At 46.1% G+C, this 66,320-nt stretch overlaps 1 protein-coding gene across 1 annotated transcript; it reads left to right on the top strand.

The window, feature by feature from the left end:
- Nucleotides 1-11,074: 11,074 nt before the first annotated feature.
- On the top strand, nucleotides 11,075-39,828 carry Gcn5 (Gcn5 acetyltransferase). Its single transcript, XM_077659495.1, has 20 exons — nucleotides 11,075-11,378; nucleotides 11,502-11,699; nucleotides 12,992-13,118; nucleotides 14,413-14,558; nucleotides 15,238-15,327; nucleotides 15,467-15,657; nucleotides 17,955-18,146; nucleotides 19,037-19,146; nucleotides 19,775-19,936; nucleotides 20,054-20,113; nucleotides 21,433-21,506; nucleotides 23,863-24,071; nucleotides 25,387-25,513; nucleotides 26,525-26,635; nucleotides 28,713-28,856; nucleotides 31,686-31,800; nucleotides 33,672-33,702; nucleotides 35,245-35,314; nucleotides 35,452-35,536; nucleotides 38,704-39,828. The coding sequence occupies exons 2-20, from the start codon at nucleotides 11,517-11,519 to the stop codon at nucleotides 38,895-38,897; spliced, it is 2,421 nt and encodes an 806-aa protein (XP_077515621.1). The 5' UTR covers nucleotides 11,075-11,378; nucleotides 11,502-11,516; the 3' UTR covers nucleotides 38,898-39,828.
- The last annotated feature ends 26,492 nt before the right edge of the window (nucleotides 39,829-66,320 follow it).

The raw sequence follows: 66,320 nt of genomic DNA, 5'->3' as shown, positions 1-66,320 counted from the left end.
GGGCGACCCCAACCCCACACTGGACCGGGATATCTCCATGGCCAAACTCCGCGCAGCGATATATCGCCTCCGTTCCCGGTCGGCACCTGCTGCGGACCGGGTCACCAAAAGGCCCTCCGCAACCTGGACGAGGACTCGTTTGAGGCCCTCGCCAACTACATGAACGAGTGCTGGGTCTTTGGCCCATTTCCAGAGGCTTAAACAAGCCAAGGTGATCCTCATCCCTAAACCGTCCCTGTCATCCTGTGTGGGGAAGCTCATTGAGCACGTCATCATCGCGAGGCTCGCAACCCACGTTGAGGAGGGCGGGCTCCTTCCATCCACCATGGTCGGATTCCGTGCAGGTCTCTCCACACAGGACATCATGCTTCAATTGAAGCATCGCATTTGCACTCCCCCTACCTCCCTTGCATACACGCGTGATCCTCAGGGTGGACCTCACCAAGGCTTTGGACAACGTCGCCCACACAGTGATCTTGCAGGGCCTTGAATCCTCCGTCCAGCCTGGCGAGCACACCTAAAATTCCGTCCGCAACTGTCTCTAACTGGACGGCTATCCTGCAAGTGGGGGACCTGGACTCACCAATAATCACGCTCGGTAGCTGCGGCACCGCACAGGGAGCCGTCCTCTCGCCCTTCTTTTTCAACCTGGCTCTCCTAGATCTCCTTCAAAACTGTCCTCCATCCCCAACCTCCACCAGAGTATCTACGCCGAAGCCATCACCTTGTGGGTCAGCGGCGGTAGTGACGCTGCCACCGAGGATACCCTGCAACGCAGCATTAACGCAGTGGAGTCACGCCGAACGTGCCACTCTCCTGTTCCCCCACGAAGCCTGAACTCCTCCTCCCTCCGTGACCCGGGTACCCCCTTCAACCGCCAAAACAGTACCTTCATCCAGCACATATCCCAAAACGTAGACCAAACCACTATCCTATCCCTTTCAGGAATCGAGGGCTTCTAGACCACGAAACCGTGCGCCTCGTATAAGCCTTCATCCTAAGCCGCCTCGTTTACTCTCTCCTATACGTCACCCGCCCTACTGAAAAATGTATATAGGTTTGAATGGGTCAGCAGATAGGATTATGACACATTTGGTTTGGCTTTATAGGAAAATGTATATAGGTTTGAATGGGTCAGCAGATAGGATTATGACACATTTGGTTTGGCTTTATAGGATGGACGTCCCAAAGCGGCTCAGTCTATGAGGGACGCCGTAGTGGAGGGCTCCGGATAATTTCGACCACCTGGGGTTCTTAACGAGCACTATAACAACGCACAGTACACGGACCTTTCACATTTTTCTTCCATCGAAGTGCTACCGTAGCAGGCGGGTTCGAACCCATGACTTGCATGCACTGTGTGATGTAAGTGCACGGTAATTAATCACGGGTAATCGAAGTTATACGGAGCCCTCCACTAAGGAGTCTCTCAAAGGCTGAATCGCTTTGGAAGCTTCATGCTATAATGTTGAACGAAATGTGCCATAATCCTATTTGTCGACCTATTCAAACCTGTACACATTTTTCAATAGGCCTCTCGACAGGACGAAATAGACAAGATGTATACTGTTATGCCCGAGCAAGCATTCCGCTGGCTTCCGTGGAAGCCAGCGCCGTGCGCCCTCCATTGCGCAAAGCATGCCCGGACTCTCGGATATGTCGCGGCTTGCAGCTATTGACGCTCAGCCGGTTAAATTCCCCCCCCCCCACCCCCCTCGCAAGCGCCTGCTCCAGTCGCAACCGACGCTTCGCCGGCAGTCCTTCGCCGGCTGGAAACTTCGAACGGCCGAGCTCCTCTCGTCCATTCGTCAGATTCGAACGGTGACCAGTGCCGTGATTGGAATGGAGGATTTGAACGGCTGGTTGCTGGAACGGTCACCGGAGGTATAAAAAATTAGCTGCGGCTTAACTACTGCTAAACCTGGTTAGAGGGCGAAAGCTGTGGTGTATCGGGCAAGTAGACGCGGCTTGGCGCCTGCAACGTTGAGTGCGTTCCGCACACTGGATGGGCAGTACGCCCACCCTGCCTGCCCCCCTGGCAGGTGGCACTTAATGGTTGATCGCGAGAGGCTGGCCACCCAATGAACGCTGCGGCCTATTGCTGAAGTGCCGCTTGTCTGCCACAGCGTTGTCAGCGCTTATGCATGCAGCTCGCATCTCTCTCTCTCTCACCACCTCCACGTACTTCAAAGCGCGGTTAAGGCGTCCATTTTCCCAGGTATCCAGTTATGCGCCTTCCTTTCCTCAAAATCATCGGAGTCTAGAACGCTGTCAAAGGCAACGGGAATGAAAAAAATTGGCAGTGGCTTAGCTCCGCTATGTCAGGATATACGTAGCGGGAAGTACGTTTCCCTGGCTGACCTTGTTGTTGGCACTGCATGTTTAGCAATGAGAGGCATGTCCGCTTGAAATGTCCGGGTCGCAGATGCACTTTCGGAAACTCGAATGGTGTGATCAGTCACACGACGGGCCTTCACATCATCTTCGGTTGGTTCTCGTCGACTGACGCCTTCCATAGGCTCCATCTCGGCGGCTATGCGGCGTCTATTACTCTCGGCAGTCTGGCGTCTCCGTTTGGCAATTGCGTTCCTCTCTCTGTTCGGGTGTCTCCGCTGCTCTCTTCGCCTTCTGACGCTCATTCTCTCTTTGTTGAGTAGCCAACTGCCAGGCGACAACCTCAGGATCGGAAGAGTTAATGTTCTCTTGTCTATACCGCCGTTTAGCAGCGGCTGGACTCTCCTTCTGTGCATCCATATGAAGCGTTGCGATACAGATGCCGAATACATCTCCGCCTTTTATACGCAATGCTGCTCATGCGACGACGCGCGGTTCGGGTGATGAACGCGGTGTTACGTCATACCAAACGGCGGCGGCGGCGAGCCGCGCAGTGTGACGTCATGCCAGAAGCCGCGAGCGCGCAAAGCACAGTAACCGTCTCACATATCTCGGTGGACACCCGAACCGCGTCGTAAAGTAAGGAATAAAGGAGGAAGGGAGAGAAAAAAACTGAGAATTGAAAGTTGCATTTTGAGGAAAGGCGCGGCGCACCCACTCCTCCTCCCCGGTTGCCATGGTAACGGCGCATGCGCACAACTTTCCTCCCGCATGTACCATAAAGGCGCATGCGCACAACTGGCGTCTCGCCTGTACCGCGAAATGCTTGGCTAGTAGCCTAGTGTAGCTCCCGCTACAAAAATGAAAATTTGTTTTGGGAGAATTTTTTTTTTGAAAATTTGTTTTCTGGGGAAAAGCAAATCTTTTCCGTCCTTTTAATTATTATTTTAATAAACAACCACTTACTACTACTACTTTTTTGGGGGGAAGGAAATGGCGCAGTATTTGTCTCACATATCGGCGGACACCTGAACCGCGCCGTAAGGGAAGGGATAAAGGATGGAGTGAAAGAAGAAAGGAAGAGGTGCCGTAGTGGAGGGCTCCGGAATAATTTCGACCCCCTAGGGATCTTTAACGTGCACTATCATCGCACAGCACACGAGCACCTTATAATAATAATAATAATAATAATAATAATAATAATAATAATAATAATAATAATAATAATAATAATTGATTTTTGGGGAAAGGAAATGGCGCAGTATATGTCTCATATATCGGCGGACATCTGAACCGCGTCGTAAGGGAAGGGATAAAGGAGGGAGTGAAAGAAGAAAAGAAGAAAGAGGTGCCGTATTGGAGGGCTGCGGATTAATTTAGACCACCTGGGGATCTTTAACGTGCACTGACATCGCACAGCACACGGGCGCCTTAGCGTTTCGCCTCCATCGAAACGCAACCGCCGCGGTCGGGTTCGAACCCGGGAACTCCGGATCAGTAGCCGAGCGCCGTAACCACTGAGCCACAGCGGCGGGTAGTTGAACCGCGGCTATTTCTTTTTCTGTTTTTCTGCCCGCCCGCGTAACAAGTGATGTCCTTGCCAAAGCTCTCTCCCCTTGTGGCAAGGTTCTGCACATAAGTCACGGCATCATGGGGTCGCGTCCCAATGTCATCACCGGGACACGGTACGTCCGAATTTCAATGAAGCCGGAGACGCCCGTACCCAACTACATCAAGGTCGTCGGCCACTGCGTGACGCGATTAGAATGGCATGCAGCGCGTTGGCCGGCGTTGTGGGGTCGGCTGCGCACTTCAGGGCACAGTGCTCCTTTTTACGCCCATTGTGATGTCTTTGGGCACCAACGCTAATTTTTTGTGCTGCCGTTTCGACGTTGTGGTGATCCGCACGCTACCTTGGCATGCGCTATCAAGCCCTCGTACGCAGACGCAGCGGCCCAAACTGCACCCCCGCCGGCCGCACAGGCAGCCGTTGAAGTCACCAAGGAGGCCGGCGCTTCCGACACGGACGCTGTTACGGGCGTTTTCTCCGCGTTTCGGCGTCACTGTGTGGAAGAATTGGTTGCCTGCGGCTGATGCGCCCAGTGCTGCATCGAGCAAGCCGACAGTAAAGTGACTGCTTCGTACGCCTCAGTCTCTCCAAGCGTGCTTGCCGCTATGGAGGCCGAGCCCGTTGTCTTTGATGCTGAGGACAAGCCGCTCTCGGAGCCCGCGCGACAGCCCGTGGCCAGCGTTGTGGTTTTGAGCAAGGGCGCCAACATATTTGAGGCCGCTGGTGACAAGAACAGCGTGTCGTCCTCAGCTTCTTCAGTCAACCTCGTCATGGACGAGACTGTGCAGGAGCCGAAGCAGCCGTCGCCTTCGTCGTCGAGGTGTAGTGTCGGCACTGAAGTTTCACCTGGACAGGAGCCAAGGCCATCTCCTGCCACTGAAGCTGTGCAGTCGCCGTCCTCTTCTACATCGTGGATTAGCGCCAACACTTGGAGCTCCCTGTCGTCGGATATTGAGGATGACCGCTTTTTGTTCGAGCTTACAGCGTCCACATGCGTCGACTACGGACTCGGACTTTTCTGCTGGTCGGCCAAGGAGGCCTCGTGCTTCCTCTGGTCCGACCCTACGGAAAAAGTGAGCTGGTTTGGCGCCGTTCGCGGCGCGCTTTGTATTGACTAAACATCACGACTTCTCTTTTTATTTTTGATTTCCAAAATGACTATTCTTAATGCTATTACTCTCAAAGTGTATGGGTTCAGCAATGTTTTCAAGCAGGCAGAGGTGGTCGTGCCTTCGCTCGTTCATCGGGTTGCGATATCCTCTGCCTGCAGGGAAGCATTTTTTTTTTCGCCACAGAGACGTGTTGGAATTCAAGCGTAGGCTTTATGTTCAGGCTCTTTCACACTTAAAGGGAAACGGAGCGCGTGGCCGCCCCGCATCGAGTAACGCTGCGGGCGAGAGGCAGCGAGAATTGGTACCTCAATGCGCACGCGCGGAAAGCCTGTTCATGCTTTCTTTTCGTACGCCAGCACGCGTTCTAGTGGCGTTGGCGTTCTTGTTTTGAACTGCTTACTTCTGCGAGACCATTATGTTACCTACAATGCGCTTGAACGCATGTTGGCGTTCGACTGCACGTTTAACGTACTTCGCTTGAGAATTCTTTGCATCTATGCACCTGCGCATTATAATTTGGTAAACGCATTCTTTCAAAGATCTAGATGTGTATTTTCTAGGAGGACGTAACGCTGTGATGTTGGGCGATTGCAACTACGTTCTAGATACGGTCGCTGATGTGCAGGGCTGTACGGGTAGACCAGGTTGGAATGCACGCGAGTTGCGCAGCCTACTCGACCAATTTATGCTCACAGATGCTTATGAGTTTTTCTATGGCGGCGTCTTTGTGTGGACTTGGCGTCGCGGATTACCGTCGAGCAGCTTAGACAGGGCCTATGTTCCGACGGGCCTTTCGCGGAGAGAGTGCGCTGCTAACGTAATGACGCTGCCATCCTCTCCGGTATACATATCAGACCATCGCCCCTTCTGTCACTCGTGGTTCCGGCGCCTGCAGTGTCTCCTCACAGACCATGGCGTTTGGATGTGCGCATTCTTCTCGACGCCAGCACAAAAGAACGCGGGCGTTGCGTTTTTCGTTTTTTCGCGTGTCAGACGAGGTGCGCGTGGTGACGGCGAAGCTGCGTACTAGCGCACCCCGTCGCCTTCGTCGCTTATGCATGTGCGCATGGAGAGAGGAGCTTTCCGAGCGTCTACAGCGTCTGTTACGTGCCCCCCTCTTTGACAGCGGCTGCATGGCGTTGTCGACGCAGTCCAACTGCTCATCCCATGGTGCTCCGGCTGGCGCGCCAGGAGCTGCTGTGCCCTCAAGGTGTCCCTGCTTCTAAGGCGAAAACCCTTATAGGCTCATGACTCGCCAGCGGGGATGTTCGCAGAAAAGTCACACTATAGCTGTCAATCAAATGTGGTTGAGGTGTCCACCAAGGTTTCGAGATCTGAGCGAGAGAGGGGGAGAGAAAGAAAGTTTATTGGTGGAGAGGAATTTATGGGTCTCCGCACTACCCCACTGCACTCAAATGTTTATGTCCCTAAGAGCCACTGCATCCTTTCCTCAAAAACCTTTCCTTTCCTCAAAACATGCTTTGGCATTCCTCCAAGTAAGCAGATTATGGGCCTCACAGTTAAATAGCAATTAGTTATTAGATAAATAATTATTTAATTCGCAGTCTATAATTAGTTACTGGGTAATTATGATTTGTTAATTGTTAATTGGTAAATTAGTAATACTAGTAGTTGGTGTAGTATGTCGTAACTGGGAACTCAGTATACGATAATGCACTGCGCAAGGCGCCAGCAGACAATAGACCTGCGCTTCAGCCTACGGGGCATGCGTGTGACGTCACGTCATTGAGTGGCGCCACCATCGTTCGAGAGGAGCGTTCCCCAGGCAATCTTGCAAGACGCCTCCTGAACGCCGATCTGGAAGGATACCGCCTAAACTCTCACCTGTGTCTTTAGCAACCAAGCGTGCCCGTGCTAATGAACGTCAGCGAAAGTGTCGTGAAGCGAACTGTTGTGTAGACTTTATCAAAATCTTCACCACACATCAGCGACGCAAGCAGCTACAACCCGCTAAAGGCGTTCGCCTCACCGCGCTTTAGGTCAACAAAGTAATAATAATAATAATAATTGTTTTTTTGGGGAAAGGAAATGGCGCAGTATCTGTCTCATATATAGGCGGACACTTGAACCGTGCCGTAAGGGAAGAGATAAAGGAGGGAGTGAAAGAAAACAAGAAAAAGTGCCGTAGTGGAGGGCTCCGGAATAACTCCCTGAATTTTTACATCTTCCGCTGGGGCTGCGGCCCAGCCAGCCTGGCAGGAATTTCAGAGCGTTTTCCGGCAATTTCCGGGATATTGGGCAGTCGCTCCTTCTGGCTGATCGCGATGACGTTTCCGCACACCCATTTTTCGCAGGCTTGCCGCACGCATGTTGCCGCTGAACTTCATGACGGCCTTATGGCTCTGCCAACAACTGGCGAAGTCAAGGAGGCATAAGACTCCATGAAATAAGGCTATGTTACACGAGCCTCTGCGTTGGCAAACGCACCGCTCGGTGTGTTCGCTTCGTCAGCGGACAAAGACGCTGGGCTGCACAACCAGCGCTACGGTGACTGTTATCACAGAATTTATATATGCCCGTATGTACCATTCTCTACACATCAGTCATGACGGCGGCTCAGCGGCGACAGGTGCCCGCCACACCAGTAGCTTAGTTTGCTGCCGACGCTGCCGACTCCATCAGCGCTCGGACTATACCCTACCAGACCCACCGCCTCAGCACTCAAAAGCATCGCACACTGTGCGGGGTTGAGGTTGCTGAATTGCAAGCCGCAGTTCTTTGCGAGAACTTCGTTGTCGGGATCGGGATCAGGACCCATCGCAACGCTGGTGCAAACGTAAACGAAGCCACGGTAGCGACGGCTCACAGAGGCATTCAACGTCCGGCCGGCGGGAGCATTTATTTCGGCTCAGGCTGCATCCCTTGCCGCCAGCAATCACGCAGTACACGTGTACGTCAGTTTACGTCACTTTTCGGGTATTTCGTCATCAGAGAGTCCAGAGTTTGAACCAGAGCGGCGGGAAAATGTTTTTCGACCTTGAATTCAAATCTCTTAGCAATCAATGCATCTTTCGCCGCCGGAAAAGCGGCAACAAAGCCGAAATGCCCAGCTATCGAATTTTACTAACAAAACATATTGACGGAGTTGTGTTCAGTGTCGTCTCTTTAATAGATGCGCCCTGCGGGGTTAAAGGGGCTCTGAATAAAGGCGCGCTATTCCTGGATGTTCAAGGACGGCGGTTTACGAATATTGTCCAGCAAGAACTTGTCTAATGCGTTTTGTAGAAGCTTAGCTATCTATAGTCAAAATTTGAATTTCAGCGCCTTCGCGCCTTTTTCTCTCTCCACTAGACTCTTTTCGCACGCTCAAAGAGTGAAATGTCGGCGCTCCTCCGTCTGCTCTGCCCACTCGGCCCCACCGCCAGCTGCAGCAGAGCTTCCTCACCCACCGGAGCGACGCGGCTGACTGGCCGCGGCCATGGTAGCTGCGTGGCGTCTGAAAGGATACAACCAACAGCCATCTCTGATCAGAAATACGCAGGAGCGTGAGATGGAGGAGGGCGCGAGCATTAAAAGTTCGCCGGAAAGGTCCCGTCAGCTTTCACCCGCCGCGGTGGCTCAGTGGTTAGGGCGCTCGCCTACCGATCCGGAGTTTCCGTGTTCGAACCCGACCGCGTCGGCCGCGTTTCGATGAAACCAAAACGCAAAAGGCGCCCGTGTGCTGTGCGATGTCAGTGCACGTTAAAAAATGGCCTGGCTTAGCTTATGGTTAAGCCTAGGATGCGAAGCATACGTCGCTTGGCAAGCCGTACTTCTCGTTCTTCTCCCGTTTCCGTGGCTCTTTGTAACTTGCGCTTTGCGGTCTGGCGAGCCGCCCTCTCCCTGGCCGACATCTCGCTGCTCAACTGACTCAACGAGTGCGTCGCCTTTTATACAACTGCGTGACGTCAGTATCTCCTAGCGGTAGGAGCGGGAGTTCGGCCGCCGGCGGAGGCTGCGCGTCCGCAAGCGAGCGCACGAGTTGAGCCCCAGCTTTCACAGCTGTTGTGACACGTGGTGCGCCGATGTAGGTCAAGTGGTAGCTACGCGACCGCGCGCGGCGCAGCAAGGAAGAGCTCGTTTGTGCGGCTAGTATGCTCCGCATAAAATCCCCAGGTGGTCGAAATTATTCCGGAGCCCTCCACTACGGCACCTTTCTTCCTTTCCTCTTAGTACCTCCTCTATCCATTCGCTCCCGGCGCGGTTCAGGTGTCCGCCAAGATATGACACAGATACTGCGCCATTTCCTTTCTTCAACAACCGATTTTCAATTTTCAGGTGCTCAAGACGACAGAGTGCAGTGATTGAGCGAGCTAATGTAGTGCAAATTTTCAGTGCCGCTTTAATTTTTACCACGGACTGCGGCGACGCGCCGGCAGCTCTTTCGCAACCGCCTACAAGTAGCGACACGCATATATGTTGTATGATATTCCTGAGTCACGTTGAAATAGAACGCGTCCGTAAGCTGCGAAAATTGTCGCGTCCAGCGCGCGCATCGCTATCGCCGCCGCCTAGTTCTTTTGCTGCTTTTGTCGGCGAAAGCGCCCGCTGAACAGTTTTTTTTTTCAAGCTTGTCTGCCTTTTCCCTCTCTGTCCGTCATAACCGCCGCGTGACAGTGCAGTACGCTTGCAATAGAAACTCGTCCCTTCTGCCGGGCTTCCCGCTACGCTGTGGACATCTTGATAACATGAAATATACAAGTAGCTTTTTTTTTTTTATCGCAGCCAAGAACGACATTTTCAGCCACCAGTTGAGACCGTTATCCACCAGGTGTGAAAAACCAGAGGGGACACTTAAAAGCTCCGCCATCAGGGTATGACGCGATAACGTTCATGGGTTAGTGACAATATATTTGGAATTGGTAATTCTCGGCTCTACATTCATAGACTGCTGCGAATCCTCATACACCACTCCTGGCTCAGCGGTACAGCGTTTAAGCTATGCGCCACTGCCCTGCGATGGCAGGTGCTGCCACCCGTGAGGCTTGTGCGACCTAGGCTGTTCTTCCTGAGCAACCTCTCTCTGCCTCTGCCTCTAATTTAGTTGCCACCTGGCATGGTGGTCAGTTCGTTCACTATTCGATGGGAGGTTGCGATGACGCCACAAGGCCACGTGACTTAGGTGGCCCACCTAGGTTGCCGGAGCAGCCGGGTCGCTACGGTTGCGAGACTTCAAATTGGTCGCCGACGCCGGACAATTTTTTTTCCGACACAAGGGTACTAACGCTCTCTCGTTAAATTCAGAAGAAAACGATTACATGCAGTCATCTCACGAGGGAAATGGCATGTCATTGCCCAACGTGATAAACACCCTCCAAGGCGTATGAAAAGCATAAATGGAGCTTATATAAACGCAGTGAAACTTGAAATACACTGTAAGATGGCAGATTTTATACACTGTGCAGCAAAACATCAGGCTTGCTCGAAAAGTCCACATACTTTTGGCGAAGACAGTGTTTGGTGAAGACAGTGCGGACTGAAATTCTTTATACTGGTGTAAAGCGGGCTGCTTCTCGTAACAGCATGGTTATGTCCTTTTCTGTATAATATTAGCATCATAAAACAGGAGCGCACGTCACTGCTGGCTCACCTTTGATCATGTGGGAATTTGATGAACTTTGCGCAGTTAACGTTGTTGCTTCCGATGTTCTGGCACCACATTGCAGCACATGACACGTGTTGTTGTCTCTGTGCCATGATCGATGTTCAGTGTTCAGGCACGCCGCACGCTCTAAAATCCGCGCCGCTGTAGTTACAGTCTTCCGCTTCTTGCAGAGTCTCGAATGCGCGCGCATGCGCCGTCCAAGAAAGTGCGTCAGTGGAGAAGAGAAAGACCGCGTAAAGGTATAGTGGTAAAGGCAGAGAGTAACAACGTATTTTTTGTAAAGACTTAAGCTCTAAAAATGCATACATTAGCAGCATAGAAATAATTTCAATATTTGCAATATATGTTGAAAACAGCTCCAGTTAAACTAATAATTATTTAGATTACTTTTCTTATATTACTATAGCAGCGCTCTTTTTGTTAAGCGGCTAGCAAAAGCGGTTTTGGAAGCTCGCGGCCAAGGCTTGGCGAGCGGAGAAAGCGTCCATTGGCAAATACCACGTAAAGACGTAAACATTGTACTCGTGCTCGGGTACTCGGGCTTTATGATCACGATCTGGCGTTAGGCACCTTCCCGCGATCGTGAGGGTCGTCACAAACCTTGCTTTTGTCGTTATGACAGTTTCCGTTGGTGGGTAGCATACGTTCCGCGCTGGGATGCAACGCACTTCCATGCCAAGCGGTAGTGGAAAAGCGTTAGCACCTCCGAAGTTCTCCCAGCACCCAGCGATTCCTTGTGGGTCACGCTGAAAAAAACGTGAGTTGCTCCACTTCCTAGTGGGCCGTCACTGTAGTGCCGCAGGCGTTAGGTTCCGCACTAAGCAGCAGTACATATCTGGCCGGTCTGGTTGTCTGATTCTGACTGGGCGCTCCGTTGCAGTGCGACCCACGGACGATGTCCACGGCGGCTCCAGCTGGGGCTGCAACTGCGCCGGGCCAGAACAATCAGCAGGGATCGTCGGGCGGCGAGCCGAACCGGCAGAATAACCTGCAGCGAATCGCCCAGAAAAAGGCGCAAGTCAAAGGCTGGCCACTGAATAAGAAACTTGAGAAACTTGCCATTTATTCCTCATGCAAGGTTCGTTGTCGTTCACTGCATTTTCTTTCTGATTTACATCTGTCAGAAGAATTATCTGCGTACCGCGGTGTGCACTCGGCTTCAAACCGGTGTAAAACTCCTGAGCGGCGCACTGACCTGCAAGCAAATCGGACGTTTTGCCGCAGCTTCTTGCTTTTAAAAAACACTTAAAATCCTGATGTGCACAAGTACATAGCCTGAAAACCGGGAAGTGCATTCTAATTTCTATCATTGTCTACTGCGCCCTGCTCAAGCGCTCTGCACAAGCTTGGCACCGTATGTATCACCGTGCCATAGCTTTGTGCACTCTCAGTTTTTTGCTAACCACTCTGAACTTGCAAAATACAAAGCTGCAATGCGCACCTGAAATCACTGGGAGGAGGCGTGTATATAACTCCAGGTCTTTAGCGTTTGCATGTTTAGCAGTTAAAATGCGAGTCACTCAACTATGTACTGACCTTTGCATTTTTATTGAGCTATCCGTAGTGTGATAACAGTCGACATAAGAAAATGTATCTGCATAAGCAAGTGACACGTGCAGATGCCCCTGTAATTTATGCTCACTTTCCCACATGAGTTCCTAGCTTTTGTTGCTGGCAATCATAATTTGTAGTGGAACTTCTAATATCTTAGGTGTCACGTGATGTGAAAGCCATGGCATATGCTGAATTTCTCAAGAAAACTTGTGTTGTTGCAAGTGGTACTGGATAGCTATTCCCCTATTGTACCAAGATGTCACTGCGACTTTTCCTGAGATGTTGCAGGTCTGTCGAAACAGAACAAGCACCATTATATTCACAAATAAATTCCAGAACATCTCTAAATGTAGCTATGCTAACAGGACCAACTGATGCGGAAAAATGTGATGCACGATCTGAAGTGAAGTGGTGCATGACCATGGGAGTGTTCTGTAATGAGCACTTTCAGTGGTACTTCCACTTTTGAATGACAGAACATCCATTGCGTGCTTTTTTGTAGCTAAGTGCATGTGATGGTGCTTCCAGGATTCTGATGGTGGGCCTCATCAATTTGAGCATATGCACTGGTTGACACTTGTTTGGCCATACATTTTTTTTTGCATATTGTGTATTAGATACATATATGCACTACAACAGCTGCATTCAATACTATGGCAAGCGCTGTAGTTGTTGCTTCCTTTGGTTTAGCTTTACTTTGTGCATTTCTCATGTCTATTATCGAAGCATGTGTTGCCACAAAACAATGTTGTTAAAAGTAAAAGGTAAAAGTAATGTCAGAAATGCGTGTGATGTTTTGATCTCTTACTATTGCAGGCTGATGATGGCTGCAAATGTAATGGATGGAAGAACCCAAACCCTCCGCAAACACCTCAGCGCCCGGAAGGACCTCAACCCTTGGCCAGTCTAAATGATCCATGTCGTAGTTGCAGTCACATATTGGGTGAGTTGGACTTGGGGAGCAGTGGAGTCTTTGTTCCTTTAAGCTTATGCACTTATAGATCATTTTTCGCACACTTTACATTTTGCATGCGAGAATTGTGACTAAACATGTGCACTATAATTTTTCACTGTGCATTTCTTAACTTTTTTGAAAGTCAGAAGAGTCTCTCATTGAGGGACTTTCAATAATACATAGTAATGCATTGCCCCAATTTTCAACGAGCTTGAATTTAGGCGTATGATAATACACTGTGGACACCTGTTGCCAAAAGTTAATGGGAGGCTACATTAGCAAAAAAATTAAATTTCATTGGCATCTTTCTATCTATTCTTGAAGAAATATGTGGTGTCTGATTGTGATTTTGCAAATTACACAGTGCTACATTAAATCTAAACCAGTACGAGATATAAAGAAATTAAATTTTTTTCTACAGAGTTGCTTTTCATAAACTTTTGACGGCAAGTGTACATAAGGGGGCAAGGGCATAAAGCACAGTTTATACATCATGAGCTTCATCTGTGCCAAAATTGATGTCATTTTTCGCTCAGTGTCCATGACAGCCTGAGGGCATTCATATTTGAGCCGCCGTGGCTGTGACCTGGAGGCAAACTGTGAAAATTGTGTGCTGAGTTTTCGGCCATGGTAGAAATGAATCCAGTGCTCTTCACTGCAGTGTGCCTTGGTATATAAAAGTAACTTTTTTTGACACTACTGCTTCTGTTATTGTTTGTGGCATAATTTTATAGATAACATTTTAAACTACAAATAGTGACAGCACTGTTGCTGTTTGTGAAACCAGGGTAGTCTGAAATATGAGAGATAGTCTTTTACTTATGCTCAGATGCATATGTCATCATTTTGCTGCTGGCATCTGCCTCTCAAAAAGTGCACCGTCACAAATATGTTCCATTCTGCCAAGGGCGGCGCTAAAAATTTTCTGGGCCACATAAAAGTAGCCAAGTGCTGCGTTTAGACACTGACAACAGACTTTATCTGGTAATGCAGCCCATATTAGGCACTGGAGAGCGAGCACATGGAGCTCCTACTGCAGCATTTTGTTAATTTTATAATTATAACCTGCAGTGCCAAGGAGCCATTATACCTATCTAAAACTTAATCCCTCGCCACCCCACTACAAATTCCCTGGTGCTGTCCCTGCATTCTACGCGGGCATTGGCAGAAATAAATGAACAGGAACAAAGGTGATATGATTTATTGAAGATATTGTGATGTATTACAAGTTGATTACTTGTGGTCAAACGTTTTGTGTGGTAAAAAACAATCTCTTTTCCAGGAGCACATGTGTCCCACCTAGAGAATGCTCCTGATGAAGAGCTCAATAGGCTTCTCGGGATTGTTGTGGATGTTGAAAACATGTTCATGTGTGTTCACAGAGAAGAGGATGCTGATACTAAACAAGTATATTATTATTTATTCAAGGTGAGTGCACCACCTTTTTATCTTTTGACACATTCTAAAATGAACTTTCAAAGAATAATTCACTTTTGTTATGATGAAAGGGGAGTAGTTTTTTATTTTGGCATGTCAGCATAGGGGTCTCCAACATTCTGGTCACAGAGATTCAAGGCCATCAATTGGTTAAGAGATACCGGACAGAAATGCAATTCGAGGTCTGCAGCTCTGTCATGCTTCAGTTTTCTTAGGTGGCATACTGGAAGTGTACCAGTTCCTATTTTGCTTTCACACTTTCAGCTCTGTTGCTACTACCATAATTTATTGATAGTAAATAAGGAGCACATGGAAGAGGTCTTCAGTGGTGGCGTAGTGGCACAAAAAGACGGACCCAGAAGAATTGAATAGGGTAGTACGGGCGCTAGTTATTGGCCAAAACTGAGAAAGATTATGTGCTTGTATGCACACGCACTTGGCAATCTTGGAAACTATGTACAGCAGAAAGTACGGAAACTACAAGTATTTCAGTATGCAGCATGCAAATTTAACTAATGCAGGCCATGTCTTTCTTTTGTTGATGTGGTATGCTTCAAATGGTTCCTTCATGTGGGTATGCTGGGAACTTTCTTGAATCATTACCCAATAGCTTTTTACGCTGCTTGAAATTAAAGGTGTTCTTTCGCTGCACGTGGCACTGTTATTGCAGCTACTACGAAAAAGTATCCTTCTCATGACGCGACCCACTGTGGAAGGTCCTCTGGGAAATCCACCTTTTGAGAAACCAAGCATTGCTAAGGTGACTGAATCCCTTTGTGTTCTATTTTCTAACTCCTTTCTTATTCCATAAGAATGTGGTACTGATCACGTGTTTGCTTTTATTTCTTTTGACCCACGACTGACTCTCCACTACACCATTTTTGGTTGGACAACAATAGGCAGTGATAAACTTTGTGATGTACAAGTTTGGCCACCTTTCTCAGAAAGAGTGGCAGACCATGTATGACCTCGCAAAGATGTTCCTGCACTGCCTTAACCACTGGAAGCTGGAGACACCGTCAGCCAGGAAACAACAGCGGCAACATTTACCCAACGAAGATGCAGCTGCATACAAAATAAATTACACCAGGTCAGTGAGTGTCCTGGTGTTTGTGTCCTGATTTTTTGTCACGAGAAGCAACAAGTCTTTCTTATCAGGACTTTCCACTGGGTACCAGAAAGTAACACATCTTGTGATCTTTTTTTTGTGTGAATGAGGTACAACAATATTGGTGCTTGTAGAAACTTCACTGCTCTAGCATTTCATTTTGTTGTCAAGACCCTACTAGAGCTACACTGCTTCTAAGAAGCTCTGTTATACTATTGGTGAAGTACAGCCTTAAAGGGGCTCTGAAACGCTTTCTGAGGAGAGTACGTAAACTCGCTCAATCACTACTTTCTGTAGTCATGAACACACAACACAGAACCCACAATTGCGTGCAAAAGTTAGCGAGTCTTTTCTGCCGACTTTTTCATTCTCGTGCCCTCCTCCGTCGCGCACTTCTGCATAATTCTGTTCAGAAATGGCCATTGGTTAGATTATTTCAGGCGTCATGCATCTATCATAGCTGCGGCCAGTGAGCAGCATTGCTTCGGCAGGTCAGGAAGCTCCGCTTCCCCAGGGAACTCCTGCACGCATCAGCGTTGGGGTCTGCGAAGGAACACTGACCTTTGAGCATGCAAAGAAGTGACGAGAGGAGAGGAAAAAGGGGGAAGACGCTGAAATTCAAATTCAGTCCACAGATAACTTCGTTTCTACAAAATGCATTATAAAAAAATTTTTGCTGGAGGATATTCGTGAAGCAACCTCCTTTAACGTCCCAGGAATACCTCGCCTTTATTGGGAGCCCTTTTCAGAGCCCCATTAATCTGAGTTGCAGATGCCAGCTGATTGCATTGATTTTGTCTCGTTGCACACAAGGACAGGAATGGTGCACAATAGCAATGCCGAAGCAAGGAAAGACGTTTGGAGTCAGAATAAATAATTTGGTACTTTGACATTAGAGCTCCATTGTCTTTGAGAGAGAGAGAGAGAGAAAAACATTGGAATCTCAATGAGATTAGCGGTGGGCCGTCGTCTTCATCGTTGATGTCTGGCCTCTTCGCAAGGTCGGGCCCCTATTCCAGGGCTCCGCTGAGTCTTGCTGCTTCGCATGCGTGCTGCACAAGGGCCCTTTGGGCTGTGAGCTCGCTGCTGGTGAGCAGACCCTCCCATTGCTCCGCACTCGGGGTTTCGAGTTTGTGGAATGCATAATTGCGTTTGCACTCCCATGTAATGTGGTATAGCGTGGGGGTTGCCCCGCACCACGGGCATGTGTCCCTGAATTGTGTAGGGTAAATTTTGTGTAGAATGTATAGGTTGAAGAATGTTCCTGTTTGCAGTCTCCGCCAGTTCACTGCTTCTTGTTGTGTTAATGAGCTGTGTGGCGGAGGGTACTTGAGCCTCTGTCCTCTGTAGCAATTTAGCAGCTCCGCATATACTAGCTCCACTATGGTAGGGTTCTCTAGGGTCTCCAACAGCTCAGCTCGGAATGTGATCTCGCAAACTAATCTGTCCACTCTTGAGTTTTCCGCTATCCCCGTGTGTGCCGGTATCCAGAGTATCTTGTGGGTTACTTTTTGGCTAGGGGGCCCTGTTTCGAGGAGGATTCTTAGGGCCGCCTTGCAGACTCTACCTTGCGCGTAGTTCCTGCATGTGGATTTCGAGTCTGTTAATATGATCAGTGATTTGTTTCTCCGATAGCCTTCGGCCGCCGCTAGTGCAACGGCGACTTCCTCCCCCTCTGCTACCGTGTGGCCCCGTAGGGTTGCGTATGTGATCGGTTTGCCGGCGTAATCCACGACTGCTGCGGCGGCATTGATTATTCTTGTGCGTTTATCCCACGGATAAAGCACTGCGTCCGTGTACACTGTGTTTTCTAGTTTAGTCAAATGGCGTTCCACATAATCTGCTCGTGCCTGTCTTCTAGCCGTGTGGAGATTCGGGTCCATGTTCTTTGGTATAGGACAGACTTGGAGGGTTTTACGGATGTTGTCGGGGATAATGGCGGATCGATCAAGATGCCCTTCCATGTCGTAACCTAACCTCTTTAGGAGTGCTCGGCCGGCGGCTGACGTTCGGAGTCTGGAATTCTGCTTCTTGAGCTGTGCTTCTGCTAGTTCGCTGAAGGTGTTGCTGAGAAGTTATACAGGAATGGAGTTTTACGAAATCAGCTACCACTGCCTGTCTGTTTTGATGCATTACTTTCATATTTTTTTTCTCTCTGTATTGTAGGTGGCTTAGCTTTTGTTCTGTGCAGTGCCGTAACTCACTGCACAGAGACATTCAGAACTGGCTTCTTTATGCACAGGATAATGCAGCCACATTTTTTTGTGGGTCTTTTTCAGGTGGTTGTGTTTCTGCCACGTTCCAGCATTCTGTGACAGCTTGCCACATTCTGAAACAACCATCATCTTTGGCCGTACGCTGCTCCGCTCGGTCTTCCAGACGATGCGCCGTCAGCTTCTGGACAAGTTTCGAGCTGAGAAGGACAAGATGCCTCCGGAAAAGAGAACACTTGTGCTCACCCACTTCCCACGGTTTGTTTGCTGACAATAGCAGGTCATCTTCACAAAATAGCCGTGCTGCCAAGTGATTAAGAATTGTTATTAATGTTTTTTTTTTTACTCAAGATAGTGCACGGCATACCTAAATGGTTTCAGTAAGACACAAATCATATTTGTATGTGCCAATTATTGCATTGTTTTTTTAGTTTTACCCCTGTGGGCTTTCTTTTATGGTGATGTTAGTGGAAGATTTAGTGACACATTTTCATTAAGGTGGTGGTAGTGGTAGTGGTTTTTTTTAATTAAAATAATAGTAAAAAGGAAGGAAAAGATTTTTGCTAGCCCAGCATCTGCCATCGATACTGAAGCACCTGAGCTGGGGCAGCGGAAATAAAGGATAGCAGGCAGAATGGAGAAATTAAATGAAACGGGAGCTTTCATTAGGGTGAATTTTAACACAGAGAATTGTGTGGTATTTAGTGTTGGGGCTACTACAGTGGTGGGAAGCAAATGAATTTTTTTTATTATTTTCATTTAAGACAGAAGAGAAAAATTCTCTAGGTATGCCATATGTGGGACATGATATATTGTGCAGCTAGTAGCCTGTTTACATGCTTTTTTAAGCTTGTATGTCATTTGGTCAGATCATTATGATGACATATTTTGCATATGTATATTTTGCATATGCAAAGTATTTATATTTTACATATGCATAATTGATTGTTACGAGGAGTAGCTGGGGTCAAACAGGATAAGTTTATCTAGGCTTAACTTTAATATTAATTTCACTCTCCCCTTCTTTGGGGCCAAGATTCTAGTTGCTTTATTGATTGGGTAATTCTGTGCCATTACATATTAACGACCCATGTCTTGTTTCAATGTGGTAATGAGGTACAATGGCAACCTCTTTGTTGTGCACCCAGATTCCTGTCGGTACTCGAAGAAGAAGTTTATGGAAACAACTCACCTATATGGGACCCTGATTTCAAGCAAACCCCTCTGACCAGTGCCACCAATACATCTACTGACAAAAGTGAGCTGTTTTTACCGGTCATGCTTGTGCAAATGCCACAGTAGTAGCCAAAAGCACACATTGAGATAGAGAGGGTTATGCTGCTTAAGCTTACCTGACTTTAGCAAGCTAGTCTCACTGCTTGGCGTTGTACCACATGACTAGCCACTTGCACACTTAGTTCCATTCTTAAGTGGCTTAGACATGCCTCCATGAAAGAATGTCCATTTTTACCTGAGTGCCATTTATCAGTATTTGCAAGGTCAGGTTGAATGCAGTTAGCTTGCACTGTGTAATCCCAGACTGCCACATTTAAGAAGAGAATTGAAAATACTTGTCATTAGTTTGTAGTGGTACAGAAGCTTCTAGTAGCTGTGGTGGCCAAGTCTTTGTCCTGAAATCTTGCCCTACTCAAGTTTGTTACTTCCCCAGCGCACTATTGTTGCATACTTGCTACTATAGCCTATGGCGACAGCACTTACGTAAGGCAGGCATGATTCATGCCAACTGTGATATGGAAAATGTGTTTGCATAATAACATTGATGATGTTTGCAGCATCCCCAAGATCTTGGAGCATGTTAGTAGCACCATGTGTTGTGCGGCCATGCATTACGAATTGTTGAATGCAGTACTGATAAACATGCGCAGGTATAACAAGCAATGGAACAACTCATGCCAGGGCCATTGAGAAGCTGTCTGTTTCTAACTCGCCCAGTTCAGGCAACGAGAATGGCACCACCTTCAACCAGAGCCCTGGTTTGCATGCAACCAGCCGTTCGTCAAAGTCCATTAGCACTGCTGATGCTCAAGGTAAGATTTAGATCTTTTAGGTCTTGTGACTTGAGTACTCTTCATAATTGTTGCCGTCATGAAACAGCCTAGTCACATGTGGTTTAAATATGTTTCCGCTTTTTATTTGATATGCAGGCGAGAAACGGCCGATTGAAGATAATCGCGTGCCAGAGCCCAAGAGGCGCAAGATTGAAGGTAAAAGCTCAGGCAGTAGTGCTTTGCTGTGAAGAGATCATGTGTGTTTTTACTATTGATATTTTGGCAGTGAGGGTCTTGTGTCTGCTGAAAAAGCTCCTTTCTGCCTGCAAAGACGCCAGGTTTTATTTTTCTAACCATTGTCACTGACTGAAGTAGAAGCTGTCATGATACGCCAACTTCCTTTTATAATACAGTAGAACCCCTCTGTAGTAAAGTAGCTCGTACCAGTAAAAATCTTCACTAGGTCTTTACAATATCAGTTGTTGGTGATGGCATGGTTCTGACTATGCTGTCGGGCTGTTTACTAAGCACAAAGTGTTGGTTTATAAAAGAAACACTCAGAAAAACCTTGCAGTCTGCTCTTATGTGGTAATTATTTATTTTAAGTTATCACATGTAATCACGTTTTCGACTTCGTTTACGTTTTGTGGAAGTACTGCATTTACACACGCAACGCGGCTACGAAAATAAAGTGAGTGATTCCACGTGAAAACCAAAGCTTTGCATGATCACAGCGTCGTCTTCTGTGGCCTCAGTGTCATTTAAGAGGCAGTAGTTAAGAAACGCCTACGATACAGTCAAGCACAGCAGAACCTCCAATGCAGTGCCGCTGTGCCTCAGCTTCTTCCCACCGCTTCCCCATGCTTCGCGCTGCCGTGCTACGAACGCACGCCCTTTACTTCCCTTTTGTGCTCTTCACTGCACTTTTACGGGCTTTCCTTTCCACCCGCACTGCCTCCTTTCTATGTTCATAGTCGCCTTTTCTTTTTCCGTGCGCGCCACGTGCTTTGCCTCTGGCCTCAAGGTCTTCAAAAAGTTGGCTTTTTCTCACGGCTTTCGATCTTAGTGGTGAAGCCACCTCAAAGAGCACTGTTTTATCGTATTCGCTATTTGCCTCGCGATCCTAGACTTCGCGCTTGCCGCGGTGTCATCACGATGCCGCGGCCAGACACTGTTTACTATAGCCGCTTTTTTTAAAAAAAACTTTACTATAACTGAAAAAAAAGTATAACCGAGTTTACTATAGCGGGGTTCTACTGTAGCTTCGTTTTAAGTGCGGAAAGAATAAGGAAAACTGTGAAGGAAAGGAAGTAAGGACCAGCTTTGCAATTTAAATCAAGACCCTCTGCTATTGTGGGTCACAGAGGGTTACTGCAGGGCAGCTATTCTTGAAAAGTATTGTTAAAGGATTCTGTTGATGAAGGATAGCTATTTTACTGCAAACTCCTTTCTTGTTGTGTTTGTCATTCTCATTGAACTGCATAAACATGGTTATTAGCTTTACTCTGTTTCACGATTTGCGCTCTTACTTTTAGGAGACATTCCAGAGGAGGTGCTTACTCAGTTGATTGCCACAATCACTGATCCAAAGGAAATGGCTGGCCCTGAGGTAAACTATACTTTTTGTTCATGTTTCTCTTCATAATTTTTTTCTTATATCAAGTTACGGTTTGTTGATTTGGTTTTTCCACAGTTCAAGAAAGTGGTAAGCAGTTATTTAAACAGCCATGCATTTTCCCCAGGTGATTTCTTTTTTGCGTTTACTTCAACCCATTGATTGCTGGACATAGGTAAGGGTTCCCCTGCCACTTTGGGATATCCTTAGTATTTACAATCTTTGTGAGAATACACCCATCACAGTGCGCCAAAGCTGTTTTGATTGTATACCTAGTATGAAGGGCTACTAAACAAATAAAAACAGCTGTTAATTATGCTAAAATAGGTGCCCTTATTTTTTCCCATGCTTTAGATTAGCAGTGCTTTGTTGTGCTGATGTTGAAACTCCTTCGAGTTACTGAGCTTACAAACTAAGGGTGCTCAGATGCACTTAAACCTGGATGTTACGAACCTCCATATAGCAACTTCCTCAATGTTACAAAGTTTCTCAATTCCTCAACGCTGCTCCCATTGAAGCGCGTTAATTTGAGGCCTCCATGTAATGAAGGTGTTGCGGGGGTTAACCTTGATAAAACTAAATCGCTCTTAGTTTGTGTTATCTGTTAGTTTGTGCTGAGTTACGAAATTTGGCGAAAAAGTTTCATGATGATTGTGCACAAACTGACATGAGAGGAACGTCTACGACCTCAATGAGCAACCGCAGTTGACAAAATGTGCCGTGCTCTGGGGTAATCGGCGCATCACCGCTGTTTCGCTTTTGGAACGTCATGCCACATGGTACTACAACAGTTGATGCTCAAAAGCAGCGAAAAATAGCTGAGAAAAGCAAAAAAGAAACTGTACGAGCAGTGCGCGCCCATCGCTGCAGCGTGGTTGCTTGCGTGATTCCACCGCCAGTAACTCTCGCGTGCCGGGAGTGGGGACGCGCGGAGAGCACCAGCGACAGAAGGCGAAGAGTACATTTCATGGGTCAACAGTGGCAGGCAGACCGAGATGGAATATGCGGGAAGAAACATGTGCCTTACCGCTCAGTGGCCCGTCTATGGCTGCGGCACAACTGCGTGCACTGGCCTCTAGCTCGGCCGCGTTCCTTCCACCTTTCTCGCTCTCCCCACCCCACTCACAGTGGCGTTGCCCGAGCTGCGGCAAAGGTGGTGGCGGCTGCTGCCGCAGTTGCACTATTAGCGCGATTTCAAAACATTTCTCTGCATTTATGATTTGGAGTAACAGGGTTTTCTGCAAGCATTTTCCAGGTAATTTCACCTACATTTATTTTTTAATTTGGTTTCTGTTCTGCATTGTCCTTTTGAGTTGTCTCTAACAACTGCATGTAATGAAAACCTGGATGTAATAAAAATCTCCGACTTTTTGCAGTTTCGTTATATCCAGGTTTAATTGTAGTACACTGTCAGCATGAATCGGATCAGGGCAATAAAAATTTTACGTAGTGCTAAAAAACTAACAAAGAAGAGAACATTGTTACTGTTAGTCCTACAATGGAATTACATGGCTGCAGGAGCTGTATAGACCTTTTTGCACAATGCACTCTGCAATGAATAATGCACTGCTTTTGTGACAGCCATTTTACTCTAGTAGTTATAATCACGCAGTATTGTAGTGTGACCGTGTGCATACTACCTTTACCCTGTTACCACCTTCTGATGCATGATGATGTGACCAGCTATCATAAAGTAGCGATGTGATTTGATGACATCGTGTGGACTTTAGTTGGGAACATTGATAACAGTGCCGCACACCATAGACAACCTCCTTCCTACGCCAACTGGTACTAAAGGTGTGCTGTAAGATAATGTGGCTGTACAAAATGGCTTTGCTCACATGTCTGTCTACTCTAGCAGAGTCCTGTGTTTATTAACATTCGTTCTGTCTGCAACCCGTAGCTGTGACTTGAACCATGTGACAGTCGTACCACTTTGTTCACCTGACTTGTTGTGGTCAGTGGCTTGAACTCACATATTGCACCCAGTGTCCTTGCAATAGCATGGCAGGTTCAATACTTGAATTTTTTTACGATGCTAATGCTGCCTCCTTAAGTATGAAGGTGCATAAGTCGCTGTTTGTAGCTGCAATATGTTGGAGTCCAGGCACAGATCATGTACAAATGCTCCATTTAAAGAATGGGTTAAATACCTTGCATTGATGTTTACAACAGCAGTGGGACTCTACAGCAATTCTTATTATTCATATGGAAACTTCCCAGCTTGTTGGCTGCAGTAGTTTGGTGTGTATGTCATTGGGCAGCAGACAGCATTTAGTACTTTTTGTCATTGACGGAGCCTTGAGCAAAAGCAGGCAGTGCATGAACCTTGTGGATGCATTTGGTGCAGAACAACGTTTTCTCTGAGCTGGCAGCGCGAGACGAGGCAGCGCGAGCTGAGGAGCGGCGAGGGGTGATTGAGTTTCACCTGGTGGCCAACTCGCTGAGCCGGCGGGTGGACGAGCAGTCCCTGGTATGGCTGGTGGGGCTGCAGAACGTCTTCTCCCACCAGCTGCCAAGGATGCCCAAAGAGTACATCACCAGGCTCGTCTTTGACCCGTAAGTCCTGCCGTTTCACCCCTTTAGCTGGGTCTGTTTGTGCTGTTGAGATGTGCTTATTCTGAAGCTGGCCTGATGGTGATGCCTCTCAGTGCTCTTCCTAATTTGTTCTGTATGCCATGTTATGCGGGTCACTTTTATTGCCCTCGCTGTGCTTGTGACGGGAAGTTCATATGCTCTGGTGATTCAGTCTGGTTTGCCATGAAGGCAGCAATGAAATATAGTTGCAATTTACAGGGTTTGTGTAGGTCCTCAAAAGCCCTGAAAACCCTCTAGTATTGGCACTTTCAAGGGCTTTGAGAGCCCTGGAATTTCCTTGCATCCTTGAAAGCCTGTGAATTTTCGACATACTGAAGAGGGAAGCCATGAAATAACACTTACACTCACTAAATTTTGTTTCTTTTGCATAAAAATATCTGTCTTATGGAGACTTCTACTGTTAGTTTTGGAACAGGACGCCGAATCTGTGATGCAGAGACTGAATGCACCACTGAGTGCAATACTAGAAATGAATGCATATATGTGTTTGTGTTCTTTCCTCTTTCTGCAAATAGTTGTCGTAGCGTTGTCGATGTAGCTGGTGGTTTTCTGCCGTTTGTGAGATTGTTCAGGAAACGCTCGTAGTAAAAATCTTGTGTGGCACGTACTTTTCGTTATCGTTGTTGCTGTTGCTTCCTCAGCTACTTCAACTGCTGTCCAAACTGATCAGAGCAAGAAGCGCAACTACTTGACCTAATAGTGCTCTATCAGTAGTAACGCGAACAGATGCCCATGATTATCCAGTCATGTCTCAACCCACACTAAAAATGGCAAATGTGGCCCGGCCATTCTGGAAGTGACAGCACCTCACCTTAACTCTAGAGCGTTGTTAAACTTTTGCTTGAGAAGCATGCAGTGTAGATTCAGTGTGAATTGGAAAATCGCCATGGAAATGCAAAACAGCAGATGCGTAAAAAGTAGAGGCATGCGAATGCCAAATTTTTGAGTGCGAAGTAAATACAAATAATAATAAATGGTTGTGAATGGAATCAGATATTTTTGAATAATTTTGAATTACCGTATTTACACAATTGTAAGTCGGCTTGAATGAAAGTTGACCCCCCCACCCCTACATCACATTTCAGAAAGTGCTGCAAGTGATTAACATGTTGTTTGCATGAGGTGGTTCAACCGCATGAAGTGAATACTGATAATGATGAGGCATACGTCGGCTTAGTGACTGTGTTGAGTTTAAGGCATTGTAGTGGTGCCTTGAAGAGCAGGCTTGGGAGCTAGTCATATTAATGCACTTCTTTTTTTTTTATATATATACCAGGAAGCATCGCACGCTTGCCTTGGTGAAAGAAGGTCGAGTCATTGGAGGTATTTGTTTTCGGATGTTTCCGGGGCAAGGCTTCACGGAAATTGTCTTCTGTGCTGTCACTTCCAACGAGCAAGTCAAGGTATTCTGCCACCTTTGACTCATCATTCTCATTGCTGCTGTTGTTGAAAAGTGCGTGCATATTGGCATACAAGCAGCATACAGGTCGGTGAAGTATAGAACAAGTTTTAGTTATAAAATTTTCACGTGGATATTAACTTATGACTGCTGTATCATTCATTCTCATACTGTAGTACAAACTCGTGTAAGGGCCACACATTTTTTTAAATTTGGGCGCGAGCTTCAAGGTGCGGCCCATAAAAAAAGAAACAATACCATATTTTTATTCAAATTATCTAGTCCAAAACAGGGGAAGGTGCCCATACAGTGGTGCGACTCTTGCACGAGATTATACGTTATGTGTTGTTCACAAATGCGAAGCGTACACTTGCATCCCCATTATTCTGAAACTTGTTCATTGTGTGGCTTTCTAAGCTAGGGAAAACATGAAACAGCACTTGTTAAGAAAATGTCAAGTATGTCTTCCAAGTTAAGCTTCAGTCCTTCATGTATGGTGGCTTTCATTGCTGTGTGCAAGGCTTGGCAAGCTCTGTATTTTTGTAATATGTAGTTTAATTAACTTTGAATGTGATACAAGGACATATTGGTATTTTATTTGTTCATTTCAAGTGTGATACCTGACTGCGATAATTGGACAGTGCATGCAGTGCACTATGATGTTCCAGTAATTTGAGCCTTGATCTTTTTTATTCATTGATTGAATACAAAATCAATGATAAGATACTCTTAACCTGATGTGTCCATACCCAGAGTTGTCTCACCTGGCAAGAATTACTGGCAGCTTTTAATGCACTGCACTCCTGTCATCTCTGTAGTGTTGTGTGCACCTTCGTGAGCTTTTTTGACTGCCAGACTGATATTGGCAGGAGTAACACATTCTGTATTGCTCTGCCTTTTCCTTTGCACAATTGGAAAGCGAACGTTATTTGTTTTCAGCAATGATTGAGTGCTGTCCATTGTTGTACAGCTAACAGCTGTCTGGTACTCTGTATCCTTTTCTTTTTGTGTCCAGGGTTATGGAACACACTTGATGAACCACCTCAAAGATTATCATGTGAAGCAGAATATTCTTCACTTCTTGACGTTTGCTGACGAATTTGCCATTGGCTATTTCAAAAAACAGGTTTGTATGGGAGTCTTTGGGTTTTATGGTTATAGCAGGCTGCAGAGTACTAGTGGCCATTAGGCAGCTGTCTCTCTTCTAGGGGTGTGCGAATACATATTGAAATTCTCGTGTACGAATCAAATACGAATAAGAAAAGATAACTTTGAATATCAAATCGAATATGAAATATCTGTTCAGTAAGAAAAAAAATATTGCAGAAGAAGATAAACTGGCAAATGTTGTTGTCCCCCCCCCCCCCCCCCCCCCTTTCTTTTTACAAAATATTGTATGTTCTTTGCAACCTAAATAAAACCAGACCGACTCAGCATTATATTAAAAAAAAAAACATGATGTGCACAGAAATGTATGCAACTTTATTAGGCAGCATAACAGTATACTATCTGTAATTCTGTTACTGGTTGTGCCTTTTAAGGGGGGACGGGGTCTCTGGGGGAAAAAAATTCAAGAAAATTTATTTTGCTTGTAGCGCTTTAAAAATCTACAGCTGATCTTCTACCTATCTATAAAGCTTTTCATCTGTTAGATCAAGTATAAGCTCTAATTCCAATTTAGAACTCCAATTTATACCTCATATCTGTTTGTTTTCCTCATTTTCTCAAAACACAAATTTTTGGCTGTTTTCAAGTTTACGCGGATGATATCTTGGTATCTAGAGCAGATAAAGCAATAATTTTTCCTGTATCAGGCTGCTAAATGATTAAAGCATGCAATATTGGGGAAGATTTCTCAGTTTATGCTTATGATTATTTTGTACACTCTTAATTTAGGCTGCTCATTAACCACTTCTGTCAGCACTGAACCAGCATGATGTAAAGCCAACTGATATTGGCTTAATCTGAAAAGTAGTTCCAACATTGCATTTGTTGCACTTTTTATTACAAGCCACATGTTAATAGTTTTCTGATAATTTTTTTCTATTGTCCTTGTAAGCAAAAAAATTAAATGTTTACCAATTGACAGAGTGAAAAAGCAATTACATATTTCAATTCCGCACGGTAAACTAAATAAGGCTGAACAGTTTCATTATGTTTGGCCTAAAAATAACAACCGTGCCTCTAAGAACCTCATGTCGTGAGAGAGACAGAACTTCATTTATCTCCGTAGACTGAGTTCAGGATGTTTATTGCAATTACACATTGCCAAATGGTTCATTCACAGCCTGGGAAAGGTTATTGCTCTGCACTACAATATGCATTAACGGATTCTGCCATGAGACTGTATTGTTTCCATGAAGGGAAATTAGGATTGGCATAGCACACAAGCTATATCACATGTCATGCAGACACTAGTGCATCGCTGCAAGTAGTCCTGATATGTACTGATTTATTGCAAATTTGCCAGTTTTAAAGTAAATGTGAATTCTGTAGTAATTCAGTATGATGAAGTGAAAACATTTTGGATTTTGTTAAAGTTACTTTAATTGTGGATTTAAACCAGCCATGGCCACCCAGTTTTGTCACTGTGAAAAAAAGAACAGGCTGCAGCTAGGTATGGGTGAAGCAGTGCACTTTTTCAGCATGGAGCTATGTTTTCAACTTACTTTGATTTTGTTTGGTTCATTGTTACTGTTTCTTTCATCTTCTTCATTACTTATTTGCCCTATGTTGTTCTTGAAATGCTACACGCTCAGTTGACAGACGCATAGAAAGTGGGGAAAGAAACTCAATGACAGCTCCCAACATGTGCCAGCTACGTCACCTCATGCAGTGCAAGAAAACCCTGCATAAATACTAGGTCACCATCCTCTGCTGGCGATGGCAGGGGGTGTTTTCTGGTCTGTTGTTTTGCATTTCTACTCAGTTCTGCTTTGCAAGCAGTTTTGAACCGCTTTAATGAAAGTAAAGAAGTGAGCAGGAATGAGTGAAAGAAACAGGACACTAGCCGGCTGCAGTGCCTCCACCACTTTCATTGATTGCAGCAGCTGCTAATCTTTTGGCATGGCACGCAGCTTGTACAGAACTTGCAAGAGCTCTTTTGTGTTTAGCTTCTTGTAGTAAATCTCTGATGAGCAAGCTGGGACAAGACTGGGGTGTAGTTATTTGTGAGTGCATATTCTTGTACCCTGTGCTTTCAGGGTTTCTCTAAGGACATCAAGCTACCCAAGTCTGTGTACACGGGATACATAAAGGACTATGAGGGAGCCACCCTCATGGGCTGTGAGCTGGACGAGCGCATATCCTACACAGCCTTCAGCCATGTTATCCGCAAGCAGAAGGAGGTAGGTTGCACTTCTATATAAACGGAACTGCTTATGATTGTTGTGAAAAGATGGTGCCTCTGGTACTGTGGTGATGTTTTTTTTTCTCCCAATTGTTTTCTAATGTCCTGGGATGTGTTGTCGTGAAGCTTAACCCGATGGTTGCTATATAGTCATTCACAATGTAAAGTTTCCTTATTTTAAATTTTTATGTTAACATTGCACAAAACCAATTCCTTGAGAATACCAACCTGGCATACTGTAATTGCTCTTGTAGACATTGACCAAGAGATCCCTTCATGCATTTTATGATGACTGACTCATTTTCATCCAGCTGGAGATGGGGTCCTGTCAGGCTCATGTTGGACATGTGACATGTGATCACGGTTCTGAGGATTGGCATTGAAAGGACTTCAGTATTCATGTTACGGTCATTGCTTTAATGTTACTTCCATAGCTTTGTTAGGTGATAATTTCATTTGTAGAGTGTCCTTACTGGAGGCAATGCTGCTGTCTACAGACGCTAAATCTCTGTGTCCTTCGTCAAACCTGGTGGAAGTTTTCTTCATTTAGCAGGTGTAACACAAGGGTTCATTTGTTGTACGGTCAAACCTCATTATAACGAAACAGTTTATAGCGAAATACTAATGGATGCAACGAAGGAATGACGATTTTCCTTGGAAGCTCGGTAAACACTGGCTATAACGCAGTTACATCTATAACGAAGCAATCACCGCTCCCCTTGAACTTTGTTATATTGATGTTCTACTGTATATGCAGTAAAAGCCCGTTATTCCATATGCATCAGGACGCAGTTTGAGTTAAGCGAAGCTCGAACTAACAATTATGAACAGAAAATGTTGTGCACTGTGGCTGGAAAGCAGTTGGTTAGGGTGGTTGCCATATTGTATTGTTTAAAAATCGTGATTACGTTATGGTTTTTTTTTTCCTGGAAAGGCAGCAGCCAGCACCTTCTGTTCTTAAGCACGACCATGGTGGTGGAAAGCTTCTTATTTGTGTTCTTCAAAACTGTAGAGGCGAGTGATTCAGTGCGTATTTGTGCAGCAGATGGCCTCACCCAAGTCATGAACTGCATACAGCCGGCTTTGATTCCCATTCATATGCAAGGTGCCGCTAAGTGGCTCTCATGACTTTCTGAATGGTAGCACTGTGGCACACCATGTAGGCTTAACTTTGGGCGACCGCTGCAACCCTGATAGTCGTGGCTGCAAATAACTTCATGGAACTGTGGTGCAGACAGCACAAGAAAATGAAAGATGTGCAACAACCATCAGCTCCTATTCGAAGCCGAAAGCCTTCCATTCATTTCGCCTGATTCGCTATACCTTGGTGCTGGTTGCACCATCCATCAGTGTGGCACGGATGTCACGCAGCTGGCTGCACAACCACCCAAAGGAGGAGAGGAGAAGAAATTTAATAGAACAGGAGAGGTCTGCCTGGTTGTTGGCCTGGCATGCTACTCCAGCAACCACCCAAAGATGACATAGTGCAAGGCATGCGCATGGGGAGTTACTGTGACTGTGGACAGGATTTAGCTTTGGTTTCTTCGGACGTCATAGTAACACCTGTCGCTGCAAAGCACTCGATCCAGGCTGTTGTGCTTGTTGGTGACACTGAACATAGCAAAAAAAGAGCCCCCTACCTTCATCCTTGTACACCATTTTTGCCTTGTCCAAGTCTCCCCTGAAGAGCTGGCGCAACCTCACGGGTGTGTTGCTTGAAGGCCATGTGCCCAGGCAGGCCAGGCGCGTGTAGTTCGAATTTGCATATAAAATTAAGGGGCTGTTTTATAATAGCATAAACAGATAAAGTCGTACGGTTTGTAGTGTCCACAAATTCAAATTAATGAAGTTTGAATTAACAAGCTTTCGCACATTTGAATACCCTGGAGAGATTCACAGCCACTACTTCTTAAAAAAAAAATGGCTTTGCCGTTAGTGAAAGTGACTGTAAATGCAATAAAGGGAAGCCCATCGGACAATTAGAGGATTGGCATTTCTCTACGATAGCTTAATTAGAGGATTCGCATTTCTCTAGGATGGCTTATCAGAGAAAAATAAATTTCCGGAATGCATTTACACTACTCTAGAGAGCAGAACTCGTAACATCACGAACACTCACTTGCTCCCATTTTGCTTAAACTAATTTTTCAGTACTGTTTATTTTTTCCCCAGAACAGTGGAAGACTGGAATACTCTACCAGCATGTATCTCTACCATGCGGTTGGCACATGATAGCCTTAGTCACTTATGCGCCATAATACGCAACACAACACACAACCAGCTTGTGTATTTTTGTCGCAAGGTTTTCTCAGTGAACTAGAGCGTCTGTGTACGTGAAGCTAGAATTTGCATGTTTTTATCCTTTTTATTGTATGGAGAATGTATGTATTAACTCCTGCTTGGGCAGAACCCATAGGCCTACAAAAAAAATTAAAATTGTTTTTTGGGGAAAGGAAATGGCACAGTATCTGTCTCACATATGGGAGGACACCTGAACAGTCCCATAAGGGAAGGGATAAAGTAGGGAGTGAAAGAAGAAAGGAAGAAAGAGGTGCCATAGTAGAGGGCTCGGAAATAATTTCGACCACCTGGGGATCTTTAACCTGCACTGACATGGCACACAACAGGGGCGCCTTAGCGCTTCGCCTCCATCGAAATGCTGCCGCCCACTGTAGCCCTCTGGGCTCAAACCCAGAGGGTTATAGTATTCTGAGAAAAAGAAATACCTAAAATGGCATGATATAAGTTACAGGTCCTGTCTTTAGGTATGCCTGTTCTTGCTCATACTTAGTTACTCCTTGCATGCCTTTCCTTGTGAATGCTGCAGATAGTGAAGAAGTTCATCGAGAAGCAACAGGAGCACATGCAGAAAGTTTACCCCGGTGTGCCTTGCTTCAAGGAGGGTGTCCGGGAGATTCCTCTTGAGAGCATTCCAGGCCTCCGTATGCATAAGTTTTCCTCTTCGTTTTTCAAAGGAATCATTTTGCTTCTAATCTACACCAATCACTTTTTTTTATCACCTTGCAGTGGCAAATACAGTAAAAGCTCTTTAATTCGAAATCAGTCATTTCGAACTTACGGTCAATTTGAACTGACGCCCAGGTTCCGGCACAGCCCTGTGTATTTCAACGGGGGGAAAACTCCCGATAATTTGAACAAGTCGGCATCCGCTACGGTTAATTCGAACTAGGAGCCACTGGTTGACACCGATGCTTGTAGATAGAAGTTGACACATAGCGAGTAAAATACGCTCCAAATTTACCAGAGATTGTAAAACAAAAAGAAATTGTAAAACAATGGAAAAGAAAAAAAGCCAAGTGCACGAGGCTCACGGAGCCCGTGTTCCGGTGCATGCCGTAGCACTCGCCCGCGTCGCTGATGCTTCGGCGCGAGCCGTTCCAGGTTTTCATTGTGCCGCAGTCGCGAGCAACGTGGACAGCTGCGTGGAAACGTTGGAGCCCTTGAGTGACGCCGATATAATTGAGGCTGCATGCTCCCTTTTGGCGGTAAAATTCACCGCGAACGGACGACGGACACAGAAAAGGGGACAAAACAAGCGCTGTTTTGTCCCCTTTTCTGTGTCCTTCCTCCGTTCGCGCTGAATTTTACCGCCAAAATGAACTACATCCAACTCGCCCAACTCACCATTCTTCTGCATGCTCCCAGCTGACGTTGCAGGGCTTACATGCGGTGAGAACAGCTGACAGGGATGAGTCTGATGGTGGCAACGAGACTATGCCACTGCCAAGTGCACATGAAGTAGCTTCGGAGCTCGATGTTGCAGCACGCCACTCCTCTGTCAGTAAGAACTCTGACGTTGCGCAGGAGCTTTGGCCAAGCTGCAGATGATGCTGATGGATTCTCGGCAGAAGAAACGCAAGCAAACGCACTTCGCCGATTACTTTTAATTTTGACTACCCTTCCCCGTAAATAAACATGTTTTGGAGCATAAATAGCGTCATATATTCCAGCACTAAAGCTCGCTGCTCACGCGAATGCATTCCAGTACTTGTTTCTGGCGCATAACTGGCCGATCAATTTATTTCATTTGCCATTTGGACCGGGTCAATTTAATTCTCAGAATATGCCCGCCACAAACGTGTCTTGCTCGCGGTAACGAATCTAGATGCAACTGCTTCGGGTTCTGCCCGCGCGGCGGGGCGCTATAACCGCTCATTCTAGCGCCCATTCGATAATTCGAACTTCACTTAATTCGAACAATTTTCCGGTCCCCTTCGAGTTCAAATTAACGAGCTTTTACTGTAGTATCTCTGGTTATCTTTCCCAGCTCCCTTTTCTGAGTTAAGGCCACCTGTTTTTTTTGCTTTGTCTACTAAGATTTGTTAGGAGTATATGCAGCTGTTAGCTAGGTTTACTGTGCTTACTGTTTGCCCATTAGCTACAGTCCCAGCTTTAGCTTGAGAAGGAAATACGCCCTTTGTAGCGGTTGAATATGTGCTATTATTTCACAAGGTGCAAAGCAGCCACAGCTTTGTGCGTTGTCTCTGCACATATGAAATAGTTTTGCAATAAGGGAGTAATTACTCATTAGCACCCACCAAGTTGTTAATCAATTTGCTCTCACCCTACCATATGCTAGCTGTCCCAGTTACCTCAGTTTGTAGAGAGAGGATGATTTGTTCAATGGTGGTAGTGGCAGTCTTTAAATGCATAACATTGGAATGGTGCTTGAAGTCTTGGGGCAAATGATTCCAGTTCTTGGCTTTTTGCACAGTCAATGGGTGAAGAGAGAAAATGTGTGTTATGCAAGAGTTATATTGCATTTAGCCGTGTTTGCTTGATTTCTTTGCAGGAGAAGCAGGCTGGAAACCAGACAAGAAATAGTAAGTTGTGCATAAACTCAGTGCTGAAATGCCCTTTTCTGTTCTGTATTAAAGTACAAAGATATTATCATATTCAGGATGTACTTGTAAAAAATATAAACCAACTGAATCCATACGCAGTGGCAGTAGAGGAAAGGGATTCCATTAGCTGATGGCCATGTATACGCCGTGTAAGCATGTGTCAGGTCCGCACTTTTTTTTCCCAATTTGAGGGCCAATTTTTGGGGTGCAGTCCATGTATGTGACGTGCAAGAAAAAAAAATGAAGTGAAGATGCACCAATCAGGGAATGAGCGACATTTATTCTACGTTCAGTCGTCACTCTCGAAGTCTCCCAACTCCGAGCTGGTGCTATGCTCTGGTGCATGCTCATTCCACAAGAAGTCGCGCACATTCCCGTTGTCAGCACGTAGCCGTCGTTCCACATTTTCATCTCATGGCAGAGCAGCTCTTCTTACAGTTCGGGAAACTTGCACGGCTTGTGTCGGAAAGCGTGCTTTTTGCAGCTTGTCTTCCTCATTGCATCCTTTTGGTTGCACCATCGTCGGACGCGCTTCTCGTCCACGTCAAATTTCCTTCCTTCCGCACACTTGCCGTGTTCGAGAGTAAATGCTCAGCCGTGTAGCTATTAAGGTGCTTGCCCATTGTGCTAAAATTGCAACGCTCAACGGCTGCACACGAAAGCCACTTCAGTGAACTACCATACTACCACAATTCCGGGCCTTTGAGAGCCACAAAATGCTAGAGCTTGTGATACTGATGCCGATATGGATCGCGCATAGCGAAAGTTCGCAGAAGGCGAAGTTGACAACGATGATGATGACGCGCGGCCGCCATCTATGGGCGGCACATGGAAGCTCCTGTGCGCATGCGTTTCGAAGGCTATCCCGGCGTGGGTCGTGGGAAGTTTGGGTGCGGCCCTTACTGGGATTTTTTTTATTATTTCCTTCAGGAAAACAGGGTGCGTCCCGTACACGGGTGTGGCCTTTACAGGTGTTTATATGGTACATATCCAGGGTTGTACTACCACCAACCAAAAATAAATTTTTCCTTTCAAGCTCTGGCGTATTTAAAAACAACTTCATTGAACCTGTAGGTCTGCATTTGATGACGGACATTGCATTGGTCTTGCTTAATTTCGAGGGGCCAATGTACAAAGCAGTGATGGATCATGGGGACAGTGCCACTACCTATTGAAGTTTTTGGCACATTTTCATACCTTCACTACAGCTTGTTGAATGCTGATGAACCTTCAGGTAGCCAGCCTTTGAAAGTGTAGTGTTTATAACCCAAAACAACATTACTCATTGTCAAATTACTCCTTTTCGCATGTTACCCACCTTAGATAAAGCGCAATAAAAGTTGAATGAATGCAGTCCACTTTCACCCTTGTTTTCTCAAACTTGCAGATTGCTTACCCTTATAATTTGAGAAAATATTGTGCTTACTGACGTGTTTCTTTTTATTTTCCCATTTTATTTCTTCTGTCGGTATGTTCATTAGCATGCCTCAGATAAACATGGCTACTTTTCATTTTTTTTAGTGTAAAGCAGGAACAAATGGACCCTGATCAGGCATATCAAGCAATGAAGTCTGTGTTGATACAAGTTAAGGTGAGTGTTTCTGCTTACTTGTAGTCCGATGTTTCAAATGCAATGTGAGATACTCCAAACAGTAAAGATTTTTTAAAATTATATATTGGCCAGGACTTGGATGCCATTATGTGGGTTTTTCATTTTCTGGCTTTCAGAATCACAGTAGTGCATGGCCCTTCTTGAAACCAGTGGAGAAATCTGAGGCACCTGACTACTATGATCACATCAAGTATCCAATGGGTGAGTTGATATTGTGAGGGAACAGGCTATCGACAGTAAACACTAGATAACCTTGACATTTTTTTTGTTTTTAACCTTGATTCTTGCTGTGTTCAACTTGAACCTTTCTTATATAGTATCGAGTGGATTTGTGCTGCATTTTTTCCCTAGTGCTGCCTAGTTGCTGTTTGTGTGTGTTTTGAAGTTCGTAAGAATTCTGCTTTCCTGCTGCTTTCACAATTAATTTTGTTGCCACTTAAAGTTGCCACTTTTGTTGCCAAGAATGCCACTTAAAACCAGGGGATGCCTGGGATGCCAGTAGTTGTAGTTTTGGTTGCATGCATCTGTTTAGCGGTGGGAGTAGTACTGTGTGAGGATGCAGTAGCTGTCACTCAAATACAGTCAAAGCCTCACTGTAGAAAAAAGGTAACGAAATAATGGACATAGCAAAGAAATGGCTATTTACCTCGGAAGCTCGTAAGAAGCCCATACATCTGATATTTCGCTTTTACAAAGTAAAATTTTTCTATAAAGAGATGTAATGAGCACCAAGCAAACCCGACTGACCATTTCGCACTGAGTGTATCGATTTGGAATAGTGCTCAGCACTTCCATACCCATTTGACACAGCAAACTGTAATTACAGCGTATAATTCGCTCTGCTAAGCACCGCTCAAAATGTGCAGAAGACTTTTCCTGCTTCTAGCAGGGCCTGCCTGGTGTGTTTGTCCAGACGATTCGTTGGCGTTGGCTTCAACGAAGCAAAGTTTTGACACCGGCACACCGATCTTCTAAACTTCCTTGTGGTTTTCTGCGCCTCGAGAGTCGTCAAGGTCATAGAATTTCCCTGTTCTCGTTCTCCGACCTCCTCACTGCACTTGGCCCTCTGTGAGCGGGCTGTGCTCGTCAGGTGCCGCATGCAGTATAGTTTTTGTCTACGCAATGTGGTCACATGGTTAGACTGTTTGGCAATGCATTGGGTCTGCTTGAATGTGTCAACATTTTGCTGGTTTCGCTAGGCCAAGATTAGTGACAGTGGTGGAAAACAAAAGTATAAGACAATTTCTCGTTACCAGAAGATAGCCATAATCGAAACACTTGCATGGGGCACAAAGAAATGTCTGACAGCGAATGACTTTGACGTAGCCTTGCACACTTTATCCACAGTTCTGTGCAACAAAGAAGCAGTCACTAATACCATTGCCCGCGGTTTGCCGGAAACTAGAAATCAGCTGAGATCTCTTGTTTTCAAATCATTTGAGAACCTTTTTCGAATGGTTTTTCGTTAGCCTTCGGTCTTGCGTACCATTTTTCCATAAGACACTGCTGCAATGCAGTGAAGCGTTGTGGCCATTGCGCTAGTACACCACACAGGGAAGCCATCTGGAACGAGTACTAGTGCGAATACTAGTGCTGAAATTTCCACCACCTGCCCACTTTCACTGCAGCTAGGTCTCCCTGTCATATTCGGCATTATTCTGAAGGCAATGAAAGCAATTCGGGTCACATAAAAAATGGACGCACGCGCTTTGGTGAAGCTGACTTGTTCCATTTGTTTACGATATTCGGCCTAACTGTGGTGCTCGATGCACATGTTCAAGGCTCCCTCAAGAACATTGACAGCATGCTAAACGTTAACTAGGTTGTCTTTGGTGTAGATGGGAACACGTAAGCCTGTTGGCATGCAACATTTGTAGCCACGGTTAACTACGGCTGTAATGGAGTAACGGCTATAACGAAGAAATTGTGAGGCTCCTTCGACTTAGTTATAACGAGGTTCAACTTATTGGTCATTTAGGAACAGTTTATTGACGCTATTTCATTGTAGCATTTTTAGAAAACATCAGGATCACATAAATGTAGAAGAGACCCTGTCTCAATTTTGATGGAGCCCTTGAGAAGATATAAGGTCATATCGGTGGCCTCACGACCCACTACAAACGGGCCGAACTGGGGTAATGCAGAGTAGGGCACAACCCCGGCCGACGCTTGGCCAACGTCATGACTCGTTAAACTGTCGGTTGCCGGCATTTTAATAAAGTTACTGTATTTCATTGGATATAACTCGCACCAAAATTTGAAAAAACGTGTTTAAAAAGTGGGGTACAGGTTATCTGCAAATTTTTTCTTTTGGGGGCAGTGGCTTTACGGCAGTGTGCGGCGGCCTCCCCCGTGCAGTCCGCCATCCTCATCGTCATCGACGCTTGTCAAGCCGATGAGGGGCCAACGAAAGGCGTAACCAAATCCACATTCATAGTCTTTTTATTCTTCCCCTCGCCACTGGCCACGTTTTCTTCAGGCAGCGTTGTTGAGCCTAGTGTGAAGCACTGTTTCGTTTACTGCACCCCAGTTTGCACTGTTTTCCAGCTTTGTTTAGGCGCATGAGTTACGCCCTCACACTGACGGGACGCATGCAAAGGCCCGATATTCCTTTGGTGTGCCAGTGGATCGTGGACTCGTGGAAAGTGATACTGGCCGACTTGGTGCGTAAAAGCTTTAAAAAATGTGCCATCAGTAAAAGCTTGGATGGTTCCGAGGATGACTACGTCTTTGAGAGTGGTGATGAAGCCTCGAATGGCAGCAGTGAGAGTGGTGACGATTGAGAATCGGATAACCAGTGACGTGTTGATGGTCATTTAAATAAATGTTCTGAAAATGAAATGATCACTGAGTGTGCAGTTGTATCTTTCTAGCGCTCATTTTTTTTTCTTTCAGGTAAACGTGTGGGTTATATGCAAGTTGTTTTTTTTTCGTGTAGTTCAAAGTTAGGGTTGCAGGCTATACGCAGGGCCGGGTTATACGCGAGTAAGTACGGTATTCCCATCCTCTTATATAATAGATTAATACAATGCTTGGGTCTTTGTTGTTGTTTTTTTACAGTGAACGTTTATGCTCATGAGGACTGTTTCAATAAATTAATTTGATCTAAATGACATGAGCAGGTTGTAGTCACTGTAGAGCAAATTTTTGCATTACACCTGAGAAAAAAAGCCCTTCTGCTTGAGTGCACTGTAGATTTTCGAAAACAGTTGAACTCTGTGCGCGTGAATGGTCTAAATTTTACATCCAACCACAATTTGTCCTTTCTTTCTTGTTTTCTTTGTTCGTAGTACCAAGTTGTTGATTAGCCTTACAGATCACGGGCTGTGTGCATAATTAGTTGAGTGGAGTCTTTGTGTCACTTGCAGACTTGAAGACGATGGCGGAAAGGCTGAAAAACCACTACTATGTGCACAAGCGGCTGTTCATTGCGGACATGCAGAGGATCTTCAGCAACTGCCGTGCCTACAACAGCCCCGACACCGAGTACTACAAGTGCGCCAACACTCTGGACCGCTTCTTCCAGAACAAAATGAAGGAGGCAGGTCTCTGGGACAAGTGACAGCACGGCATGCTGCCTCTCAACACACTGAGCTTTCATTGCCCGCATTGTTCTCACAGAGCCTTCATGTGTGCTCTTGGGTCACTACAGGGTACAGTAGCATTACCCGATGAATATCCCCTGGCATTTTGTTGCATTTTTGTTCGTTTGTTTTAACATGTTTGTGTCTTTAGAGCTTCTTGTAGAAGTGCCCAAAATACAAGCAAACAAGATACCGGTTTAACGAAAACCCTTATGCCAGCCTTTGCTCCTCACTCATTAATCAACTTTTTGTGTGTTTCACAATGCTCACCATTAAAAAAGTCAGTTATCTGCTGTAGGGTAGTATATATTGGCTATTGTCAGGGTTGCATTGGGGCTACATTTTTCGGTATGTTGATGAGCTTAGTTTCTCTCAAGATACTGTGTGTTCACTCGTGCTTAGCTCTGACATTTCATGACCATGTGTATAAAATCCTTTGGTATGGACTCTGGAGCTCTGTCAGTATTTTTGTGTGGTCTAAAATGTGAGTTTCCATAATCATGATAGTTAAATGAAGCAGATTTGAGCATCAGAGTTTCCATGTATATTATATTGCATGATCTCAGCTTGTGAATTGGCTGTCCAAAATTTCATTTCATATGTTCCATCTTTCTCTCATTGTATAAAAGCATGTTCTACTGTGTTGCTTTGCAATGTTTTAGGAATATCTTGTAGCAGTAGAGTTATCACCCTGAAGAATCTATGTATGAAGTACGTTTTATCATTGTATCTACTTTCCTTGTGTTATTACAGAACATGATTATTTTGCTGGCTTATCTCATTCATTTCTTTGACAGACATTGTGTGAATAACAGTGTCTAAACTTTTACTAATCTAAGCTGCCATCTCATATAATAGAGGCGATTGGGAACAAGCAGATTTCACTGCAAATAAATGTTCACTAAGAGATTTTGCTTCTGAATTTCTACTGAATGTGCTTGGCACCAATCCCTCGGCATTGTGCTAGTTAATGCAAAAATGCAGTAGAATCTCGGGTGATACGAATCTCGCAAGGTTGCGAACAAAGTTATGTCATCCAAAAATAGGTATCATTCAAAACGAACAAACTCCACGTGCAGAAGGATGGGAAATGCGTTCACGCAGATCTGGTTACAGCTTACAAGGTTTATCTCCCATTAGCGGTGCATAGAGCGTGACTAGCGACCACGACGTCGGCGATTCATTCGGACACTGCTAGGCTTGACCTTGCGTGAATTTCTGCTAGTGGGCTTTCCCGCATATGACGCATGATATAAACAAGATGGCCGAACACCAGTTTCAAACAACTGCAACGAGGAAGTGCGCCGTTTTTTGTATGGACCTTCGGTAATGTGCTACTTAATTAATGCCCACACACGTGGCATTCGTCTTGTTGACTTCATAACTCACCTAGCGTGAGCTCCGCCATCCCGTTTAGGTCAGCTATTATATGCGGGAAAGCCCATTTGCGGAACTTTGCATGAGGCTTTCGAGGGTACGAGCAGAGATGTTGCAGCAGCTAAAGTGATCGTGTAAAAATTCCTCATATTGCATGGTACATTATTGTAACCTGCACGTCTCTTAAATGTGCTTAACGGCAGGCGTGACGATGACAGGAGGGCTCCTGTCGCTAGGCCAAAAAATAGCCTGCCCGCGTAGGTTCAGTGCTTTGCCGCTAGCCTATGGTGATGGCAGCTCTCTGCCAGCAAATTCTCCGGTCGTCCGAACCCAGCACTGTGCCGCTTTCGGACACCGACTGACACGTCGCTGGTTACTTCGTTTTCTTTTTTAAAAGCAGTCTCGCCATTCTGACGTCAATGTGCGTTCCCCTCGCTTACATCCGCATTGTTCTCGCCTAAATCTCGCTCGTCACGGGCTTTTCGGTGCTTATGCAATGGAGCCTCCTCATAGGGTTTCACATTTTCGCATTTTCGGCATTTTTTTAGTGCGAAAGCACTGCTTCACGAGGTGAAACTGGCTCACCGGTTTGTGTGAAGCATGACCTTGAGGGTGACCTTGGGCAAACCATAAATGTTGCCGTGCCAGGGATTCAAACCCGCAGCGGCCCGAAAAGATCAGCTTCGCTGGCCACTGCACGAGAGCATTATGCTACCTCAACACATACTCGCGCTTTGCATTGCACATCGTCTTCATCAACTAATACTAATATCAAACTAATATTCGCGTATTGAGATATGCGGCGGTAGTGACAGATTTGCGGTGCATGCGTTGGCGTGGACAATGTTGTGGCAAAAACACAGCACTAGAGCAATACGTGTTGGTGTTGACAACATTACTACAGAAACGCGTCACCGTAGCGTAGGCTGCCGGCATACATTGGGTTAATTGGCATTGACGATGAAAAGACGCGCTTAACTGGCTGCTTGGGTTAGAAGCCTCAATCGTGCTTTCAAGTACGTGGTGCTTGTGTCCACATTCAAGAAACTGGGCTTTTGCACAATATTTGGGGCCTAGCAGTACCAAACCGCCAGCCAATTTTTTTTGTTTTGAATTCGTGTATTTGTCACTTGCGACACATCGCTTAGAAGCGTGAATTACTAGGCGAGTTGGTTCATGTTTCAGCAAAACAAACCAACGAAAAATGAGACGCAGGGCCAGAAGAAGGTACACACATGTACACTGTCGGCGGTGAATTCGTGGGTGAGTTGGATCATGGCTTGGCAAAAAAGAGCACACTAGCTGCTTACTGCTTCTGTCACGAAACAAACTGTTGTAGCAGAAAATGCTTCATAAGAAAAAAGTTGCGGATTGGAAAGGAAGAAGAACTGACCGGTGGCCGAAATCCATATTGAGAGAGCTTTCAATCACGCTGTCCCCTCAGTGACCGTCTGCATGATCACTGAGTCCGCATGTGTCGCTGACACGTTGCGGAAGCCTGTGACGCTTTTGCGTCGTTTCGAATTGACGATCGCTTGTTAAAGTTGCGGGCGTTGTCAGTGTCCTTGCATGCCTTGCAAAAACTTCATAACCAATCAAATGCTCTGATAGGTGATGACCTGTGAACAGAAGATGCTGCTCTTGTCAATGGAGCTTGACTACGTATAGTGGGGTGTCTCGGCTGCACACGGCGTTCGTCTAAGTAGCGGAGCAATGCCTCGAAACGTTAACTGCATTGCTTAATGAAGTGATTTCGTTGTCTCACCGAGCTCCTTGCTTTTGCAGTTTCTTAATTCTCCCTTGTGACCGATTGTGATGCGTACTCAATTACCAGCAGCAAGCTACGGTGTTGGTCTGAAGGTTACTGACCTTTTTCAGTTTAAAGCGAGTTAAAAAAATTAGGCGTGCGTTCATAATTTTTTTAAATCTCGGTTTAAGCCGAAAACGCCAGCTCCTAGTCATACAGCAACGACGTCTGTGGGCACCACTGACACAGTGACACGTGACCACTGAGTATGCTCTGATCAGTCACTACGGTGCGGGAGCACACGCAGATGGCGGGCACGTGGCGCCATCTGGCGCCCTCAGGGCGTTCGGCGCACGCGCAGTGCAACACCCTCTAAATACTTTCTTCAGGCCTCTCCAGGCCCTCCTTTCCACACGCGCTACGTCACGCCAAGTGTCCGGTCAGGCTGCTCACCAAGCGCGGCTCCGCTCCGCTCGGTTGTCTCCCTCGATGTGCTCGCGCTTGCCCGGGCAAGCACAGACACGAACGCAGTCTTGCAGTGAGCGTCTAGCTGCTGCTTGAGTCTTTCAGCCTGGCGTTGGGTGCATTTCCGTTCGCTCCTCGCACGGCTGTGTCTGTTTCGTGTGGCCGTTTCTTGTGTGGCGTGCGTACCTGTGCTAGCGCACGAATGGGAAACTGATTGCCTGCCGTGTAGCGAGTGCAACTTCGTGAAACATGGGCCGGTGCTGTGTTCCCGGGTGCCGCGGGAACTACCAGAATGGTCCCAAAGTACGTGTTTATTGCTTCCCAAGAGACGAAGTACGAAGAAAAGCCTGGTTGCGAGCCATTCCACTGAAGGATTTCACACCTACAGAGCATTCGAGGGTAAGACTCTGAAATATTGCTTAATAGGCGCTGGTAATTATCTTAGTTGTGAGCTGTCGCTCCCGGAAAGGCATGCTGTCTTTGTAGGCAATGATATCACTTCTTACACTTATGTATGAATTGTCCAGGAAGCATTTAGTTCTGTGGATGTGCATAAGGCTTGTGTAAAAGCTGTGTAAATATGTAAAAGCTGTTCACTATTCAGACTCTTTTTACTTAGTGTTTTAGGCAATGGAGAGTCATGGCGAATGGCCTTGCTTCATTTTCTCGTGCAGGTGTGTGAACTGCACTTCCACGCAGGCGACTTCATTACGACGTTGTCACACCAAGATGAACTGACAGGGAAAATAATAGAGGTGAAGCGTGACAGGCTACAGTTGAAGATTGATGCTGCGCCTTCTGTTTTTCCAAACTGCCCAAAATACTTGTCCTCAACGCCTGGACGGAGTGAATCGCCAGAGACGAAAAAAGCAAGAAGGGAAAACGCTGCTTTGCAGGAGGCTATGAGGAAGTCACTTCAGTCTAATGAGCTTGAACAGAAAAGAAACAAAGTTTCATCTTACGAGGAGTTCAAATCTAAGTTGCCTGGAATCTGCAACACGAAATTCTGGACCGTTTCTGTCGATGAGCAGTGCGTTAGGTTCCTTCTCATCGAGAATGATCCTTCACCTAATGTGAAATGCGCCTTGGTAGTTCTCCCTGATCTGTCACTTTCTGTTTTCTTGAATGGAGTGAAGCTTCTGTCGCTTCCTTCAGGCAGGATTCTGCCAGCTCAAGTATGCGACACCTCCAGCCTGTCCTTGCTGCTAGAAGAACTCGAGATAGGCTTGCATAATATACCTGAGGTGACGAAAGAGTCGAAACATACTAAAGTATTGCAGTTTGTCGGTTCACTGCTTGCAGACCTCATTGAGGACAGTGATACGACGAAAGAACAGTCTTCTTTGCTGAAATTTCTGGTTGAGCAGATAGAGCTTCTCCTCGCGAAACAGCATGTGTATAGCGCAGAGCTGCTGGTATTCGCCAGTATTTTGAATTCAATTTCTCCTCACGCATATCACTTCACAAGAGCTGCATCAAGAATCATTCTGCCCCATCCTTCCACACTGCGCCGTGTTTGCTCAAATTACAAAGCTGACCCTCTTGTGGAGCAAAATCAACCGCACTGTCTCTCCTACATCCGAGAACGAGTCAAATCAATGAAAGACCACGAGAAGACAGTGACCCTGATGATCGATGAGATCCACATAAAACCATACTTCGACTACAAAGGGGGCACAATAGTAGGATCGTCGGTTCATTCAACGGAACCAGCAACAACAGCCCATGTGTTCATGGTACAATCACTCCTTTCTGCAAACAAGGACACGTCATTCACATATTACCTGTGAGCAAACTGAGCGCAGAAATTTTGCACGAGCATGCTAAGAACATAATCATTAATGTTGAGAAAATGGGGCTCAAAATTATCGCTGTGATAACGGACAACAATGCTCTGAACCGCAAGATGATGTCGTTATTTGCTACAAGTCCTCAGGTGAGCATTGTCTATCCCCATCCAGCCGATAACGCTCGCCCTCTTTTCTACGTGGTCGATCCTGTGCATCTCTTGAAGTGCATTAGGAACAATTGGATTAACCAGAAAAACCCTGGAACATGCCTCTATTTCCCTGAAATGGACTTGAGTGGAGCAATGCCCGAAGGGCCTCCTCGTATGAAAGCTGCTTCTTTCGCAGCTGTGCGGCAGCTTTATTCTTCAGAGAAGACGTCGCTTGTGAAGGCTGCTTACAGACTGAACGCAAAAGCCGTGAATCCAACCTCAATGGAGCGGCAAAATGTAAAGCTCGCTCTCGACGTCATTAATCAGTTTGTTTCAAATGCCCTCAGGACACATGGTTCCGCGTTCAAGATTCCTCAAGCTGAGTCGACTGCTCTTTTCATTGACGTTATCCTCACATGGTGGCAAATAGTCAATGTTAAGACCCCTTGCAAAGGCCAGAGGCTAAGGGACAGCATGCAAGACCCTGTAAGGTCTGTTGATGACACACAGTTAGCTTTCCTGAGCGGCGTTGTGGACTGGTTGGACGCTTGGGCAAGAATAAACATCACCAGTGGCTCGCTGACGAAAGAGACTCACAGTGCTTTGCGACTGACATGCTATTCTCTGGTAGAACTCTCGCGCTACTGCTTAGAAGAACTTCACTTCAAGTACGTACTGCTGGGCAAATTTCAGACGGATGCGCTAGAAGACCGGTTCGGCCGTTACCGCCAGCTGGCAGGATCACAGTACCACATTTCCGTGCGTCAGCTCTACGAATGTGAGAAGAAGCTTCGTCTTCAAAAACTTTTGACATTTCCACGCGAGGAAACAGAGTTTGAAGACGTAAGTGAGGATCTTGTCCCATGCAACTTTTCTGTGGCTGTCAGCGACGACGATATTACACACGCCCACTCTGACATGGATGCTATTGTCTACATTGCAGGATACGCTGCTCATGCTGCTTTAAAGAAGCTTTCATGTTCTGATTGCTTCAGCACATTGGTGATTGAAAATCGAGAGATCGAAGCGGAAAATACTGCCATGATAGCTAACCTGTCGAGAGGAGGGCTGAAGTTTCCCCAGCCATGCACAGTTCACATGGTACTGATGACTAAACTAGTTGCAGAGAAGTTGTCTTTTGGAGCAACCGCGGAAGATTTTCTCTCCTGTAGAAATCAACGTGGTGTCGTGATTTCACAGACGATTTCCCTCCTGGACGAACACGACATTGAGACATGTGAAAATGGCCACACTGCACAAACTCTCCTGCGCTTGGTAGTACGCGTTGCAACCAACGTTGTTCTAAACAACTTTTGCAAACTAAGAAATGATGCCATACAAGACAATGCGCAGCAGAAGGCCGCAGCCCGGAAAGCAGCAACGCTTAAGAAGAAGTAAGTTTTATTCCCAAGCAATAAAAATGCTTTGCGCACACTTCATTGCTGGTGTCTCGTCGTTTTTTATTGTAAGGGTCAGATTAGCTGTACAAATACTCAACAGCGCAACATTATTGTGAGTGTCATTATTGCTGTGTGTGAAAGCTTTAAGCAAAACACAATACAGAATAAAACTAACACAATGCGCAGTAGACGGTGTTTTTTTTTTTCAATGTTCACGAACTTCTACTTTAACAACTAGATATACGCATGTGCGGTCTGTGCGGATGGATTTTACCGCACGGCAGACATCATGTACGTGATAGAACCTAATAATTAGATGATTAATTGAAATTAACTAATCAATTTTTTATTATAATGACCAATAATGCGAAATTGGCGGCCGTATGCTAAATTGTTTATTATAAAAAACTGTATTAGCAGCTCGAACTTTCTTGACAATAAGGTGTTCTGCAATAAAAAAAATATATAAAGCAGATAAAATGATAGCCTAAGGCGCGCACAAACTAGCGAATTTCTTTTCTGCAGCAACGACAAAAATGAAAATGAAGGAATCACTTATAAGGCAGCTACGTACGGCAGTACCCGAATAGTGCAGACGGGCGCGGCGCGCTGAAATCGCGGAGCGCGGGGCCTGCACGGTCCCTTGGCGTGACGTCACGCGGCCGGTGGAGAGGCCTTAGCATTGAGAGGGTGTTGGCCGATGAGACTCCGCTCCCTAAATAGACTAGCGCCGTGCCGCGCACACTCAGTAGCAGTACAGCCATGCAGTGCATACAGTGCAATTTGCACGCCTCGAGCTTGCGAGAGAAATACGGATATAGCAAAATGATGCAAGGATAGACCGCGAAAACAGGTGGAGCGAGCAGAGCAGACGCAATCCGAAGAAGACAGGAGTGAGTGCGAAGAGTATAAATGAAGCAGTTCCGTTATCCGAGGTGCGTTCTATACAACGCTGTTTTTTTTTTCTTCCAAGTGTAAACAGACAGCGGACGTCACGAAACTGAGGTAAATTCGATTGTCGTTTATACGACGCTGAGCAATAAAATGCTAATCGCTTAACAGTAAACATCTCTTCCGCTTGGCACCCCTCCTCCACTCTTTCCACCGAACCCACGAGATAGTAAGGTTGCAAGAAAAAAGAAGTTACAGCAAGATGGAAGAAACGGTGCGGAATTGCCCGGTAGATGGCGAAGTGTCTCCGAGGGAAGTATCTTTATATTTCCTTGTACTGTCGGCTTGAAGCAAGCGTGACAAAAAAATCGCAGAAGGTAGCGCTAAAAAAGCTCGGCTCGAGAGTTTCGCTTCGCTGAGCATTGAACGAGCACTGAAAAAGAACGCAGTAAACGCCTTAGATATTCCCGATAGAGCTCGAAAGCGCAAAAAATCAGACGGCAATCTCGTATGCACATAATGTCGTAAATAGAATGACAGCGTTCTTTTTATTTCTTGCTTGCTTGCTTCAGGAAGGCGGGCTGGGCCGATGAACACACTTGCATATAATATGAAAACCGTTCGCTTGGTTGCGTTTTGCGAGTGAACATGCGTTCAAACGCTTGAAAAATAGAGACTTCAGAAATTATGAAGAGGTACGGCACGGCATGCGGAACTTATGCCGTGAAATTTTTAGTCGGAGTAAGCAAAGGGAGACCGAGAGGAAAGAGAGTCATGTTCGTGAGGCGTTACAAGAAGTCGTCGCAAAGTGCGTAATTGAAATACCATCCTAACTTAGTGACGCGTGAGCAAATTTTGATTCCAGCTGCGCCATCTGTGTGACGAAAAAGAAATGAAAAAAAAAGCACGCTGTAGAGAGACGAAGCGAGCAGTACAAATATGTTTCTCTTCAGGAATTCGCCCATACATTTTGATCAGGCGCGGGCACGACGACTTACATATTTTATTGTCGCAGCACCATGCGTCGGCCGGTTAAATATTTAGTTGAAAATGAAGATGTAGCCGCCGACATGGGAGCGTTCCATTTATCTTACTGTGCGTCTGCTACGGGGGCACTGCAGGCCCACCCGTGCAGTCGAATCGAGCGCAGCTCAGTTTGAATGCAGCCTTGACATATTGCTTGCGCCGGAGGGGAACGCACTGCTCGCCTATGTCTGCAAGCCTTGTCTCATGCATGCAGAGCATGCATCAGTGCGACTGGAAACCCGTCTAACATTTCGCAACGTTTACGGGTGTTCTATATAATTATAATTATAATTGGTTTTTAGGGAAAAGAAATGGCGCAGTATCTGTCTCATATATCGTTGGACACCTGAACCGCGCCGTAGGGGAAGGGATAAAGGAGGGAGCGAAAGAAGAAAGGAAGAGAGAGGTGCCGTAGTGGAGGGCTCCGGAATAATTTCGACCACTTGGGGATCTTTAACGTGCACAGACATCGCACAGCACACGGGCGCCTTAGCGTTCCGCCTCCATCGAAACGCAGCCGCCGCGGTCGGGTTCGAACCCGGGAACTCCGGATCAGTAGTCGAGCGCCCTAACCACTGAGCCACCGCGGCGGGTACGCGTGTTGCGCAAATGATGAAATTCAGCTAGAGCTAGAATAACCGTTGTCGCTTATATTTAAGTCTGCCCCTTTCATCCTTTCCTTACTCCCTTCCTTCACGGTACGCTCCAGTGTCCACTCATAGTCCGCTGAGCAGCCTCTTTACTGACGTATACGAGGTCAACTTAATCACAAAACTTGTATAATTGCTCACATCACTCTTAAATAAGAAGTTCGTCGTTCATTGCGTAATATGGTTCCACTCTCTTGACTTTCAATAATTTGTAGTACGTGTAAACAGCGGGTGTGCATCGATCAACTGCTTGGTCATACTCTTCGTCCCGGAATTGCACCAGGGCCACGGAGGAAGACTATATAGGAGTGGAAACTCCGCTGACTGCGGCGACCAGAAAAGCTCACAAGCCCGCGGCGCCACTATCATGCTGGCGGCGACTGGCGGCCTGGAAAGTAACTACTGAAATACAACGTCACGGCATTGCAGCAGAAAAAAGAGCCGTTAATCCCCCTCAACATTGAAGCGACCAAAGGCGTGTCCGCTGAAGCAAACACCCGTGTCGTCTGCTTGTCTTCTGCTTTCTTCTGCTTTGAGCGCGCGTCGGAGCCGCCTGCCCGCCCGGGCGCTGCATTTTCTTTAAGCGTCGTATGGCGCCGACACTGCATGCGACCCCGTCGGCGCATACAGTTGTGACCATCGCCTGCACTCGCTCTCACTGACGGGAGTTTCACCTCCTATATAGTCTTGCTCCGTGACCAGGGCGCAGACGAGCTGCTGTTTAATTTACTCGTTCTGGAGGCACGTTGGTGGAAATAAATAGCATGTCGAGGTGACGCTGTCGCCTATGTTGCTCCCGAATTAAAAATATGGCTTCAAATCCGGCCACAGAAGCTAATTTTTCCTAAAACTCACAACCAAACTTGTTAGGTGACATTTGAGACATCTTGTCAATGCGGCGACTTGACAATATATATGAAGCAGTCTAGAGGGAAGTACTGCCATGTTCATGTATCTCTCCTGGTGGCCCTGCGGCGCTTGTGTGTGTGCCACTATACGCAGTGCTGGAAGATGCGTAGCAGTCCCCTAGACTCTTCACCAAGGCGGTGCTGATGACCGCGCGCACATCGCCTCTCGTCCGCGTGCGTCGCTTCGCTGTAGTGCTGGCTTTTGCTGGCCGCGCGTTTTTCTTGCTTTGTAGACGCTCAACCCCGCGAACGCGACGCCAAAGCATGTCGATACAAGGAGGAGCGCGGACTCATTTCCCAGCAAAAATAATTTCGGTAGTAATTAATTACTTTGTCATGAAATTACTCCTCTAAAGTAATTCATTACATTGATTAATTAACATCCAGAAAATAAACTAATTACATTTAAGATTACCAAGAAATGTAAGTTAATTACTACAGTTTCATTACACTAATTAATTACTACCATGTCTACTACCACGTGGTTGGCGTGTCCACCGACAAAGTAAACCAGTTATGCGCATGCGTGTTTCCTTAGCCAACGTTGGGCTTCTGCTGCGAATGAAACAAAACTGGGAGCTATAGACTGCCTAACATAAGACAGTACACGCATGTTTCCATCACATATATGGCCTAGGGATTTAGCATCCGTTTCGTATGTGCAGGAGGTACGAGATTCAGTCTCGAGGGTTGCCGGGTAGCCATAAGTTTTCCAGGGGAATCTGTAGAGGCATTCCAGTCCCTGGCCTGGTGCTCGTTTTCTCTGGGATAAAAAGATCGGGAAAACGGGTCTTTGACTTCGCCGCGACAGACAAAAAAAAACAAACACTCTAGCCATGACGCTGCTTGGCAAGCTGCCCATGCACCCTTGAAATCCAATGAACATCTTCGCATGCATGTTTCAGCGAAAGCGAGATACGTATACCTCGAGCTCCGAACTTTTGGATAGTGGTTACGCGCTGTTATGCGGATCTTCGCAGGCCTTCGCTGGAATACAAGTCACGCTTTCACCTCCCACAGCGTCGTATCATGCACGACAAATGAGGATCGCTGCTCGTGTTTGAAATTCTTCAGTAATGGTCGTACGTATAGTCTACGCACATATATGGCACCAACGAAAGCTGAACAGTGCCGGGACACAACTTTCGGCCGTTGGCAAGTCTGGACGATTTCACGCTAGTCGCACACGGGCGGATGAATTTTGATTTGCAGCGAACGCACGCCAGCTGCTCGCACTGAGTGAGTATGAATTTTATTTCAGAGAAGGGAATGGTGCAGTGCGGGCGAGTTCCGCTCGAGATTGCGACGCCACTCGCAAGATGGCGTCCACCGCCCTGATATATCGCGCCTTGTGAATTTCACAGAATGTGAGCTTACACTCTGGAAAGAACGCATTTAATTGAATGACGAAACGCGGTGTACTATTAGGCTACACCGGAAAAAGACAGTGGTCAAGGTGCACGGGTGCATAGCTGAACGTGTCGTACATTCCTCGGACTATTATTTTTGATACCACCAAGCCCGCACGGCAGTCGTTAATTCTGATTCTTTGTGGCCTCTAGGGGCACAGGCAAAGATGGTCCTAAGTCGGCTTGTTCTGTACTTGTGTTTATCGCGAGGTTGTACGGCTTACTCGAAGGAAGACGAATCATTTAAAGCACCTGGAACATGCGGCGATTTCATGCGCTTTCTTGAATAGGAACATTGGTTTAATGAGTGATTTCTTGCGTTTTCATAAGCTTTGTGGCAGTGTCGCTGTGGGTTGAGTGCAAAGCTATGCCGTGTGACAAGCCATATAGGGGCCCACGCCTCGCGAAGGTGAAGCTGAAGCATCGAGAATGGTGACGGCACTCAGTATCATTCGCGCACGTGAAGGGATTGAGAAGCGTATTGCCATTTGCAAGTGCAGGGTGCGTGTTTATTAGTATTTAATGTGTTAACCGGTTGAGGTGACTGATTTCTCGTGGCCGCGCAAAAGCAAGCGTAACGTGACCGGCACCATCGACTTGCTCAATACAAGGGCTTTGACGCACAGTGTGACTCGATTTGAAGGTTATCGCTTTAGGTTTAACCTAGTCGGATTAAGGTACTCTGCTTTAGTAGTAGTTTCCTTTAGAAGTAGTTTCCTTTTTAAAGCGGGCTGTTTATTTTTCAAAAATATGTGCAGGTAGGTCCCGGGGTAGACAACTGCTGCAGAACCTCATGTATGTTCTAAATACATGAATTGTCGGCTAAACAGAAGTGTACATATTACGAACGTTGTACTCGCGCACTAAGGAAGCTAATTGTTAGAAGTGAATGACGGGTACCAAGAAAAAGAAGAAAAATTTAATTCACATTCAAAACGCTGGAATGCGTATAATACACAAAATAATACTCTTAATGCGCTCGTAGAGAAGCATGTAAATGCAGAAATCGTATAATACTTTCATAAAATGCAAAAGACGGTAGACACGAAATTCATGTACATATATGTTCCTAATGTACTTTATGAGACGAAACAGAATGCACAAGGGCAATGAACGGATGCTGCATGCTTACTTAGGATAAACGCAACACAGGTAGAACTACTTGTTCTGCGTCTCATTAGACAATGGATCAGCCAGTGAGCGCACGTAAAAAGGTCGCTAACACATATGGAGATCAATGGAAAACTACCCGCCGTTCGTCCTAGTACATTGAAAGGGATCAGTTAGTTTTAAAAAGCGGCAGTTTCTAGCTATACTGGTCCTTATCACTGCTCAAAGATATGGAGAAACAAAATTTTTAGCTCCTACCCTGCATGGCAAATTTGAGGAATATTGGGAGCGCACACGAATTGTATTCCTGCATGCGAGTAGCATGAAATCATCACTGGCACTCGCGAACGGAAAGCGCTGCCATAATGTACTCTTTTAAGACTGCCGGGTTACGCGGAATGGCAAAAGGGAGAACTTCACACACGGAGAACCACGTATGTGAACACGAGTGCGTACGAGTGGGCATGCACGAGCCTTCGCTTGATCTGGTCCAAGATTGTTTCACATCCGACGAGTGCGGTCGCTTCATTGCCCTGGTCCTCCTTCACGTCTGACGCCAACTGACGGCTCGATTTCCGTTGTCAGTTTACAGTGAGTGCGCCAGGCGTAAAAGCTTCACCGGTTCGTGATTTGTATAGTAAAAAAAAATAAAGCTTGGTTTGCAAGACTACGTAATGGTCGATATATCGCCACAGCATTGTGTGCCGTATGTAGTGTCTAAAAAACGAGTGTTTTCGTTTTTTTTTTGCAAGTGACTCGGCAGCAGAGGATGCTGTAAATGACCCTGTACTGATCTTAGCTGGAAAATGGGAGATGCGCCGCAGTGTGAGGTGAGTGTGCTCTTTGGTGTGGTGTGATGGGGTGAGGTGTAGTGGGGTGTTGTGCGGGTGCGGTGGGGTGTGATGGTGTGCTGTGTGGTGCAGTGGGTGGTGGTGCGGTGCAGTGTGACTACCGGTGGGTCTTTAACATGTACTAACATCGCACAGCGCAGGGGTGATTTTGCGTTTCTCGTCCGTCGAAATGCTGCCGCCGGGATTCAATCCAATGAGCTTTAGGTTCAGTGACCGAATGCTGTAGCCAATGAGTCACCGCGGCGGGAAGCTGGAACATGCATCCCTCTACTGAGATGGAAATGAAATAAGAGACCAGCAGTGCGCAACCATTTCGTGGTTTGCGCTAACGTATTTCAATAAAAGTTATAAGCACTAAAAACGATATCAAGACGACCCCACAAAACTCAGGCTATGGAAAGAAAGGTACTATGAATAAAGGCTGAACAATGCTTGCGAGTGTGCCTTGAAGGTCTGCACAAAAAATACAGAGTCAACAACTTGCTTACCACAGAGGTTGGCATCAAAGCAACGAAAGCGACGCAGAAAATAATTTTAAAAAAGTTGGTTCCGGTCAGGGATCCGCAAGTGATTCTTGAAATGTGTCCGGGCCCAAATATATACAGTGCTAAAGAAAATATATTAACTTGCGCAGACCACCGAAGAGTCAGTGAACTGTTTCCATCCCCAAATTACATTGTATACTGCTGCGTACGCAACTGTCTGCATGCAGCCAGACTAGCGCTGAAGCCGAATGTGATTGGTATTGCACTTCAACAGAAAGCAATGCACAGGACACGCGACGGAGGAGCAAAAAAGCGCGACAGACACAACGGGCGCTGCGTCTGTGGTGCTACTCTTCTTTTCTTTCGCGTGCGGCGCCTTTCCCAAGTCTGAATACAATTTATTCGTCTCGAACACGATCCTCGTGGCACGTGCTATTAAAGCAAATATTTGCTCAAAGCGAATATCGCAAGGCTGCTCCCACTTATGGCTCGCAATATCCTGATTCTGTTTCGCAAGCATAGAGTCGCTTCTTTCAATTACAAGTGATACTCCTCTATCTCTATTTTTTGTGACTGTGTTTCTTGCTGTTTTGACGCGACAGCGTTAAGGCTCTCGCTCTGCAGAAAATCCGGCGTCGTCGTCGGCGTCGTCGTTGTGAGCGAAAATTCCCCAGAGGAGCAACCCAGGTGGGCCACCTAAGTCACGTGACTTTGTGGAGTCATCACAATCTGCCCATCGAATTGTGAGCAAACGGCCCACCGTGTCAGGTGGTAGTTAAATCAATGATTGGTCGAGAGTGGTTGCTCGCGAAGAGCAACAGGGGTCACACAAGCCGCACAGGTGGCAGCAGCTGCCATCGAAGGGCAGTGGCGCCTCGCTTAACCGCTGCACCACGGCGCCAGGTGGGGTATGAGGACTCCCAGGGATCTATGAATGTAAAGTCGAGAATGACTTATTCCGCATATATGGATATTAACTCATTAAGGCTATCACGTCATGCCCATAAGGCGGAGCATATGCGTCTCTTACAATTTTTGGGCTCCCTCATCATATTCTCAAAAACTTGTTGATGAAAAAAAAAAGTACAACCGATCAACGCTTCTACTGTTGCTTGAGTTTGCAACACGCCCTGGCCAATCCCGGGCCCTTCCGTCGGAATGTGCCTCTCCAACAGAGGCCAACAATGACTATTTACTTCCGCGCACAAAACAAGGAATTCAACTGTGCAAAGTTGCCGAAATGCCCGGAGATAATTCTTACTACAAGAGCGTGTGTAAAGCTGACATTTGGGAGTGTTGGTAAGCATTCATGGTGGGTGAACAACGCAACAAAGGCGGTACAAAGACAAGACAAGCGCTGACTAACAACTGACTAATACCTCAGCACTGACTAACGACTCAGTTGTTAGCCAGCGCTTGTCTTGTGTATTAGTCAGTTGTTAGTCAGCGCTTGTCTTGTCTTTGTCCCGCCTTTGTTGCGCTGTTCACCCACTATGAGCGTGTGTAAGCTGCATTACATTTTTATCTATTTTCAAGCAGCCTCTCGTACACAAGGCAACGATTAGTGAAATTGATAAATTGGGACGGGTTGCACAATACTTTATGGGAAGACTCAACTACATTTGGAGCGTTTCTGCTTAGCGCTTTCGCTGGAACATCCTCCTTTGGCGGTTCGAAGTACCTTTGTCGTCGATGCTTTCTCTTTGCCCTCGGCACTGCATGCTGCAAACTAAAAATGCAGCACGAGAAAGGAACGCAGTCATCGGGCATTCACTCATCAAAGCGCCGCGAACTTCTCTCCTTTTTGTTTTCTTTGTGGCAGGCTCCACAGGCGCGTTCTCGTCTATTTTTAAGCAAAAGACCAGTCTAATTCTGTTACGGGCCATCCTGATGTCTTTGCGCGTCACGAAGTGTACAGCAGGCGATTCAAGGACAAATTGAAGAGAGAGAGGGAGAGAGAGAGAGAAAGACGGAAAGGCAGGGGGGTTAACTAGGCAGCGCCCGGTATGCTACCTACACATGAGAAGGGGAACGGAGGAAGAGATAGAAAAGGGAGAGAACAAAGGGATATGACCACTTTTCCACGTGTCCGTTGGCCGTTACTTGCAGGGTACACAGGGCACACACTGATAGTTCACCATCTCGCACTCAGCCCTGAGTCCTTCAAGAACTTTAAAACTGCCTTCAAAGCTGTCCTCTGCGATGAAGGCTTACTCCAAGGACCCATAATCCTTGTTTCAGTAAGGGGCCGATGATCTAAACGGCAGAGTGTTGCAGCCCAGGAGTGAGAGAGAGAGACTCTTTAATGAAGAAACAGAGAATTTAGCCGGCGTTTCAATATCGCTGGCATGCTACTCTGCGTAGGGAGGGGAATTTGGGAGATAAAGACTGAAGGAGAGCAGCGTGGAAGAGGTGAAAAAAAAACGAAGATAAAATGCAGCCATGAAATGGGTACTAAGGATGCAGTGGCGAGTATTGATGTAACCTATGGAATGATGGAGTGCATAGTCCGACGAATGGGCTGACAAAGTTCACTGCAAGAAGAATGCATGAAGGTAACCTGCAAGTGAATTTAGAGCTTATCGAGATGTCCAATGTCTTTTAAATATGTAAAAAGAAAGTTCATTGCAAGTCTCTGTTGCCTGAAGCAGGCTAAGGGGCCTAAAACTTTGTCCATTGTTATGGGCACTGGGCAGAGCTTCTGCATGCAATGTTCATAGTACGCACGCTCGTTAGCATACGCAGGGCACTCAAGCAGGATATGTTCCACAGTTTCTATCGAAGCACAGTTGTCACAGTGCGGACTGTTCATTTGTCCAAAACGGTATCGCAGGCCATTTGTATATGCAGCATTCAGACGAAGTCGGTGATAAAGTGTTTCGAGTTGTCGAGGAATTCTGGGTGAGAGTCTTGATCTAAGATGTGGGTCGATTGAGTGAAGAAATTGGTACTGATGTGTCGGCAAACTCCAAAGCCGATACGTTTCTTCGTACGCAAAACTTTTAGCCATTTGGGACGCATCAGATTTCGTGAGAAAACTTCGAATGTATCTCTGATGTTGATGGCCCTCACGGGCCGCTTCATCTGCTTTTTCATTAGCCATAATGCCACAGTGAGCAGGTACCCACTGAAATGTTATGCAGTGGCCTGCGGCAATAGCTAAATGATGGATATACCCAATGTCCAGGGAAACTGGCTGGTGATTCGTTTTCTTCAGCAGGTTGGCCAGGATCTGCAGAGATGCTTTTGAATCGGTGAAGATAACCCAACGGCCGGCGGTTCGGCGCAGGATGTAAGAAACAGCTTCCTTAATGCCGTGAAGCTCAGCTGTTGTAGAGGAGGTCCTCCGCTACAGCCGGTAAGAAAGGGCATGGCCTGTTGAGGGCACATAAAGGCCACAAGAAGAAGTTTCTTTAGTAGTTGAACCATCGGTGAAGATATGGGTGTGCTGCGTATATTCTTCGATTAAGTAGGCGATAGTAGCTTGCAGAAGTGCTGCCTGTGGCATGCGGCTCTTTGCATTCACACCTGGAACAGACTTCTTCACTTTTAGAGGAGAGAGTGTCCATGGAAGAAAGGCCAGAGGTAGTAGTTTCTGAGGCTGATTAATAGTAGGAAGGGGCAGGAGCTGCACTGCCTGGCCAAAGCTAGAGTTGCTGTGAGTTAGGTGGACACGGTGTGCCCAGGAGTGCACGCTCACGCTGAAAGGGCCAACAAAAGTATTGTGCCTCTCACTCCCCCTCCTAGCAGTCTCCTCCTCGCAGCAGTGCTTTTGAGCGGCTGAAGTGCACAGGACGACGAGTAAAACAAAGGACAAAATCTAGAAGTGGGCAGGGTTTAAAGTATAGTTCTCTTGAAACTCGTTACACAAGAGTTGGCGAAGCGCGGCGACATGCTCGAAATTCTGACTGCGATGACAAGCGAAGACAAGGACGAACAAACTTTTCTTCGCCAGATCGCGTGACCGGCAGGAGAAGAAGATGATCAACAACAACAACAACAACAGGATTTCCAAGCTGTCGCGCTTCAACTATAGCGCTCTTTGGCAGGAGTCCAAGCGACAGCTGGAGCAGCGGCTGGCAGGCCATCGGCTGGAATCATTTCCCCCTCAGCGGTGTCGGAACAGTGCGGGGACCGCTCCTCGGAAGCTGCCCCGAGTGAAGACAATTGCGCCTCTCTTCTCAAAAGTAGCGGCGACGAGTGCGCAGATACAAAAGAACCGTTACTGAGACAGTTGGAGAAGAAAGTGCGCCACCAGAAAGCGAGCGACGTTGTTTTTTTTTTTCTTGAAAGATGAGGAAATTTGGACGCTGCCTTGTCAACAGCGTGCCAAAGAGTCTGCACGTCTTTCGAGAACTTGCAAGTGCGATGCCCTGAAAGTTCTTTCTCGTAACCGCTATATCTCTTTAAATTTGAACTGTCTCAAATGAGCAGCTAAAGAGCAAACAACCATGGCAACCAAAGAAAAAACAACGCACACGGAAAGCTCTTTGTATGTGTATTGCTCTCGAGTACATGTCGATTCCACAACTCTCGTTTCTTGGTTGAAACGTGTCACTCTCCTCCTGGTAATTTTAACTCGACTTAACCGATCTGACGGCTCTCAATCTGTCGAAAACTAACGAAATGCCCTGGTTTATTCTACTTATTGGAGTAGATAACAATATGTACGCATACAGACGAATAAATTTTGATTTGATTTGATTTGATTTGAAAGTAAACGACAAGAAAAGGGACAGAGTTTACCAGGACACGATTGTTTCCCTCGTGCAAGTGAAACGTCCTGAAAGGCGGCGGTTGCATGGTCTCGACAGACACGGTTTACAGGAGGAAAAAAACAAACATCGCAAATCGGCAAAAAATATTTCGTACGCAAAATACGCGCTCCGGACAGAAGGTCATATCCACTGTTTAAAGCCTTGGAAATACAATGTTCAAGTAATACAAAAGCGCTAAATAATTGCGTGAGTAGAATACCCAGGACAGACAGGCCTTTGTGGGCCGCCGCGGTGGCTGAGTGGTTATGGCGCTCGGCTGCCGGCCCGAAAGACGCGGGCTCGATCCCGGCCGCGGCAGTCGAATTTCGATGGAGGCGAAATTCTGGAGGCCCGTGTACTGTGCGATGTCAGTGCACGTTAAAGAACCCCAGGTGGTCGAAATTTCTGGAGCCCTTCACTGCGGCGTCCCTCATAGCCTGAGGCGCTTTGGGACGTTAAACCCCTATAAACCAAACCAGACAGGCCTTTGTGAACGGCATGGTTCTCAATTAAAGAACGGTCGCACTTCTTACTGGAAAGCGCTCTCGTAGCTCTGTTAGGTGTTTATTGAAGAGTCACTTCCATGATACGTCACATACCATCTTCGCAGTGACGGTCACCAGAAGCGTGTCTGTAAGTGCAGTCTGTTTGTCTTCAGTGGATCTGTGCTGTGACGTAGAAAATCTCATGAGAATCACCTCCACACCAACGTTAATGTTTCCACTCATGCTGCTTTACTTGTCGTTCCGGCAGCATCATCAACGCTTACCCGACTAGAAACGCCTCCGACAGACGTCGAAATTGACGTTAATACAAAAATATGCAATAAACCGAAAAACTGCCTCGTGAGGCGTGGTACAATACTAAGGTGGAGGCAGGTATAGAAGCACTCCAGATGTTATTCATGTACAAAAAGATGTTGACAACTGTTGTTCGCTCGGCCCAAAGCCGTGAGCCGTTTTCGTCTTCCATGAGCAGATACAATGCCTGAACACACATTTTCAGGCTGCAGTGCAAACTGCAGGCTCCAAATGCCGGGAGGGTTAGTGTCGTTACTTGCACCGAACGCCTCAGTGGTTTTACTGCGTGTCTAGTTTTATGGCATGCTTTTTGTTGCTGTTGCTCCTAAACCCACATACCCACAGCTCCCCCCCCCCTCCCCAGTTTCTCAGCTTTTCGACCTTTTAGTCCTCTTTTTAACCGACGCACTGTATACTTCCTTCTCATCTGTTGCAAAGACAGTTTATTCTCTAAAATATGCAACTGGACGCTGCCCCGCCAACAGGACACCAAAGAACTAGCGGCGCCGACGAGCTCGGCCCGAGCTTTGCTTTTACTGCCTTTTGAGTTCCTTCTTTGCGAATCTTTCGGCACGCTTTCATTTGCACTGTATACGTAAGCACTCAAATGAAGTGGCACGTCCAGCACAACTATTGAGCGTTTTCTCCTAGTTTTTTTTTTTTTCGTTGGTGGATTTCTCTCGTTCTCATGTGTCCTTTACGCGGAGATCTCGCGAGCGCCCTGCAGACAGCGCTCGCCGACGTCGCCGCCGACGCACAAGCCGGCGTTGTATACTGCTCTATCCGGACCCTCGTAATTGAAACGAACCGCTAAGCGTGACTAACGTTCACTATGCCCATAAAAGCGGGTTTAGCTGCGCTAGCGTCGGCAAACAGAAAAGAAATTACGCTGACAGACCGGGATGCTTGAAGGGGTCCATGGCCTCTCCAGCGACCGAACCCGGATGCGAACGAACCCGCCGCCTTGGGGTGTGAGAAGAGCGGCGAGAAAGAAGTAATAAAGGCGGGGATAAGACGGAACGGGGGAGGGTGTAAGCGAGAGGAATGGCGCAGCTGCGAGACTCAAGAATCAATTCTCCATTTGAACGTCGTTGCCACCGCCACTCCAAGCCCAGACGGCCGAGGAGACCGCCGGCGTGCTCTCGCGAGAGCCGAGATTTGCGGACGCTTGCCAGTGAACGACCCGGCAAAGTCGTAACGACTTGTTTTGCCTCGGAGCCGTTATGGTTCGTCGCCAGTGCACGGATATCGGGATAATTGCGCACCTCCGCGCTCGAGCGGTCGGTGGAATCCCCTGCGGTTGTGTTGAGAGAGGGGGAATGAGCGAACCACTTAGCGGAAGAGAAAATCCCCGGCCGCCGTCAGAAATCATCCGGAAATCGATGGTCGAGTGCGGTGTTATGCGCTACTGCGCTTACAAAGAGCGCCCGCGGTCGAGCTTTGAACTGTGCTTGAGATTCGCTGCTTTGCTTTTTTTGGCGTGCTGTTCTTCTGTAACTGTTTTAAGTGCGACGTCGTTCCCTTTTCGCCTCCTCCACCCGACCCCCTCATTCCTTCCAGCTCTCCAAGCATGTTGCTCTCGAGTCGTGGCTTTGGCTTGCGTGTACACTTAACGAGATCCCTGCGCTGACGGCGTTGACCTTCTTGGTAGCGCTCTATGTGCGGTGCATTAATCCGTGGCAGTGCGCTTTCTTAGCGCAATGCGCCAACTGTCATATCTTTCTTACGCACTTTTTTTTTCTGGTTGTCTCTGTCGCAGCTGCGGTTTCGAAGCTGCCGTATTTAACCGGAGGAAACGACAGATCTTGCTTTTGTCAGTCGGTGTAAGAACACGGTCTTAACTGACATAACATCGGAGCATACTGTTGCAACTCTTTGCTCTTGGGCTTTTTCGCAATGCCGAATGGTTGGAGTTAGAAAGAGAGTTACTAAGTGCACATGCAGGAGGAGTATGACTGCAGGACGGCGTTCTTTAAAGGTCGACTGCAAAGAATTTTCACTTCGGCTAGAACCGCTCTTATTGGGTCAGGTATGCCATGCAACTAATCGTGACAAATTTTCACAATTATGAGAGAATTATTACTGTTGTTACTAGCGTTTTAAAAGCTTGCGAAAACTACCTACGCAGCAAGCAACACTGGCAGAGCAACTTGACAGCCGGCTCTGTCTCATCTGGATTAAAAGAAATGACAGAGGTTGTAGTTATAAGACGCTAAGACGCAATGCAGCCTCTTTTCGAATGCATAACGAGAGGAAGGTGTTAGTACATTGATCCCGTAATTTTGGTAATCACTAGCAACCCGTATTATCTCGCACAAGTGGGACCAGTCCGCGAAATGTCCAGATGACAAGGAGATATCGAAATCGCGTGCTAGAGAAGGTAAGTAGATGAGGAGGCGCTTACGAGGCGCTTACCTTGATGGGGAGGCGCTTACGAAGCCGTCAAACCAATTCGCAAGAAAGAAATATAATTTTCCGGAAAGAGGATCCACATATACTTTGTCGTTTTGTACCTTTCAGTCTTCTCTGTACAGAGAAATCACTTTTTGACAACCCCATTTTCGGCGATGGTATAGTGGCTGTAGCTTTAAAAAACAAACAAATGTAAAAAGAGACGAAACTGCCACTTAGGTGTCACAAAGAAGACAAGAAGCGGAAAGGAAGATCGTGTGAAATCCGTAGAGAGAAAGAAAGTGTACCTTAAGCAAAGGGTTCAAGCGCAATCTGAATGTTTCACCACCGTTTCACAACTGACGAAAAAGGCCAGGATAGCAGTACCATCCAGCGGAGTCCTGTACTAAGGATTTAAACCGCATGCTTAAGAATCCTGTTCAATAAAGTTTTTTTTACTAATTAATCGAGCGTTATTCGCAGCATGGAGTCTGAAAATTGGAAACTCATGAAAGTGCGGAGTGTATAGTGCAGATCTGGGCGGGATAAGTTACAAAATACGGGTTCCCCTTTAATATGCCTCCGGGCAAATTGTGCCAATAAGCAAAAACTTTTCAAGCATAGCCGACACGCGTAGTGAGTACGGGATTACGCACTTTATAATCACGTTCCGGAACTCATTTCCACCCCGCGATGTCGTAACGTTTAAACGGTTCGATTTCTTATCCTTCGGAAATGAGCCGGAAAATTGCTCTTGTTCCCCGAAATTTGGAGGGAAGCCAATATATTTCTTTCCGGCTTTAGTTTTCTGGAAAGGCAGATATAACTTTTTCTTGTTACTCAGGAAATTTTGTAAACGATGCTTCCCCCCCCCCCCCCTTCCCCGTCTCTACTTCGTTCCAAGGGATTTTTAAAATATATTTTAGTCCTCGCTTCTAGTCGTGGTGTTTTAAGTGACTCGGCCCATTCTTTCACTCAGTCGCAAGCGATTGCCGGAAACACCACTTGTGCCCCGTTGTGATGTGAGGGAAGAGCACCGATGTATTCTGGGATATGTGGCAGAGTGCGAGTAGCAGTTTTTTATAAACGAAATGAAAGCAAATCCAATAACCGTATAATGACTCGTGGATTGCAAGTAACCTTCCTTTTCTTTGGCTTCAAGAAGAAACATTAATATAACGACGTATGAATGTGATGACTGCATCAGCCCTTTGACATCACAGAGAAGAGATTAACTCTGTATTGAAGCAGTCCATCAGAAAAGAGATAAAACTTGCAATGATAAGGTCCGCGCGCCATTAAATCTGTGCCATATCACTTAAAGAAATATCAAAGGTCGAATACGAGTAGGTATAAGAAATTTTTCGAGGTTTTTGAGGAAGCATCAAGCCGCAGTTATGGCGAAACTTCTTCATAACCTAAGTAGAAGGAATACTTAAATGCGTTTCTATGATTGGGGACGCAGGCTTCACGGCCCCGTAAATCTTAAGTAAATCTTTCGTCGAAACGTAAATACAGAAAATGTCCATGCCACACCGCTCAGCGTAACGAGTTTGTTCTGAACACTTCGGGTGGTGTGCATCGCGAACATAAAAAATGCACGCACAAAAAAGTGCGCTGGGCTGAATCGTCAAAGACAGAACAAAAGAAAAAATTCCCTGGCTCTAAGCGGCCCGCCATTAGCTGTTTGGCAAAATAGTACAAATTTTGAATTCCAACTGTTGGACTCCGCGGGTTGTTTAGTCGATTACTGCAACTGCCGCTAATCGCAAAGCTGCTAATTGCAGGAGATAATGAGCGCACTTCGTGGGAATATACGCACCGCGCTGGCGCGGAAGTGGCCCATTGGTGCTATAGAGCCATTAGGAGGCGTTCCCTGAGCATCGAATTTCTTTTCTCATGCATCCTCCAGCCAGTTAGAAGGAATATGGCTGCTACTAATGTCACAAACGCAACGCGCTCCAAATTTTCTAGTCAGTTTCGGAGTAGATGTGGTCTTTCAGTGCCTCTCTGCTGTCCTGCAATTTATGCGCAAACTGCTGCCTGAAACAGTTGCGAAAAAGTTTTCGCAGATTTATTTTTTTTGAACGTTAATATATGATATCACAGCAGTTAGCCATAATCAACTGCGTAAGGCTTTATTGCGTAGGCGTAATTTGATCCTTAAGCACACACAGCAATGAGATTGTGCAATTTTGTTTCCTGTTAACTGTGAGTGTTAAAATGTGTTTCTTCATAGTTTTATGTGTGAATTTTATTATAGAACAGTGCATTTATGTTCAAATTGGTTTTTGTTCTTTACTGATATTCTTTCTATTGCTCTGCATATGTCTGTTTACCTTTCTTTTTGTGCAGGCATATGCTATGTTCGTATATATTGTGCACTTTCTTATTTACTGAAATCACGTACTTTTCTTCAGGCAGGCGAGAAAGCGTCGAGCTGGAATTCTACATTTTTCTCTCTTCCGTCATTCTTATGGTGAAAATAAAGCCGCTTTTATTATAATTGAAATAAACAGATTGCCAGGACGACTGGGGCCGAAAGTATAGTTGCGATTTGGAAGAAGAGGCTAAGAAAGATTAGAGCGAGGCTCATGAAAAAAAAAAAATGCTTGTTGTTTTTGTCATAGTATCAGCAGCAGTCGCTTCATTTCTTTCATCATGTGTACATGAATCTTTTTGCATTATAAGCTCACACAATTCAGTGAAAAAGAAAATGGCGGTACATTTGCGTAAGTTGTGCCCAATGCAAATTAGCTGCGCTAGCGCTGTGTAACCATTGTTTTGGATGGCTTGTTTTGGTTTTTGCGTTGTTTATCGTGGTGATATTGCTATGGGATTAAAGTGGCATATAAAAGTGTATTCTATGTGTTGTGTGCGTTTGCATAGCATGAATGAAGCATAGTAGAGACATGACACAATGTTACAGTCGCTCTATGCATGCATATCAGTCAATGCTCCCGTTCTCCACAAATTCCGGCGTCGTCGTCAGCGGCGGCGTTGTGAGCGGAAAAGCAGGTGGCCCAACTGCCACTTAGATCACGTGACCGTGTGACGTCATCACAACCTGCCAACCGTGGCAGGTGGCTGACAGCTGTTAACTGCGAAGTAACCATATTCTCGGGTGTAATTGTGAATTACAGAACACACACGCACACGCACACGCACACACGCACACACACACACACACACACACACACACACACACACACACACACACACACACACACACACACACATATATATATATATATATATATATATATATATATATATATATATATATATATATATATATATATATATATATATATATATATATATATATATATGTGGGTGAACACTCTCAAGGTTCGCTTACACCCAATAAACATAAATACCCACGAGAGCAGCAGATTGGACAGCCGTCGCCGTATCTCAGTTGGTAGAGCACCGGACGCGGTATTCGGATGTCGTGGGTTCGGATCCCACCGGAGGCATGGTTGTTTTTTCTGCTGCTTTATAACTAATTTTCTTTAAGTTATAGATTAATCGAAGTATTATTATCCCACTGATCAGCACTACACATAAAAAAATTTAGCTTTCCCCTATGCACCTATATATATATATATATATATATATATATATATATATATATATATATATATATATATATATATATATATATATATATATATATATATATATATATATATATATATATATATATATATATATATATATATATATATATATATATGACACCCGAGAACGGAGCCCTCAGAACGGATCTCGGGTTTTTCGCTGAGTGCGGGCTGAAGTGCTATCGCACTAAAAAAGAAAATAATGAAGTCACTAAACTACCCATCGTTGCCACACTCTTTTTGAAGAACATACAACGACGTGTCGGAGGAAATTTGCAATATTCCCGGAGGTGTTTAGAGACCACCACGCGCCGAGATTCCGGTGTCTGAATGGTCGCCTCCGTAAGGACCTCCTGCAGGAGGATATCGGGGAAACAAGATCGTTCCATTCATCGAGCGGGCTATATTTACCGAGCGATCCCTAGTGAACCCCGGTGGCACGTCTCATCCCGAAATGAAGATGCGATGTACGAGACCACATTCAGCTGCGAGACCCAGCCGGCCGCGCGCTACAGTAAGACACGAAGACATCGAAGGAGCCCGGGTTGCCAGCCCACGTCTTGGGGCTCGGGAAAATCGTTCTCAGGGAACGGCGAAATAACGCTAATGCTCTTTTTTGTATCCTGCAGCTATGCCGTAGACAAGGTTTTGGAACGCTTTTCTTGGTGAAGAAGTAAAGACGAATGTCAAGAAATGTGCGCCTTGTCGGTATACTCGCACATCGGTGAGGAAAATTTGTGGCCGTTTCATATGCCGGACTGAAAATGCACTGACGGTCGCTTAACCGATCGCTTGACCCTGTCCCGTCTGTTGTTACTGGTGAACGCATGTCCAGTTTTCTCGGGCAGAAATTCTGAATTGAAAGTCAGAAATATATACCAATACAAATTATGCAGGCAGTATCGTTTAAGTGTCCAAGGAGAGAGTACAGTTTTTACGGAAATGGCGGAATTAAGACCCAATTATCCCACCTACAGCACCAGAACTCCAGAACGATGGAAAGTTCCAAAATGTCGCACTGCCCATGGACAACAAACACTCCGGTATAATCTTCCGCGATTATTGAATGCTGCAGAAAAAGAAGGTGCTGATATATTCAATATGTCTCTTCCAAATATGTACAAATATTTTGCTACTCATACTCTTTTTTGTGAATGAATGCAAAGGTCTATCCTTATGTTCAATTAAATTACATTGTTTCATTTTCGAAAAAAAAAGAAATTTTTCCAGGCGTCCAAATCCAGTGCTCTATTGAAACTCTTATTTAGGCCTATTTTGTTGTCTGATGCGATACAGTGCTGTTTTTCTTTTCTCTTTGCGACAAAAAATGTGACTGTCTACTGCCCCACTCTGCTGCTGTATTCACTGTAAGGGAGCGGATGATTTTTCAAGCCGCAAATGTACGGCTTTTCCCTCCACCTCCTTCCACTTCTTAGTGGAAAATAAAACTTGTATGTATATATGTATGTAAAAAAAATTGAAAAATTGTGAGACACTGTTATGGAAATATTGAAGATGACGGTCTATTATTATGATATGTAGCAAAATCTTTCTTCTAAAGTGTTTCCATCG

This window comes from Amblyomma americanum, chromosome 3 (assembly GCF_052857255.1).
Source record: "Amblyomma americanum isolate KBUSLIRL-KWMA chromosome 3, ASM5285725v1, whole genome shotgun sequence".
Taxonomy (NCBI): domain Eukaryota; kingdom Metazoa; phylum Arthropoda; class Arachnida; order Ixodida; family Ixodidae; genus Amblyomma; species Amblyomma americanum.
The sequence above is the reverse complement of the archived record's forward strand: the minus strand, read 5'-3'. Positions and strand labels throughout refer to the sequence as shown.

Bases quoted from the DNA above. Each gene is read 5' to 3' on its own strand.
- Gcn5 (XM_077659495.1), top strand. From the start codon at position 11,517: ATGTCCACGGCGGCTCCAGCTGGGGCTGCAACTGCGCCGGGCCAGAAC. The intron at 24,072-25,386 runs GTAAGTCCTGCC...TATATATACCAG, and splicing joins ACCAGGCTCGTCTTTGACCC to GAAGCATCGCACGCTTGCCT. The intron at 35,315-35,451 runs GTGAGTGTTTCT...TCTGGCTTTCAG, and splicing joins CTGTGTTGATACAAGTTAAG to AATCACAGTAGTGCATGGCC.